Here is a 72089-nt window from a genome sequence, read left to right as displayed (position 1 = left end):
TTTGTACAGTGTTTTTATTTTTTATTTTTTAGGATTTATTTTCCTTTTGACTTGTTTTGTACTTCAGAATTTTATTTCAGGAGCCTTTTTGAGAACGATAAGTGCTTTGCGCGAGACGTCGTCTATGACGCTTGGTGAATACATGTATGAGTCACAGTATAAGGAAGTTCTTGCTTATAATCGTCTCAGATATGGAACTTGGAATCCACGTAATTTCGCTATTGGTGGTTATTCAGATGAGTATCAACCCCAATACCATGAGGGTGAACATGAACTTGACACTGGAAGTGATTTTAGGAATTATGATACCGATATAATATCTGAAGCTATTGTATCTTACCCAACTCATGATCATTTAACTGATTATCTGTCTATTCAAAAGGACGAGAGTTGTGTTAGAGACGCCATTTATTCAGATAATGATGATTTAGAAGAACATATTTATACAGAAGATACTATTGTTGAGTCTGATGACTTAGAGACGTTAGACGTGCATAATGAGATATTTTCTAATCATTCAAATAATGAGTTTCCTATAAATCACTTAGTTGCAGATAGTGATGAGGCGATTATTCATGGCATTGTTGCTCCATTGAGCTCTTGTTTTTCTGATCCATCTAGTGATTTTCAGAATGATGTGAATGTTGAACATATTGATATTGGTCAGATAACTTGTATCGATGATTTTGAGCCTTTATCTGTTTGCTTAGCCCACTTTTCTGATTCCGATGACCCCATGATTATTGATATTATCAATGCATTGCGCCCTCCAATGGTTAATCAAGGTGACTCCATAACGGAAATTATTTATGCGGACTTAGAACCAGATTTAAGAGTTACTGATTTTGATAAACTTGAACCATTATATACAGGTTTAAACCATTATGTTGAGTTTGATAATCCGATACCTTTTTACATTGTCAATACATTGATTCCTATGATTTCTAGTGAAGATAGTGTGTCGACAGAAGTTATTTCAGCTGATTTAGAACCTAATTTAAAGTATGTTTCCCAAATAGAAACTAATGCAGATTCTCTATTTGTTGTCCATTTGAGTGATTTATTTATCTCGATTAAGGACTGTTTTCTTTTGGGGATGGACTTACACTTCTTTTTGGAGGTTTATAGTGTTCGCAGGTTCATTTTTGCAACTGACCTGAGTTGTTGGATTGATCCCCAACTTTTCAGACTTTATATATATGCCTTGCAGCTTACATTGGTGTATCAACACCTTGTTGAGATTCTTTGCTGGCAGAAGTAGGGAAACAAATACCTTTCGCTTCATGGGAGTCAACCCATCAGATTTGTTCCCTTTACTCTATCTTTTATTTTTATTTGCATTTTAGGATTTCCCACCTTAACTTCTACGTTGGATGACTCAATTACATTGAGGACAATGTAATGTTTAAGTGTGGGGAAGTGGCATTTTCGTTAGGAATTTTGATTAAAAAAAAAAAGATCAGTTGTTTAGCGGGTCTAAAAAAAAAAGAAAAAAAAATTTATTAGGATTTTTTTAAGGGTTATGACCAGCTGTGTAGCGGTTTTTTTTTTTCATTTTTCTTACATATTATGATCAGCTGTGTAGCGGGTCTAAAAAAAATTAAAAATATATATATATATATATATATTGAATGACAAGCTGTGTAGCGGGTCTATTTTTTGTTTTCTTATCATATTATGACCAGCTGTTGAGCGGGTCTAAAAAAATCATTTTGCATATAATGACCAGCTGTTGAGCGGGTCTTCTTCTGTCTGGCTGTTTAGCAGACATCTCTCGATCTCGCTGTTTAGCGGATCCGTCTCGCTGTTTAGCAAACATCTCTAAACCACTGTTTAGTGGTTCCGTCTTGTTGTTTAGCGGACATCACTGTTTATCCAGCTGTTTAGCGGATATATTGTTTTTTTGCTCGGGACTAGAAAAATATAAGTGTGGGGGTGTTGATAAGCACGTAGGTGTTACATTTTATACCCATATTTATATTAGTTAGAACTCGATATTTTGGCTAATATCGTTATTTTAATACTTTTGTAGAAACTACAAGTAAATTCGATTATCGAAAGGATAAATGGTTAAATGGAAGCAAATTGGCCCTTGGGACAAAAAGCATTTAATTTTCCAAGGCACCAACTACCAAGGAGGAAGAGTAACACGGCTTCCACTGAATTTTCTATGGTAGCAGCTTAGCACCACATTAATTTGCTCAGGGCCATGGTCTAACACAAACGGACAAGCACCTGGGTTCCACTAGTGGACTATAATAATTGGAACTACTACAATATGTTTGTGCACTGTGGTTTGTATCATCTTCACTTCTTATCGACAGAAAGAGAGTTTGGTGGTGTTGTATATTTTGTCTCATGGTGGGATCAGGAGATTGTACAGAGAAATATTGAGAATGACAACATCATTTTAAAGCTTACAAAACAGCAACATAGATATGACTGATGCCGAAAAGAAGGTGAGTTAGTTGGCGAAACGGAAATGGGACTGTGGTTCATACACATTGCAGGAATGAAGATGCAAGTCAGGCTTCTAATTAATTACGGATTGCTGGTGTTCAAGAGAGTCTGCTGGCTGTAGAAAAAGCCTGGGTAAATATGGCTCTTACTGTGAACTATGAGGTTTCATTTTGGTCTGAATTTTAGGGTCAACTGGTTGCTCGAGTTGTGAAATGGATGGAGGATGAATGCTGGTGTTGGCTCGGACCTGAGTGCAAATGGGTTTTGAGATGCAGCGAATTCAAGCTACAAGAAATGCTGACAAAGAAGCCGACGGGTGACGAAGTTGTGCATGTTCTGTAACACGGGGGAATTCGGTAATTGTTTGATGCGGTATCGAAATGGAAGTGCAGGCAATAGTGGTTGTTGCAGGGAATGGGGAACCGAAAATGGAATGGGGGAATCCTGGATGGTGTTTACATTGAACGAATGGCGAGAAGATGGACTGCTGCGTAGTTGATGGAGCAAAGAAGTGCAGTTGTTGGCCGATAATCAGTCGAAGGAGATTTCATCTCATTATCCGATACAGCAGCTGGTGGCGTTTCTATTTCATGGCAGGCAGGAGAACAAATGGAGTTGATGGTTTGTTTGGCGAAATCTGTGCAGGCAGTGGTAATCGCGATGAAGATTGATTTCAGGGTCTTGTTTGGCGTTGATGGTGATCAACAGAAGTAGCCCTTGGCTCGACAACATCAACAACAAATATGGAGTTGGAGGAAGGTGCTACCGTCCATGATTGGTTTTAATGGTTGTTGTTCTTGAGACAAGAATATGCTGGTGTTTCGAGATTTAATTCGTTGGTGCTGATTGCATTGTGGCTGAGACGGAGAATGGTTATGATGGCTGAAGTATTGGTGGAAGTAGTGATCCTTTTAGCAACTGGCAACCTGTGGTTCACGGGAGTTGGAAGGGACTGAGATTGTGATGTTGTAGCCAGAGGCAGGAAAGAGGTGGCCAAGACATACGATGGGTTAGATATTGGGTCTAGTTTAGGCAGTTGTTTAATGGACTGGGCCCTGACAATTTGCTAGGTCTTATTATGATCTCTTCGCAGCAGACTATAAAATGAGACAGCAAAGTGAACGGACGGGAGTCGGCCTCTGGAGCCGAAACTGGGAGAACCGAGAGCGGAAAGAAGAAGACGGCCAAGAGCGACTACAGATCCGTGAAGGGAGAAGGGTTTGCGTTTGGGTTTGCGTTCTTTCGTTTTCCCAACTCCATTTCGATTGCTAGTGATTCTCTTTGATTTATTTATGGCTTTTGAGAAAGCCATGTGTTGCTAGATTTTTATACCTAGGGTTTATGGTAGAAACCACTTGGAGTTTTAGGCTATTTTGAGTTGAATAAAAATTAAGCAAAAGACTATTATGAATTGAATAGATTAATTCTTGAATATTGTTTATTGATTTTTTGATGATATGTGTTGTTGATTCACCGGTTTTGTATACAATAACCTTTGCGCATAATTGTTAGGAACACAAATATGTTCGTCTACTTATTTGATATTTCATACTTGGGTTAAAATCCTTTGAAGGGGTATACTTAGAATAGCCAGGTATCATTTGTGAACCTAAGTTAAGTTTCGTATAATTTTCTCGCTAACGCAATTTGATGGTGTATGCTTTGGTTTAGTCTTTTGATATGCCATGCTTAGGGTGTCCCAGCGATATTTGCGACTCTAATACTTATAATAGGTGATGTCGATAGAACAAACAATAGACAAATTTTCAGGAGCTATGTCTCATTTCAGTAATTGAATAGAAATAGTGGTGGATATTATAAACCCTGGTTACCTGCTCTCACTCTGCGAGTTCACTTTATTACTTTACTTTAATTTTATTATTTCATTTTCAGTTCTAAAAAAATCCAAAAATATTGTTTCTGTTAGTTTTATTAGAGATATTGATTATGGTATTTCCCCCGCTCCATGTGGGAACGACCCGAACTTTCCGTTGTCTACTAGTTGGACGTCGTGCGATTGCGGTTATTTATATAGGTACCTATGGATCCTATCAATTTTTGGCGCCGCTGCCGGGGAGGGTTTGTGGAATATTGTCATTAATATTTTTGATTTTGTAAGGTGTTTTTTTATTTTAATCTTTTTGTACAGTGTTTTTATTTTTTATTTTTTAGGATTTATTTTCCTTTTGACTTGTTTTGTACTTCAGAATTTTATTTCAGGAGCCTTTTTGAGAACGATAAGTGCTTTGCGCGAGACGTCGTCTATGACGCTTGGTGAATACATGTATGAGTCACAGTATAAGGAAGTTCTTGCTTATAATCGTCTCAGATATGGAACTTGGAATCCACGTAATTTCGCTATTGGTGGTTATTCAGATGAGTATCAACCCCAATACCATGAGGGTGAACATGAACTTGACACTGGAAGTGATTTTAGGAATTATGATACCGATATAATATCTGAAGCTATTGTATCTTACCCAACTCATGATCATTTAACTGATTATCTGTCTATTCAAAAGGACGAGAGTTGTGTTAGAGACGCCATTTATTCAGATAATGATGATTTAGAAGAACATATTTATACAGAAGATACTATTGTTGATCTGATGACTTAGAGACGTTAGACGTGCATAATGAGATATTTTCTAATCATTCAAATAATGAGTTTCCTATAAATCACTTAGTTGCAGATAGTGATGAGGCGATTATTCATGGCATTGTTGCTCCATTGAGCTCTTGTTTTTCTGATCCATCTAGTGATTTTCAGAATACTGATGTGAATGTTGAACATATTGATATTGGTCAGATAACTTGTATCGATGATTTTGAGCCTTTATCTGTTTGCTTAGCCCACTTTTCTGATTCCGATGACCCCATGATTATTGATATTATCAATGCATTGCGCCCTCCAATGGTTAATCAAGGTGACTCCATAACGGAAATTATTTATGCGGACTTAGAACCAGATTTAAGAGTTACTGATTTTGATAAACTTGAACCATTATATACAGGTTTAAACCATTATGTTGAGTTTGATAATCCGATACCTTTTTACATTGTCAATACATTGATTCCTATGATTTCTAGTGAAGATAGTGTGTCGACAGAAGTTATTTCAGCTGATTTAGAACCTAATTTAAAGTATGTTTCCCAAATAGAAACTAATGCAGATTCTCTATTTGTTGTCCATTTGAGTGATTTATTTATCTCGATTAAGGACTGTTTTCTTTTGGGGATGGACTTACACTTCTTTTTGGAGGTTTATAGTGTTCGCAGGTTCATTTTTGCAACTGACCTGAGTTGTTGGATTGATCCCCAACTTTTCAGACTTTATATATATGCCTTGCAGCTTACATTGGTGTATCAACACCTTGTTGAGATTCTTTGCTGGCAGAAGTAGGGAAACAAATACCTTTCGCTTCATGGGAGTCAACCCATCAGATTTGTTCCCTTTACTCTATCTTTTATTTTTATTTGCATTTTAGGATTTCCCACCTTAACTTCTACGTTGGATGACTCAATTACATTGAGGACAATGTAATGTTTAAGTGTGGGGAAGTGGCATTTTCGTTAGGAATTTTGATTAAAAAAAAAAAAGATCAGTTGTTTAGCGGGTCTAAAAAAAAAAGAAAAGAAAAATATTATTAGGATTTTTTTAAGGGTTATGACCAGCTGTGTAGCGGTTTTTTTTTTCATTTTTCTTACATATTATGATCAGCTGTGTAGCGGGTCTAAAAAAAATTAAAAATATATATATATATATATATATTGAATGACAAGCTGTGTAGCGGGTCTATTTTTTGTTTTCTTATCATATTATGACCAGCTGTTGAGCGGGTCTAAAAAAATCATTTTGCATATAATGACCAGCTGTTGAGCGGGTCTTTCTGTCTGGCTGTTTAGCAGACATCTCTCGATCTCGCTGTTTAGCGGATCCGTCTCGCTGTTTAGCAAACATCTCTAAACCACTGTTTAGTGGTTCCGTCTTGTTGTTTAGCGGACATCACTGTTTATCCAGCTGTTTAGCGGATATATTGTTTGTTTTGCTCGGGACTAGAAAAATATAAGTGTGGGGGTGTTGATAAGCATGTAGGTGTTACATTTTATACCCATATTTATATTAGTTAGAACTCGATATTTTGGCTAATATCGTTATTTTAATACTTTTGTAGAAACTACAAGTAAATTCGATTATCGAAAGGATAAATGGTTAAATGGAAGCAAATTGGCCCTTGGGACAAAAAGCATTTAATTTTCCAAGGCACCAACTACCAAGGAGGAAGAGTAACACGGCTTCCACTGAATTTTCTATGGTAGCAGCTTAGCACCACATTAATTTGCTCAGGGCCATGGTCTAACACAAACGGACAAGCACCTGGGTTCCACTAGTGGACTATAATAATTGGAACTACTACAATATGTTTGTGCACTGTGGTTTGTATCATCTTCACTTCTTATCGACAGAAAGAGAGTTTGGTGGTGTTGTATATTTTGTCTCATGGTGGGATCAGGAGATTGTACAGAGAAATATTGAGAATGACAACATCATTTTAAAGCTTACAAAACAGCAACATAGATATGACTGATGCCGAAAAGAAGGTGAGTTAGTTGGCGAAACGGAAATGGGACTGTGGTTCATACACATTGCAGGAATGAAGATGCAAGTCAGGCTTCTAATTAATTACGGATTGCTGGTGTTCAAGAGAGTCTGCTGGCTGTAGAAAAAGCCTGGGTAAATATGGCTCTTACTGTGAACTATGAGGTTTCATTTTGGTCTGAATTTTAGGGTCAACTGGTTGCTCGAGTTGTGAAATGGATGGAGGATGAATGCTGGTGTTGGCTCGGACCTGAGTGCAAATGGGTTTTGAGATGCAGCGAATTCAAGCTACAAGAAATGCTGACAAAGAAGCCGACGGGTGACGAAGTTGTGCATGTTCTGTAACACGGGGGAATTCGGTAATTGTTTGATGCGGTATCGAAATGGAAGTGCAGGCAATAGTGGTTGTTAGCAACAGAAAATGGAATGGGGAATCCTGGATGGTGTTTACATTGAACGAATGGCGAGAAGATGGACTGCTGCGTAGTTGATGGAGCAAAGAAGTGCAGTTGTTGGCCGATAATCAGTCGAAGGAGATTTTCATCTCATTATCCGATACAGCAGCTGGTGGCGTTTCTATTTCATGGCAGGCAGGAGAACAAATGGAGTTGATGGTTTGTTTGGCGAAAATCTGTGCAGGCAGTGGTAATCGCGATGAAGATTGATTTCAGGGTCTTGTTTGGCGTTGATGGTGATCAACAGAAGTAGCCCTTGGCTCGACAACATCAACAACAAATATGGAGTTGGAGGAAGGTGCTACCGTCCATGATTGGTTTTAATGGTTGTTGTTCTTGAGACAAGAATATGCTGGTGTTTCGAGATTTAATTCGTTGGTGCTGATTGCATTGTGGCTGAGACGGAGAATGGTTATGATGGCTGAAGTATTGGTGGAAGTAGTGATCCTTTTAGCAACTGGCAACCTGTGGTTCACGGGAGTTGGAAGGGACTGAGATTGTGATGTTGTAGCCAGAGGCAGGAAAGAGGTGGCCAAGACATACGATGGGTTAGATATTGGGTCTAGTTTAGGCAGTTGTTTAATGGACTGGGCCCTGACAATTTGCTAGGTCTTATTATGATCTCTTCGCAGCAGACTATAAAATGAGACAGCAAAGTGAACGGACGGGAGTCGGCCTCTGGAGCCGAAACTGGGAGAACCGAGAGCGGAAAGAAGAAGACGGCCAAGAGCGACTACAGATCCGTGAAGGGAGAAGGGTTTGCGTTTGGGTTTGCGTTCTTTCGTTTTCCCAACTCCATTTCGATTGCTAGTGATTCTCTTTGATTTATTTATGGCTTTTGAGAAAGCCATGTGTTGCTAGATTTTTATACCTAGGGTTTATGGTAGAAACCACTTGGAGTTTTAGGCTATTTTGAGTTGAATAAAAATTAAGCAAAAGACTATTATGAATTGAATAGATTAATTCTTGAATATTGTTTATTGATTTTTTGATGATATGTGTTGTTGATTCACCGGTTTTGTATACAATAACCTTTGCGCATAATTGTTAGGAACACAAATATGTTCGTCTACTTATTTGATATTTCATACTTGGGTTAAAATCCTTTGAAGGGGTATACTTAGAATAGCCAGGTATCATTTGTGAACCTAAGTTAAGTTTCGTATAATTTTCTCGCTAACGCAATTTGATGGTGTATGCTTTGGTTTAGTCTTTTGATATGCCATGCTTAGGGTGTCCCAGCGATATTTGCGACTCTAATACTTATAATAGGTGATGTCGATAGAACAAACAATAGACAAATATTCAGGAGTTATGTTTCATTTCAGTAATTGAATAGGAATAGTGGTGGATATTATAAACCCTGGTTACCTGCTCTCACTCTGCGAGTTCACTTTATTACTTTACTTTAATTTTATTATTTCATTTTCAATTCTAAAAAAATCCAAAAATATTGTTTATGTTATTTTTATTAGAGATATTGATTACGGTATTTCCATCGCTCCCTGTGGGAACGACCCGTACTTTCCGTTGTCTACTAGTTGGACGCCGTGCGATTGCGGTTATTTATATAGGTATCTCCGGATCCTATCAATTAGTTTGATTGAGAATTTTTGGATACAAAATCATTTCCTTATGGTTTTTGGTGTCCAAAGAAATCCTTATTTTCTTGTAAAAGTAATGTCGCTCTTGTTGTTCTTTCGGGAATGACATCAAATGGGGGAGAGTTCTTTTGAAATTGTGTTTAATTTCCATATCTTTGTAGGGAGTGCGGCTGTGGAATATTTGAGGAGTTATCTTGTATCTTTATAAACTCTGTGAAGAATGCATTTAGCTTCAGCTTTATGATTGCATCTAAACAAGTTGATATGCACTTTTCTTTGGTGTTGAAGCATCTCCGTGGAAATTTCATTAGGATCCCGTTTTCGTACCTTTGCCAATTTTATTGACAAAAAGGGGGAGAATTAATATGTAGTTCACACTACAAATACATATGGTTTACGTGTTTTACGGATCATTATGTAGGGGGGTGGTTTTCATGTTGAGATGAAAGTATTGACTAAGTGGGAGTGATACATATCACCATAGCATTGTTGTCGAAGTTGTGATATAAGAACTTTGATACTGTATAATAATACTATGACACTGTATAACAATGATCGAGAGCCTTTTTTTTTCTCATTGTTATGGCTACGAATCTTCAACAACTATGATACTGAATTGAACATCTGTGGAATCATGGGAGTACTTGGAAAAGACGAAGTTTTCGAGTAATTTTGAAGCACCAAGGAGATCAAGCATGTGGCTACAAAGTTTTATTTATTTTGTAATCCATATATATATTGATAGTTTTGCCACTAAAATTGACAAAGGGGGAGATTGTTAGAGCATTGCTCGGTCGAACTCGCATGCGTTGCTATCTCAAGCATGTTTGTCAAGTTTAGTTGTCAAAACTATATGTCTTGATTTCTAGTTTACTTATGACTAAGTCTCGGTCTAGGATGCTTAAGTGTAGTTGAGCTCCAGACTCCATGACGATCATCTTACGAAGACGAAGAACTACTCAAGGAACCAGTGGAACTTCATCCGACTAAAAGGTATGTGGAGACTTGAACTTAACTATCACTCAAAAGTCTATCTACTCTATCTCCTACGCTTGAGACAAAGTCGTATAAGCATGATAGTTTTCATACATACACATTTGCTATTTCGGGCCGAGTTTACTCGCCTATCTTTTTCTCGAAATATGTGTTGGTAAGCTTTCGCTTTAACCACTTTTCATCTTAACCCGTGACGAAAGTCATGATGACGTTTCAATCTTGAAAATAGCTTTGATGACGATAGTTGTGAATAACGATTGTTATAACATTATAAAATAATGTTGCAATGATTGAAATTTAGAGTTGAGATTACGTAACCAACTATGGATATAAGCATATATAGTGTGTTCGCACATTAGTGTATAAATCCATGTGCCGGAAACCAAGGAATATGTGTGCATACGGTATTGGTGAAGGAGACAGGTTGGGTACGCGTACTAGCGGAAGTTTTCCAACCGAAAATTTCTGTTGAGTTTGTAAGTTTGCAAATTGTTAAGCCAGTCACCTTAGGTACGCATACCCGCGGAATTTTTCAAACCGAAAATTTCTGTTGAGTTTCTAAACTCAAATCCGGTAGCTATGGTACACGTACCCGTACGCGTACCCAATCTGGTTATATTTCTTAAATCGGAAGTTCATGAACTTAAAACAATAAATCAATAAGGAATGCAATCTTTGCAAACCATGGCTATATTGTTCATGAATTGATTCAAGTGAATCAAACCGATTTTGTTTCAATTGTGTCTATTTATAAAGACCTAAGCAATTGAACAACTCGTCAACTAATTCTTATGAGTCAGTTGAACTAGCTATGTGAAGAAGATGAATATGGTTAATATGGAAGTACTCATATGGCCAACCATTGGTTAACTATTTGTGAACCAACTAAGTGTACACGTTTAGGTATGGTTACTGATGGTTTTCAAATAGTGATTGTAGTAGTGGTAAAAACTGGGTCTTTTCAGACTTGTGAAGAAAACAATTTTTATAGATTTAAATTAAACAGGCAACTAAATAAAATAATTCAAAGTTTTGGAGAAAAAATACCAAGACTAGGATTCCACCATTGACCAAATAAATAGTAAACTCTAAATAATATCCATGCAATTTTATCTTTAAAAATAATTCTAATATTTGCCTCAAATATATTCTTGAAGTAATAGTTGTAATCAAAGAGTATAAAACATCAAAAGTATTTAAAACCCAGCATGCTTCATCAAATTAATTCACAACTATTCAATAAGAACTAAAATTTCAATTCAATCCCATGCAAATAATCAAATAATAATATTGCAAATAAATAGTAAAATTAGAATTATACCAATTAATGTGGAACAATGGCTTCCTCTGTCGCCTTGGCTAATGGGTTTAGCTCCTCATCCCAAAAACACACTCACAAGATAAATTCATGGCTAAAATAGGTGTTTTTATTGATGTATAAGATGAAACAGGAAATTGTAACGCTGTATAAGTGTTACAGCGTCACCGTTACAAAGGGGTCACTGTTACAAAAGAGTATGGTAATTTAAGACTGCTGTAAACGATAACTATCTACTGCTGTGAAACAACAACAGTGGTAAGAAAGTAAGTCTGCTGAAGAACGACGGACTCTGCGGGTCTGTTCTTCGTGTTCTTCAGAAGCTTTAATGGCAGCAGCAGCGTTGTCTCCTCTATAATTGCTTTTCCTAGGCTCTCATCGACTCCAAACTCTCTCCTAAAGGTTTCTAACCTTTATTTGATGTAAACCAACACTTATATAGCCTTCAGATTCCCTAGAAACTCGATCAAATTCGAGAATAAATCTCTTATTCTTCACGTGCAGTTTGAACAATAATTCCATCTGTCGATCTTTGTATGCGTCTGTGAGCTATTCTATTGCTCCCAAAATCTTCTCTGACTTGAACTCAACTGTTTTGAAGTATATCCCACGCAAGAATCTCTCCCAAATCTTTCAAACCAATTCAAAACCCTAAACAGGGACCGTGTGCACTGTCTTGACTTTGTGTGGATTTTCTGACTTATACATCCCAATTAGATGGGTCCAATAGATTCTAACAGGTCCCTTATGTCTTGTAGAGTCCATGGGTACCAAATTTTCCCATTGAATCACCTGCTAGGTCGCTCAAATCCTTGATCCAAAACTGTTGACGCTGCTGCCTTTTTTCCCGCCAAAATCCAGTTTTGAAACTTTGAAGATGACCTCCCCCTATCCAGTTCCGGTCTCCCTTTAGAAGATGCCTGGAAATGGGTCACCCCTTAGTAATTAGGTTACCCCTTATCCAAAATGAGAGTCCGTATAGTAATTTTCTCCCACGGGCGCAAAAAACCATTTTTTAGCCAATTTCGCCGCAAAAACTTATTTCTCCAAGAATACCTACAGGGACATAAAAAGTCATAATAAATATAAAATGGAGCACTAATAATATATACAATTGAGATTATATAAGACACAAAAATGTGCTATCAAAACCCCCAAACTTATTATTTGCTAGTCATCGAGCAAATCTAATCTAAAATAAAATGACTACACTTAGCAGTGCATAAGCCGTTAAACCACTAGGTGGCCCTAGTGGCGAGTTTGTCTCGGGGGGTTACCAGAGGTATACCCACAAAACCTTACTACCAGAGCTTAGCTATCTACGCAGAACCTTGGAAGGCACTAAAGAATCTCCTTGGTTGGCATACTTATTGACTACAGAAGAAGTACCCTGATGCGAAATTCCAATTGCTGTACACGAGTTTGCACTCAAGCATACTAAAATTCATATAAAGTGACAGAGCTCTACTCAGATAGTTGCACTATGGACATCATATTCGGAGTCAAAACTAATCACATGGATAGATCAAGAAGATGGATATAGAAAACATAGATGGTTTTGATGTTTACTAAGTGAACGACGTTTCCCATATCTGTCTGAAGGCCTCCGCCAAAATGAACCTATCCTAATGGATTGAGATACTAGTCTGACTAATATCAACACACTGGCATATACAAGGGTACCAGTGGTCGATAACCTAACTCTAGGTCAACACAACTGGCATATACAAGGGTACCAGTGGTCGACTTTATTGAATTTATTCTTTTGGTCAAATGGTTGGTCTCAATTTCTTTTTCTTTTTTTTTTTTTTTTTTTTTTTTCATCTTTTTTTTTTTTTTTTTTTTTTTTTTTTTTTTTTTTTTCATCTCTTTTTCTTTTTCAACTTTTTTTTTTTTTTTTTCATGGTATCTCAATCACTCTAATTCACCCTAGCATTGGTAACAACTTGAATCGTGGGCCCCACCTATCACTTAGAGAAACATAGTTTAAAAACAAAATAAAATAAAAATAGAAGTGAAAAGGACTCAACGAGATATGGTGAAACTATCATGTTATTTCTAACATCTGAGCTCTGTGCTTTTATGAATAGACTCTTTAGATGTTTCCATCTAATCAGATTGGTTCCTCAAACTCCTACAATCAAAATGCTTCCATCCACTTAGATTAGTTAGTGCAATCCTCAATAGGCATAAATTTCTAGGCTCTGGAGTTTATTTATTGCAACTAAAAGCTAACAAAAAGTGTTTCTTCCCACCCCCAAACTTAAATCTTACATTGTCCTCAATGTTCTAAGGATGAAAATAAAAGCATGAACAAGGAGAAACTATTACCACTGGAGGGAAAAGAAATAAGGAAGGATATTACCGTATCACATGAACGCGGGAGCCTCCCAGTAAATGCTAAATTTATAGTCTAGACATCAAATACCTCAAAAAGAATTTTCACCTTCCAAAGTCGTATACCAATAGTCGAAATAATTGTGGGTCCATAAGACCAAATAGAACTGCCACAAATAGGAGACAAATGCTCAAGATCAGAAAAATGAGCAGATAGAGCACAACCTGATCTAAAGTTTCTCGCAAGACAACTGGATTTATCTGAGGTGCCCACTTGGGCTTCATATGAGTGTCTCGGCAAACAGATTCATCCGAAAAACGGGTCTCTAACATATGGATTTTCTCCTGGACATTATCAGGCGGATCAGGTTGTGGAGTCTGAATACACTCAAGCGATACCTCAGATGCACTAGGCTTGAGTCCCAAGTTAGGGACTTCTATTGGGGATAATTGACAATCTCTACCCCCAAACTTAGAATTTTGGGTGCCTCTACAATGACTAGTCACAATGTTCCTAATTTCTAGACCATCGGGTTCTTGAAAAAGGTCAATTGCTTTCTCTAAGTCATAATCAGGTGGTTCATCCTCAGCTTGCTTCATATCTTCTATGGTCCACTCTAAGGCTTCCTTATTTTCTTGAAGCACGGTCTCTGGACTACTTTCCTGATCACTATCCAAATCGGAGGCTATAATCACAGGGAAAGACTCGGGTGGGCCTAAAAATGTATATTAGACTCCAACTCAGGAGGCTCTTTTAAATAAGGTATTAAGATAGACTCAGAAGCTAGTAATGGTTCGAACCTATCTTTCCATATATCAATATCTAACATAGGAACAGAATCCAACAGAGCATTTACTTGTTCAATGTTACTATCATCGTCGAAATCCAGGCTAAAATGGGATAAACAACTCTCCAATGTATTTTCCGGTACGATGTTTGGTAATGACTCCTGAACTAAGGTTCCTATCATGTTCACCTCTTCAATACATGTGCTATCTAGCTCAGAATGTAGCTTGTTTACATTAAAAATATTCAGCTCAATAGTCATATTACCAAAAGATAGATTCATAATACCATTTCGACAGTTTATGATCGCATTAGACGTAGCTAAGAATGGGCGACCTAAAATCACAGGTATTTGGTTCTCTGGGTCGGGGACAGGTTGGGTATCTAGGACCACGAAATCCACTGGATAAATAAACTTGTCGACCTCAATAAGAACATCCTCGATCACACCACGAGGGATTTTAACGGACCTATCAGCTAACTGGAGTGTTATCTGGGTAGGTTTCATCTCACCAAGTCCTAGCTTAAGGTACACATGGTATGGCAGTAAGTTCACACTGGCTCCTAAGTCAAGCAACGCTTTCTCAACACGGTACTTACCTATTGTACAAGAAATGGTAGGGGACCCTGGGTCTTTATACTTAGGAGTAGTGGTATTCTGAATAATAGAACTCACATGACTAGCTATGAAGGCTTTCTTCTGGACACTGAGCTTACGCTTTCGCGTACACAAGTCCTTAAGGAACTTGGCATAAGAGGGAATCTGCCTAATTGCATCTAATAATGGAAGGTTGATATTAACCTGCTTAAAAACCTCCAATATATCATTAAAGTTGGACTCCCTCTTAGTCGGAACTAGCAGCTGGGGAAACGGGGCTCTGGGAACAAAGTGGGCTCAACAGGACCCTCATTGGTCTCTTGGAGACTCTATCAGTCTCCTCATTTTCTGGCTCAGCAGGGTGAACTACAGCATGTTCACTATCAGGCATGGCAACCTTGTTGTCAACTTTCTTTCCACTCTAGGGTTGTGACAGCATTCACATGATTGTACGATTTCTCTCCTTTGGGTTAGGATCAGTATGACTAGGGAACCTTCCATCTTCTCTCTCACTTATGAACTTAGCTATTTGTCCTACTTGAAGTTCTAATTTGGCAAGACTCTGGGAATTATTCTTCAATTCTTGCCTAGTTTCTTGTTGAAAGCTCATGTGGTTCTTTGTTAGCATTTCATGGTTATTTGCTAACATAGTGAGAGTATCCTCTAAGGTAGAGATCTTTTTCTCGGAAGTGTTCTGAAACTGGGTTTGACCTGAAGAGTTCTTAAAACCAAAACCTGGGGGAGGCTGAGAATTGCTAGACTGGCCTTGACTCTGGCCCTTAGACCAAGAGAAATTAGGATGGTTTCTCCAACCAGGGTTGTAGGTTTCTGAGTATGGGTCAAACTTCTGACGGTTCTCAAACCTAGCATTGTTATAGACAGCATGGGCTTGTTCTTCACTAACCTGACCTTCCCAAAATGAATTATCGGGCTCTATTCCACAACTAGAGACTTGAGAGGCTCTATTAGGTTCAACAAGGGACCTATTTTTAGACTGGCCCATTTCCAAAGCTTCTAACCTTCTAGATAAAGCAGCAAACTTAGCATCTGAACCAAAACTGTATCTACCACATTGGTGCTACTTCTATTGACCAAGAGTCTTTTAGGGGGTTCAACACAAGATTCCCACTGTTGGGATTTTTCAGCGATAGCTCCTAAGAAGGTAAAAGCATCATCAGCATTTTTACTAGTGAACTCACCAGCGCACATAGACTCAACCATGGCTTTGGTCGAATAGTCTAAACCATCATAAATAATCTGTACAAGTTTCATATTATCAAATCCATGGTGAGGACACTGAGATAGGAGATCATTGAATCGCTCTAAAAACCTATAAAGAGACTCTCCCTCTTGTTGCACACTAGCACTAATTTTCTGCCTAACAGCTGCAGTTTTATGCTTAGGGTAGAATTTCATATAGAAGGCAGCGATAAGTTCCTGCCATGTTTCTATGGATTCAGACGGTAGGTTGTTAAGCCAGGTCTTGGCTTTATCTCTCAAGGAAAAGGGAAACATCTTAAGTTTCAAGACTTCATCGGTAAGTGTTTTATCCTAATTGTCCCACAGATTTCCTCAAAGTCCCTAATATGAAAATAAGGGTTCTCATCATCTTTTCCTAAGAATATAGGGATCATTTGAAGAATACTAGGTTTTATCTCAAAATTAGCCGTAGTGGCTGGCAATTTAATGCATGAAGCTCGGTTGGTCCTAGTTGGGAACATGTAATCTTTCAAAGTTGCCATCGCTGGCACAACAGAAGTACTAGGGTACTTTCCTCACAAAGAGACAGATTCTCAAAACAGAAGTTTCCAAAAACAGGGCTCTCAAAAGAAGAATCTTCGAGCTCCCTGCTTAAATCAGAAGAACTACTAGGTTTTTCGCTAATCAATCGACCTAGAGTATCTCTTTTCCAAGCCCTAACAAAATCGGGCATACACTAAAAAGAATTCAAAAAGAAATAAAAATCCTAACAGGAAGGTTCTAGCAACACACAGCAGGCTGACTCGACTTTACCACAGCAAACCTAAAGATTTCTAGCAAACAACAAGCATGATGGCTCCACTTAGATTGTTTCTAGACCAGCTTCTAATCCTTCGAAAGGGAATTCGTTACAATTTGAGCAAACCCCTCTGGAATCAATCCGAGTTAAAGCAAGTTGAATCGAGGCGAGGGAAGCTCAGTGGAGCTTTGATACCCAAAACCTCACCGATCCAATGCGGCGCAGTCACGCATTCAACTCGCAGAAACCGTCAAGAACTTCGAGGTGTGCTTAAAAGAGTAACCAATATTTTTCGAATGATTGTCCTGTTAAGCTCGATACCCTATAGGTCTCTTTCTAGTCCAAATTTTAGGCTTAGGTTCGCTTTAGGTTTCGTTTTCCTAAGGCGGGCAAGAAGGGAGCGGTGATGAAATCCGAACCCTTATCTTATATGGTCCAGTCCTTGCCCTTTACTAGGAATTTAAAAACAGTCCATATTCAAGTCCTCAGCATATATTCACCTTAAGGAGTCCAGTAACCCGCTTGCAGGAGATTCGCGGGTGTTTAGAATTTTACCTCCCGTACCAGACGGGCGAAGAACCGCTGAAGTCGACTCGGGCCACGACTCCTATGCCGTGTGCGAACCCGAGGGGCCGAGACGATATTGTAATCGTCGTCCTTCCCTGCAAACAGTTTATATTTAAGGGTACCCTTCCGTAGGGTTTAAAAATAAAAATAAAAATGTCCCAAAATTAATGTCCAAAGTCCATAAAAAAAAAAGAAAAGAAAGTCTAAAAAAAAATTACAAAAATAAAAATGTCTCTCTTTTTTTTTTCTCTTTTTACAAAAAAAGAAAATTCTTTTTTCGCTCCTTTAGCTTTGTTTTCACTCCCAAACTTTAAGTAAATCACCACAAGCTTTGGCAAATTTATCTCTCGCTCCAACTTCAAAAATCTGCAAGGAAACAAAAAAAAACCAAAAACGTAAAGAAGAACAAGAATAATAATAATAAAAAAAAAATCTAAAAAAAATGCTAACTAAACACAGGTCCGCGTCGGCGGCGCCAAAAATTTGATGGTTTTCAAATAGTGATTGTAATAGTGGTAAAAACTGGGTCTTTTCAGACTTGTGAAGAAAACAATTTTTATAGATTTAAATTAAACATGCAACTAAATAAAATAATTCAAAGTTTTGGAGAAAAAATACCAAGACTAGGATTCCACCATTGACCAAATAAATAGTAAACTCTAAATAATATTCATGCAATTTTATCTTTAAAAATAATTCTAATATTTGCCTCAAATATATTCTTGAAGTAATAGTTGTAATCAAAGAGTATAAAACATCAAAAGTATTTAAAACCCAGCATGCTTCATCAAATTAATTCACAACTATTCAATAAGAACTAATATTTCAATTCAATCCCATGCAAATAATCAAATAATAATATTGCAAATAAATAGTAAAATTAGAATTATACCAATTAATGTGGAACAATGGCTTCCTCCGTCGCATTGGCTAATGGGTTTAGCTCCTCATCCCAAAAACACACTCACAAGATAAATTCATGGCTAAAATAGGTGTTTTTATTGATGTATAAGATGAAACAGGAAATTGTAACGCTGTAAAAGTGTTACAGCGTCACCGTTACAAAGGGGTCACTGTTACAAAAGAGTATGGTAATTTAAGACTGTTGTAAACGATAACTATCTACTGCTGTGAAACAACAACAGTGGTAAGAAAATAAGTCTGCTGAAGAACGACGGACTCTGCGGGTCTGTTCTTCGTGTTCTTCAGAAGCTTTAATGGCAGCAGCAGCAGCAGCGTTGTCTCCTCTATAATTGCTTCTCCTAGGCTCTCATCGACTCCAAACTCTCTCCTAAAGGTTTCTGAACTTTATTTGATGTAAACCAACACTTATATAGCCTTCAGATTCCCTAGAAACTCGATCAAATTCGAGAATAAATCTCTTATTCTTCACGTGCAGTTTGAACAATAATTCCATCTGTCGATCTTTGTATGCGTCTGTGAGCTATTCTATTGCTCCCAAAATCTTCTCTGACTTGAACTCAACTGTTTTGAAGTATATCCCACGCAAGAATCTCTCCCAAATCTTTCAAACCAATTCAAAACCCTAAACAGGGACCGTGTGCACTGTCTTGACTTTGTGTGGATTTTCTGACTTATACATCCCAATTAGATGGGTCCAATAGATTCTAACAGGTCCCTTATGTCTTGTAGAGTCCATGGGTACCAAATTTTCCCATTGAATCACCTGCTAGGTCGCTCAAATCCTTGATCCAAAACTGTTGACGCTGCTGCCTTTTTTCCCGCCAAAATCCAGTTTTGAAACTTTGAAGATGACCTCCCCCTATCCAGTTCCGGTCTCCCTTTAGAAGATGCCTGGAAATGGGTCACCCCTTAGTAATTAGGTTACCCCTTATCCAAAATGAGAGTCCGTATAGTAATTTTCTCCCACGGGCGCAAAAAACCATTTTTTAGCCAATTTCGCCGCAAAAACTTATTTCTCCAAGAATACCTACAGGGACATAAAAAGTCATAATAAATATAAAATGGAGCACTAATAATATATACAATTGAGATTATATAAGACACAAAAATGTGCCTATCATTTACTCAAACCTAAATGAAATACATTTGATTTGTGTATGACAAGCTAAGTTTCGATCTAACGGTTGAAAGATATTAGCTTGGTTAAATCAGGTTTTTCATCTAACGGTGAATATTGAATGCTTTGTTACCAAGGTAACTTGGATTGCAAATCCTGATTTTAAAACTATATAAAGGAGATATCTAGCAACTGGAAAAACTAATCCCCGCACCTCCTATGTGATACTAGTTGGTTTTGCTAGAGTCGATTCTCCTTTAACCTTAGGTTTCTTCTCGAGACCCTATAGGTTAACGGCTAAAAGACTTCATTGGGATTGTGAAGCCAGACGAAACTACTTCTCTAGTAGTTGAGCGATCTGATCTTGCCATTTTCTATCGTACGAGTTCAATTAATAATTGACTTGAGATTATATCTCCAATAGGGCAAGATAAAAATAAATCACAAATATCTTTGTATCATCGTTTGTGATTCCGCAATATCTAGCTTCGCTACCATACGATTTAGATTATTGTGAGGTGATTGATAATTCTAGGCTGTTCTTCGGGAATATAAGTCTGGATTATCAATTGGTTCCTGTTCACCTTGATTTTATCAAAATACGGAACTAAAATTTTAGGTTTATCTATGGGAGACAGATTTATCTATCATCATAGACTTTTCTGTGTGATACATATTTGTTTATTAAAGTCTTCGACTTTGGGTCGTAGCAACTCTTGGTTGTGGGTGAGATCAGCTAAGGGAATCAAGTGCGTAGTATCCTGCTGGGATCAGAGACGTAAGGAGCGCAACTGTACCTTGAATCAGTGTGATATTGATTAGGGTTCAACTACAGTCCAGACCTAAGTTAGTTTGTAGTAGGCTAGTGTCTGTAGCGGCTTAATACAGTATGGTGTTCAATCTGGACTAGATCCCGGGGTTTTTCTGCACTTGTGGTTTCCTCGTTAACAAAATTTCCGGTGTATGTATTATTTCTATTCCGCATTATATTTTGTTATATAATTGAAATATCACAGATTGTGCGTTAATATCAATCAATTAGAATATCCAACCTTTGGTTGTTGATTTAAATTGATTGACACTTGGATATTGGTCTTTGGTACCATCCAAATTTATCTCTCTAGTATTTGATAAAGACTCGCAGATTTTTATTTGCTTGAGTATAGATCAAATCGAGAGATCGAGATATTAACTCTTTAACTCCTTGATATACTTTTTATCTAGATTGAGTCTGACTGTCTAGTTGATTCTCTAGAAAGTATATTGGATTTAGTCCATACAGATTGCTAATCCAAATATTGGGTGAGGTTGTTAGACCCCCGCTTTTTCATCTTCCATGATTCTTCTTATCCATACAACATGAGATGTAGCTATTGATGCCGAAATGTACTTCCCTTCCGCCGTGGATAGAGCTACGGTTTCATGCTTCTTCGATGCCCATGTAAATATACCCGAACCAAAAGAAAAAAGCATACCCCGATGTACTCTTCATGTCATCAATACACCCTCCCAAGTCGCTATCACAATAGCCAACTAATTTGACATCCAAATTTCTAGAATACATGATTCCGAAATTCATTGTTCCTTATATGTACCTCAACAACCTCTTTGCCACGCCAAGATGTAGATGACTAGGTGAATTCATGAACCTAGAAAGCATACTTGAAGCAAACATGATGTCGGGTGTATGTGTAAGATACAACAAGTTTCCAATAAGACCTCTATAATAAGTCTCATCAACTTTTCTTCCTCCATCATCTTTCTTGAGTTTCTCATTCACTACAAGTGGTGTAGATGTGGAGTTATAACCAAGCATACCAAATTTCTTCAACACCTTTTCGGCATACTTGCTTTGAGAAATGAACACTCCATCTTCACTTTGGTGAACTTCAATACCAAGGAAGTACTTGAGCAAACCCATGTCACTCATCTCATATTCCATCATCATTTCTCTCTTGAATTGCTCAATCATATGAGCATCATTACCCGTAAAGATAAGATCATCAACATACAAGGCAACGATGAGAATAGACGTACCTTTTGTCTTTACATATAGTGTAGGCTCACTCTTGCTTTTGTTGAATTTTTTCCTTTTGAAGTATCCATCTATATCACTATACCAAGCTCCTGGTGCTTGCTTTAGGCCATACAAAGCTTTCTTCAACTTGTATACCTTATCTTCTTCTCCTTCCACCACAAAACCTTGTGGTTGTTCTATATAGACTTCTTCATAGAGTTCTCCATTCAAAACTTCCGATTTGACATCAAGTTGATAAAGTAACCAACATTTTTGGGAATCCATAGCAATCACGGCTCTAATGGTGTCAAGGCGAGCAACCGGTGCAAAAGTCTCATTGTAGTCGATGCCGGGTTGTTGTGAATATCCCTTTGCCACCAACCTTGCTTTGTGCCTTTGAACCGATCCATCTGCATTGTACTTCACCTTGTAGATCCATTTCACACCAATAACTTCTTTGTCACTTGGCCTTGCTACTTTCTCACATGTGTCGTTATCATTTATGACAACAACTTCTTCTTCCATAGCTTTTATGCAAACCGGTTCTTTTGATGCTTCTTCAGAATTTTCCGGTTCAACCGTACAATAGTTACATCTTTCATACACTTCACTGAACCTATGCATATTCTTTGGTGCCGATGGTGGTGATGTTGATGCACTAGTACTTGGAGATGTACTTGGAGATGCTCCTTGTCTTGTATTTGGTGGTGTTTGAGGTAGTTCTTCCTCATCTTCTTCACCTTCATTTGTTGCTGAATTTTCTTGCTCTTCATCAACAATAATGGTTCTCTTCTCAATTTTACCTTCTTCCCAATTCCATGAAGCTCCTTCATCAAATAACACATCACGACTTATAATCATTGAGTTGTTCTTCAAGCTATACAACCTATAACCTTTTAATAGATAAGTGTAATAGTCTATTAATTCTTTACAAAAGTAGAAATCGTAAAACCTTACAAAGGAATTCTATGGAGGGATTTCCAGTAAAAACAACCTTAGAAAGTAAACCTTGAGCTAAGAGTTTAACTACTATGATCAACCTGTAATTCACAAAAGATAAAGCATTCGAAAAAATTACATCTAGAGTGAGCTACTACTAGGTGGTTTAAAAGAATAGAATCTGGTATTGAAGAGCTTCCGTACTCAGTGATTTAAGGAATTTATGGGATAGTACTGAGCTAGCTGTTATTTCACGGTTGGTAAAAATTTGTGATGAACAATTAATAGATGAATATATTAATTTAATGAATATTCAGTAACGAAGAAGGATTCCTTGATCATAATTATCATCATTGTTTTCAACTTAATCATCTTAAATTGTTTTGTTATTTCTTTGTATTTAAAATCTTTTACAAAAACCCCCTCGGTGACATTTTTAACAACTAAAACTCCCTGCTCTTCGTGGGAACAAATCTTATTTGCTACTATATTATTCATTAGTAAAGTAGAATATAAGTGAATTGATTTGTGCACCTACGATGCGCATCACCCCGATTTTTCAGACACAGCAAGATTTTGTTAATGAGGAAACCGCAAATGCAGAAAAACCCCGTGACATTCTCCAGAATTGAATACTCTCAGGATTAAGCTACACCATTTTAAGGTATTAGCAACAGAGATTAGCAACAACAGAAGCGTCGTTGCTAATTTTCAGTTGCTAATTGTTCGCAACGGCATATCGCTGTTGCTAATTTTGCAACCGCAAAATTTCGGTTGCGAATAGCAACTGCCGAGTTTTCAAGTATGCGAAATGCTCATGGTCGGGAACACTAGGACTAGTTTTATGCCCAAGTAAAACTTTGGTCAAGTCTTCTTCTTTTTGTTTCCACCCTTCAGCCATATCTATCCTATATCCATGTCTTAGTCGATTTTTTATTCTCATTTTTTCTCAGCCACAGAACCTCCTCTCTCTTTCATCTTCTCTCCACAGAACTGAACTCTGAAGAACTTTGTCTCTCTTTCAATCTAAAACCACTGAAACCAACCAGGATTTAAGTTTCTACCAGATTTTTCCTTCGCATAATCGTTTTGTTTCAGTTTATAGGATTAAAGATTTTGCGATTTTAGAGATTTTGATTTCTAGGGTTCCAACTGCGAATCTATTTTTTTCATTTTAGTTTATCGATTTTAGGGTTTTATCTGTGAATATGCTATTCTCGATTTTAGGGATTTGGATTTTGATTTCAGTTTATTGATTTTAGGGTTTCATTTCTGAATCTGTTTGTTATTTGTGTATTTTGGTTTTGTTTTTATGCATCGATCTGAGATTTTAGGTCATCTGTTACTGCAGCTGCTATTTATAATCGTAATAAACCAGTTGTGATCATCTTTTGGTTCTAGTTTTATGTTTTGGGTTCACTTAATCTCAGTGTTTTAGTTTTCCATTCGATTTGATTTTGTTTGCTTATTGATTGATTTTTGTTGTTGTTGATTCTGTATAGTGTATCGATCTGTTAAATATGGAACTATGAAGCTTCTTAACTTAATAAATAGACTGAGAAAGTTTGTTTGATGATGAGACAATCTCAAGGTCTGTGCTAATCATCTAGGTTTATTGTTTTTTGTTTTTGAATTGATTTTGGTTTATTTGAGGTGCTGATGTGATCTGTGAAATTTGATTTAGGGTTTTTTTGTGTTTTATGTGGACTTCTGCAAGATAGAAATAGAGTGCTAAAAGAAGAAAAAGAGAGTGAAGTAAATAAATATTTTTTTCTGAGTGTTGATCCTTATATGATGCAACTTCTATCTTTCAACAGAAGGAGAAGAGAAAATGGCTATGGCTATAGATCCAAGGAAGATTTTGGGTGGTATTCTTACCTTCACTATGTTTGCAATGCTTGGTAATATGGTCAAAAGAGATTATTGTGATAGTCCCATCATTAATCAGGTATAATTTTCTTTTCTTTTCTTCTTTCGAGTTGTTCAATTGAGATTTTAATGTATGATTTGTGAGAATAAATTTAATCAAATTTGTTTTTAGATAGTTGGGTTTGTTTCAATTATCATTTATGAGAATTATAGTTGAAGTACAACATAATAATTGAAGTTGAGATCTTCTTGAATCTGGAGATTTTGAATCTCATTCATTGAGTTTTTATAGTCTTAAATTACTGGAAATAGTGGACTTGATTTTAATTAATGGTGATATCTATAGATTAGATTCTTGGCTTGGATACGAGAATTATGATCTTTATCTTCATCTGCTCTAGTTTTCGGGTCTTATATGGCATGTGATTTGGCGATTAGAGCAGAATCTAGGTGGCTAATTTGTGGACAATATTGGTGCTAGAGGTCGACACAGTAAAGTTGGTCCATATAGTCAGCGAAAGTGGTGCTTGCCTCCATATGTCTGTTGGGTCAAAGGAGTTGATATCTCCTCGTTTCAATATGTAGTTGTTTACTGCAAATTCTAAAAAATTTAGAGATAAAGTATATTTTGACTTCGAGTGATGTATTTCTCATGGTGTTTTGGTTGCATATATGCTGGTCTCTGCTGCTTGAGAATGAATGAGTCCGCATTTGTGTTCTTACCCTTAGTTTCATTATTTTTCATTAGGGAAGAATTATGGAATTCACATCAGTCGAATTTGATAAAGTTGAAGTTACAAAGCAAAGTCTTGTTAGTGTTTCCAGAAATGACCTTGGCAGGAAAGTGGAAACGAGCTTAAGTGGTGTTGGACCAGGCCAGACTCAGGTAAGTTCAACAAAGATCTTCTAACACATGCTTCTTATCTGAAGTTTGTTGGCTAAAAATGCCATCCCTATTTACTGTGCTTCTCATTTTGTTTCCTTTTCATTATCTTTCATGGAATCGTGGTTAAAATTGAGCACTCCAAGGGCTTCATCACATCCTCATTGACTACTAGTCTCGAATACCATGTCTCACAGGTATACTGTGTTACCTTACCTTGATTTTTTGTAAACCAATGCAATTATCTGACTTGGCATAAATTGGGCTATAACGAATGTTGAGTATTAATGTAATGTTCAAATGTAATAGGAGTGTAAGAATATAAGTAGTAGTAGTAGAATTGTATGGACAATAGATGTCCACATGTCATCTTATCTTTATGGTCTTATATTGACCATATGTAGAGAGATAAATCATTATGGAGAGAGTTTAATCATAAACAAAAAGAGAGTGAGTATAAACTATTAGTTTCCCACTCCATTATCAATCAAAATCCTTCTAATCTCATCATAAATTCAACCAAATATCTAACAATTGGTATCAGAGCTTAGATCTATTAGACTTGATCTTGGTGAGTGAAAATAAATAAATTTCTACCCATTAAATCTCAAAAATCAGCAACATTCAAAGTTTTTAAAATCTAGATCTAGAAAAGGAAAAACCCAATTTTCCAATCAATCTTCAATTAAATCAATGGCAAGTTGTAGTTACTCAAACCAATACATTCAACAACCTTTAATACAACTTTTTCATGGAGAAAATTATGATTTTTGGGCAATTATAATGAAAACCTTGTTCATGTCTCAAGAAGTGTGGGAGATTGTTGAAGATGGGTATGATGAAATTGAAGATACATCAAACTTATATCAAGACCAAAAGGATTTACTTAAGGAGAGTAGGAGGAAGAATGCAAAAGCATCCATGTACATCCAACAAGGAGTTGGAGACACCATTCTCCCAAGAGTAATCCATTCATATAAAGCTAAAGACGCTTGGGATCTTCTACAACAAGAGTATGGAGGCAATAAGAAGGTAAGGGAATTAAAATTACATTCATATAGAAGAGATTTTGAGAATCTTAGAATGAATGAGAATGAATATTTAAATGAATTTTCATCTAGAGTTGTTGAAGTTGTTAATAAAATGATGATGTGTGGTGAGAAGATGGAAGAAATAAGAATTTGTGAAAAGATTTTGATATGCTTTCCGGAAAAATTTGAACCCATTGTGACGGTTTTGGAAGAGACTAAAGATTTCTCAACATTAAAGTCACAAGAGTTATGGGCTTCCTTGAAGGTGTATGAGCAAAGGTTGTTAAGACACTCCGAAAAGTCAATTAAGAGTGCATTTCAATCAAAATTCAACTTGGATTCAAAAAATTCAGCAACAAAGAAAAATGAGTACAAGGGTGAATCAACATCAAACTTCAAAGGAAAAGGAAAATGGAATAAAGGAGGAGCTAATTCCAACAACTATACAAAGAGTGATTCGTCTCAAGTACCAAGATGCAATTTTTGCAAGAAGAATGGTCACTTGGAGAAGAATTGTTGGAACTAAGGAAAACCACAATGTCGCAATTACAAGAAAGATGGACATTTGGAGAAAGATTGTAGATACAAAGAAGATAAAGAACAAGCCAGTAGAGCCGAAGAAAAAGAAGAAAAACAAAAAATGTTTTATGCTTGTCAAAGTGAAGTTTGGTTTGTGGATAGTGGTTGCACAAATCATATGTACGGTGAAAAAACTTGTTTGTTGATATGGATACGTCCATAAATTCTCTAGTGAAGATAGGGGATGGAAATATGGTTCAAGCTAATGGAAGAGATACCATTTGTGTGGAAACCATCAACGGAGAAAAATACATTAGAGATGTGTTATATGTTCCGAATTTGGCACAAAATTTGCTTATTGTTGGGAAACTTGTGGAGCTTGGGTACGCGGTCCATTTTGAAGATGGATATTGCACCATTTATGACAAGAAGCACAACAACAAGAGACAAGTCATGAAGAGCATCAAGATGGAGAAAAATAGAAGCTTCCCAATTGTGTTTGAAAAGCAAAAAAATGTTGCATTGAGAGTGGAAAACATTGATGAAACATGGTTATGGCATAAAAGGATTGGGCATTTGAATTTCAATAGTCTTTCCAACAAGAACATGGTGCAAGGACTTCCACAACATATCAACCACAAAGATGGAGTGTGTGAAGGTTATGCACTTGGGAAACAACATCGCCAACTAAGGGTGCACACGGTACGGTTCGTCTCGGTTCTTGCCGAGGCCGAGTACCTGTACCTCCCTAGCCTCGGTTCTTAGATTTTGGACCGGTACCTGTACCTGTGTCCTCGGTTCCGGTACCATTCGGGACAAGTACGGTACCAGGCACGGTTCCGGTACCAGTCGGTACTTCCAGACAAATTCTTGTGTAGTTAGGGAACTATACAAGAAGGCGATGGAAAAAGCATTGAATCTTACAACGGTATTTGCATTTTCAGATGTGGTTCCATGCCTCGAGTGGGTTGATCGATCGAGAGGTCTTGTAAGGGATATGCAATCTTGTAGAGATGAATTGAACTCTGTTGCTCAGGGTTTTATTGAAGAGCGCCATCAAAAGAGACGCTTAAGGTCGTTATCATCAACAGGACATAAGGAAGATGATGGTGACCAGAATTTCATCGACGTTCTTTTGACATTCGCGGAAAAATCACAACCTCCTGGAGAAAACCATGAACTAGTCATCCAATCCATGATCCTGGTATATACCTAAAATCGTGTTAGCTGTATACATAGTTGATTACTTCTGTTTATTAACTTGCAATTCCTATACATGATTAATTTGAAAATATGTACATGACATGTTATCTGGTAGTAGTGACATACGTGACCCTTGGCTTCTTGGCCTGTTGTTGAACAATCTACATGTAATAAAACTCAAGAAAAGAATTGGATATGCACGTCGGAAAATCTAAGAACCGAGGAGATGCAAAGAAGACGGAGAGAAAAGAAAATGAAAAATCTAGTCTTCTGACCTAATTCTTTTATATATACCAGTACACCACCATGAGATTAAATCCCTAAATCTAATGGTTATTATTACCCGGTACAATCAGGACGGGACGGTACGGGACATGCTTAGGACCTTGTACTTGTACCTCCCTAGGCTCGGTTCTCAGTTTTAGAACCGGTACCTGTACCCCTTACTCGGTTCGGTACAAAAACAGGTACAGTTCCACCGGTTCCGGAACGGTCCGGTTTTTCGGATCGGTTCATGTGCACCCTTATCACCAACCATTCCCAAAAGATGTAGCATGGAGAGCGAAATAACTTCTTGGTTTGGTGCATACTGATGTTTTTTCAAAAGTTGTTGTAGATAGTGGTAAAAGGGGTTCTTTTCGAACTTGTAAAGGTAACTCTTTTTTTTTAAGATTTAAACAAATAAATAAATGAAGAAAATTAATAGTAATGTCAATATTTTAGAAAGATTAAGGCTCAGGATTCACTATTACTTCAAGTTGATTGGTTATAAATAATATTTCAGAAATTATTATTAAGCTCTTTTTCTTATTAAATCACTTTTTAATTTAAAAGGTGTCCAAATATTAAGTTGTAATCCTTAAGCATGATTTATCAAAGAATTATTCTAAGCATAAAACATCAAACTGATTCACAACTAATTAAGAAAACCATTTTATCCTTTTTTTTATATTTATCCAAGTGAATTAAATAAAGTAAATAATTAAAGAAATTATAAATAAAAATATTACCAATCAAACATGAGTGAATAGATCCTCCATTGCCTCGAATAACAAAAATTTAGCCTCTCATCATGTTGGAAAAATACTCAAAAGATTTTATTAATGCTCAAAAGTTGAGTACAAACGATGAAATAAAAAGAAATCGTTTTAAGACTGTCCTTTGCGACACACAGGAAGCGTAGGGAAGAACGGCACTTCAGAAGTGCTGTAAGCTCGTCGCGGGAAAGGAACTGAGAATTGTCGCAAATATGCGACACTAATCAACGACTTTCCTGGACTGTACAATGTTCTTCGTGTTCTTCCTTTGACAGCAGCAAAACTTTTTCTCTGTCGACTCTTCTGGTGATTCTCTCGGCTCTAAATCTCTCCCAATCCCGTGCTAACCTTTCCCAAACTGTTTTTCCTTGTATTTATAGTGTTTCAGGACCAAAAATCCCCTCATTTATTTCGTATATTCTCCATTTAATCCGAATATTCCTTTGCTGCCCATAATAACGATAATTTCCATTTTTAAGCCCATGCACGCGTTAGATTTGATCATGCACGCTCTAGTTAGACTTCTACACGTCTCAGCACTCTTTCAACGCTAGTAGAACTCCTCCATGCACACGAGAACTTCAATTTTGCTCGTGTTACAGTACACGTGCTCTGTTTTGGGTGTGTGAATCATCATGCGTTTTCCAGCCAATTCCGATCAAACCCACTGCCCAAAATGTGTTCCTTAACCTATATCACATCTATCTATCAAATTTCAGCCATTGAATCGACCCGTAACCCCTTCATTTTTGTGATCAAACTTCTGCCAGTTGAGAATTTCATTTCCCGCCAAAAAACAGTTTTCAAACGAAGAAGAAAGGGTGTCCCCCTATCCTGAACTGGGGTGCGAATAGCAGGTGTCCACTGAGGTGCCCCTTAACCGATAGTGAGAGTCTGAATAACAATTGTCCTTCAAGGGTGCCCCGGGCAACTTTTCGAGCCGAATTTTCCAAAAATGTTTATTTCCTAAAAATACATAAAAACACAATATTAGTACAAAAAAAGAGTTCCAACAATACGGACATTGAGGACAAATTAGACACAAAAATGCGTCTATCAAATACCCCCAAACTTATTATTTGCTAGTCCTCGAGCAAATCTAATTTAGAAAGTAAAATGACTACCACTTAGCACGTGCAGCAAGCCGTTAAACCACTAGGTGGCCCTAGTGGCGGAGTGTTGTCTCCGGAGGGTTTACCAGAGGTGTGCCCACAAAACCTTTACTCCAGACCCTAGCTATCTACAACGAACCTTGGAAGGCACTAAAGAATCTCCTTGGTTGGCATACTTATTGACTACAAGAGAAAGTACCCTGATGCGAAATTCCAATTGATGTACACGAGTTTGCACTCAAGCATACTAAAATTCATATATAAGTGACAGAGCTCTACTCAGATAGTTGCACTATGGACATCATATTCGGAGTCAAACTAATCACATGGAAAGATTAAGAGATGGATATAGAAAAACATAGATGGTTTTGATGTTTACTAAGTGAACGGCGTTTCCCATATCTGTCTGAAGGCCTCCGCCAAAGTGAACCTATCCTAATGGATTGAGATACTAGTCTGACTAATATCAACACACTGGCATATACAAGGGTACCAGTGGTCGATAACCTAACTCTAGGTCAACACGACTGGCATATACAAGGGTACCAGTGGTCGACTTTATTGAATTTATTCCTTTTGGTCAAATGCTCTGGTCTCAATATTTTTATTTATTTTTTTTTTTCAAATTTTTGGTAACTACCATTTTTTTTTTCATGGTATCTCAATCACTCTAATTCACCCTAGCATTGGTAACAACTTGAATCGTGGGCCCCACCTATCACTTAGAGAAACATAGTTTAAAAACAAAATAAAAATAGAAGTGAAAAGGACTCAACGAGATATGGTGCAACTATCATGTTATTTCTAACACCTGAGCTCTGTGCTTTTATGAATAGACTCTATAGATGTTTCCATCTAATCAGATTGGTTCCTCAACTCCTACAACCAAGATGTTTCCATCCACTTAGATTAGTTAGTGCCATCCTGAATACGCATAAATTTCTAGGCTCTGGAGTTTATTTATTGCAACTAAAAGATTTTCCCATACCCCCAAACTTAAATCTAACATTTTCCTCAATGTTTCCAATGATAAAATTAACAGCATGAACGAGGAGAAATTGTTACCACTTGAAGCAAAAAGGGTTGAGAAAAGATATTACCGTGTTGCGTGAGATTAGGTTACCTCCCAAGAAGTGCTAAGTTTAAAGTCTTCAGCCAGACATCAAATACCTCAAAAAGGATCTTCACCTTCCAAAGTCATATACCAATATCCGAAAAATTTGTGGGTCCATAATACCAAATAGAGCCAACACCAATATGAGACAACTGCACTGGCTCAGAAAAATGAACAGAAGGACCACATCCTCATCTAAGGTTTCTTGCAAGACAACCGGATCTATCCAAAGCCTCCAGTTGGGCTTCATAAGGGTGTCTTGAAAAATAGATTCATCTGAAAAACGGGTTTCTAATATATGGATATCCTCATGAACAGTATCAGGCGGATCAGGTTGTGGAGTCTGAATAGACTCAAGAGATACCTCAGATGCACTAGGCTTGAGTCCCAAGTTAGGGACTTCTACTGGGGATAATTGACAATCTCTACCCCCAAATTTAGGGTAATCACTATTCTCCGTAAGACCTTTAACTATGGCTTGAATTTCCGGATCCGGAGAGTATTTAAAATACTCTAGAGCTTCTTCTAGTTCACTACCCCAAAACTTAGGGTTTTGGGTGTCCCTAGATAAACTAGTCACAATATTCCTAATTTCTAGACCATCCGGTTCCTGAAAAAGGTCAATTTCTTTCTCTGAGTTATAATCAGGTGGTTCATCCTCTAAATTCTTTTGAGGTATACTAGCTATAGGACTTATATGTTTCATATCCTCTATGGTCATCCCTAGAGTTTCCTTATTGTGTTGAAGCACGGTTACTGGCCTAATCTCATGATCACTATCCAAATCGGAAGTTATAAGCAAAATCTCAGATGGGCCTACAAATGCATAATTGTGGTCCAACTTAGGAGGATCTTTAGGCTCTTCGAAATAAGGGCTTAAGGTAGATTCGTTAGCTAGTAATGGTTCAAACCTAGATTTCCATCTATCGGTATCTAACATAGGAATAGAATCCAACAGAGCATTTACTTGTTCAATGTTGCTATCATCGTCGAAATCCATGCTAAAACGGGCTAGACAACTCTCTAATGGATCTTCCGATTCGGTGTTTGGTACAGACTTCGGAACTAAGGTTCCTATCATGTTGACCTCTTCAATGCACGTGTCATCTAGCTCAGAGGGTAGCTTACTAATATTAAAAATGTTCAGCTCAATAGTCATATTACCAAAAGACAAATTCATAATACCATTTCGACAGTTAATGATCGCATTGGATTATCTAAAAACGGGCGACCTAAAATCACTGGTATTTGGTTCTCTAGGTCAGGGATAGGTTGGGTATCTAGGATAACAAAATCCACCGGATATATAAACTTGTCGACCTCTATGAGAACATCCTCGATCACACCACGAGGAATTTTAACGGACCTATCAGCTAACTGAAGTGTCATCTGTGTAGGTTTCATCTCACCAAGTCCTAGCTTAAGGTACACATGGTATGACAGTAAGTTCACACTGGCTCCTAAGTCAAGCAACGCTTTCTCAACACGGTACTTACCTATTGTACAAGCAATGGTAGGGGACCCTGGGTCTTTATACTTAGGAGTAGTGGTATTCTGAATAATAGAACTCACATGACTAGCTATGAAGGATTTCTTCTGGACACTGAGCTTACGCTTTCGCGTACACAAGTCCTTGAGGAACTTGGCATAAGAGGGAATCTGCCTAATTGCATCTAATAACGGAAGGTTGATATTAACCTGATTAAAAACCTCCAATATATCATTAAAGTTGGACTCCCTCTTAGTCGGAACTAGCAGCTGGGGGAACGGGGCTCTGGGAACAAAGCCGGGATCATCAGGACCCTCATTGGTCTCTTTGGAGACTCTATCAGTCTTCTCATTTTCTGGCTCATAAGGGTGCACTACAACATGTTCACTATCAGGCATGGCAACCTTATTGTCAACTTTCTTTCCACTCCTAAGGGTTGTAATAGAGTTCACATGATTGTACGATTTCTCTGCTTTAGGATTGGGTTGAGTTTGACTAGGAAACTTACCTTTTTCCCTCAAAGACTCATTTATATGACTAACCTGGGTTTTCAACTCGGAAATAGCCTGAGAGTTAGCCTGACCTATTCTCTTATTTTCTTCTATACCTTGAGCAACAGATTGCTGAAACTGCATAGTGTTACGAGTTAACAAAGCAAGAGACTCTTCTAAACTCATAATCTTCTTATCTGAAGGGTTCTGAAACTGTGCCGGGGCTGAAGGATTCTTAGGATAGCCAAAACCTAGGGGAGCTTGAGAGTTACTAGAATGACCTTGATTCTGGTCCTTAGACCAAGAAAGGTTGGGATGGTTTCTCCAGCCAGGGTTATAGGTTTCTGAATAAGGGTCAAACTTCTGACGGTTATCGAATCTAGTGTTGTTATAAAGAGCATTGGCTTTCTCTTCAACAGTATGGTCTTCCCAAAAAGGCTCTATTCTACCACTAGTACCACTAGAATGACCTAATTCCAACGCTTCTAACCTTTTGGTTATGGCTGCTATTTTAGCATCTGACTCATAGGATCCTTCTACCCTATTGACATTTCCTCTACTTAGAAGAATTGTTTTCTGGGGTTCCCTATTATTTTCCCATTGTTGGGTCTTATTGGTTATTTCATTCAAAAATGTCATCGCCTCATCAACAGTTTTATTCTCAAACCCACCTGTGCATAAGGACTCAACCATGGTCATTGTTGAATAGTCTAAACCCTCGTAGAGGATCTGAACTAACCTAACCTTCTCTAAACCATGATGAGGACATTGAGAAATTAAGTCATTGAACCTTTCTAAATACCTATATAAAGATTCTCCCTCTTGTTGAGCAAAAGTACAAATTTGTGTCCTAATAGACGATGTTTTGTGCCTCAGGAAAAACTTATGTATAAAGGCAGAAGTAAGTTGTTCATAGGTTTCAATTGACTATGAATCCAAACTATACAGCCAAGATTTGGCTTTATCTTTTAAGGAAAAGGGAATAACCTAAGTTTCAGTGCATCATCACTAAGGTTTTTAATTTTCAGAGTACTACATACTTCCTCAAATTCCCTAACATGAAAATAGGGGTTCTCATTTTTTTTCTTTTTCTAAAAAGGTTGGGAGCATCTGTAAAGTCCCAGGTTTGAGTTCATAATTTGCCCCGGTTTCAGCTAACTTGATACAAGACGGACGAGAGGTCCTAGTTGGGTTCAATAAAGCTTTTAAAGTTGCCATTTCTGGCACTACCAAAGGACTAGGAGAAATTTCTTCACAAAGACGTAGATTCTCAAAACTGAAGTTTCCAAAAACGGGGCTCTCTAAAGAAGAGTCTTCGAGCTCCCCGCCTCCACAAGAAGAACTACTAGGTTTATCACTAATCAGACGACCTAGAGTATCTCTTTTCCAATCCCTATTAACAAAATCGGTCATACACTAAAAAAATCAAAAAGAAATAAAAATCCTAACAGGAAGGTTCTAGAAATCACACAGCAGGCTGACTCGACTTTACCACAACAAACCTAGAGATTTCTAGCAAACAACAAGCATGATGGCTCACTTAGATTGTTTCTAGACTAGCTTCTATATCTCGAAAGGGAATTCGTTACAATTTAAGCAAACCCTTATGGAATCAATCCGAGTTAAAGTAAGTTGAATCGAGGCGAGGGAAGCTTAGTGGAGCTTTGATACCCAAGGCCTCACCGCAGTACAAGGCGGCGCAGTCACGCATTCAACTCACAGAAACCGTCATGAACTTCGAAGTATGCTAAAAGAATAACCAATATCCTTCGAAAATTTTTCCTAACAAGCTCGATACCCTATAGGTCTCTTTATAATCAGATTTTAAAGCTTGGGTTCGCGTTAGGTTTTGTTCTCCTAAAGCGGGCAAGAAGGGAGAAGTGATGAAATCCGAACCCTTATCTTGTTTAGGCCAGGCCTTGCCCTTTACTAGGAAAATAAAGACAGTCCAAATTCGTCCTCAATCAATGATCACCTTAAGGAATACAGTAACTCGCTTGCAGGGGATTCGCGAGTGTTTCGATTGGACTTACCTCTCATACCAGACGGGGGATGAACCGTTGTCGTCGACTCGGGCCACGACTCCTATGTCGTGTGTGAACCCGAGGGGCCGAGGTGATATTGTAATCACCGTCCTTCCCTGCATACAGTTTGTATTTAACTACCCTTCCGTAGGGTTTTTAAAAAAATAATAATAATAAAGTCCAAGAGTCCAGTCCAAAGTCCAAATAAAGTAAAGTGCAAAAGAAAAAGAAAAAAAATAACCTAAAAAAAATATATAAAAATCTCTCTTTTTTTTTCTCTCTTTTCTATATATAAAACAAAAAAAAAATCCTCTTTAGCTCCTTTCGCTTTAAGCTTTTCCTTCCAAGGTCCTTAGTACTCCACTTCGAACCTGCAAATCAAAGACAAAAAGAAACGTAAAAAGGAAAAAAAATAATAAACCTAAAAAAAAAAATCTACCAAGCACAGGTCCGCGTCGGCGGCGCCAAAAATTTGATGTTTTTTCAAAAGTTGTTGTAGATAATGGTAAAAGGGGTTCTTTTCGAACTTGTGAAGGTAACTCTTTTTTTTTTAAGATTTAAACAAATAAATAAATGAAGAAAATTAATAGTAATGTCAATATTTTAGAAAGATTAAGGCTCAGGATTCACTATTACTTCAAGTTGATTGGTTATAAATAATATTTCAGAAATTATTATTAAGCTCTTTTTCTTATTAAATCACTTTTTAATTTAAAAGGTGTCCAAATATTAAGTTGTAATCCTTAAGCATGATTTATCAAAGAATTATTCTAAGCATAAAACATCAAACTGATTCACAACTAATTAAGAAAACCATTTTATCCATTTTTTTAATATTTATCCAAGTGAATTAAATAAAGTAAATAATTGAAGAAATTATAAATAAAAATATTACCAATCAAACATGAGTGAATAGATCCTCCATTGCCTCAATCACCAAGAATTTAGCCTCTCATCATGTTGGAAAAATACTCAAAAGATTTTATTAATGCTCAAAAATTGAGTACAATGATGAAATAAAAAGAAATCGTTTTAAGACTGTCCTTTGCGACACATAGGAAGCTTAGGGAAGAACGGCACTTCAAAAGTGCTGTAAGCTCGTCGCGGGAAAGGAACTGAGAATTGTCGCAAATATGCGACACTAATCAACGACTTTCCTGGACTGTACAATGTTCTCCGTGTTCTTCCTTTGACAGCAGCAGAACTTTTTCTCTGTCGACTCTTCTGGTGATTCTCTCGGCTCTAAATCTCTCCCAATCCCATGCTAACCTTTCCCAAACTGTTTTGCCTTGTATTTATAGTGTTTCAGGACCAAAAATCCCCTCATTTATTGCGTATATTCTCCATTTAATCCGAATATTCCTTTGCTGCCCATAATAACGATAATTTCCATTTTAAGCCCATGCACGCGTTAGATTTGACCCTGCACGCTCTAGTTAGCCTTATCCACGTCTCAGCACTCTTTCAACGCTAGTAGAACTCCTCCATGCACACAAGAACTTCAATTTTGCTCGTGTTACAGTACACGTGCTCTGTTTTGGGTGTGTGAATCATCACGCGTTTTCCAGCCAATTCCGATCGAACCCACTGCCCAAAATGTGTTCCTTAACCTATATCACATCTCTCTATCAAATTTCAGCCATTGAATCGACCCGTAACCTCTTCATTTTTGTGATCAAACTTCTGCCAGTTGAGAATTTCATTTCCCGCCAAAAAACAGTTTTCAAACGAAGAAGAAAGGGTGTCCCCCTATCCTGAACTGGGGTGCGAATAGCAGGTGTCCACTGAGGTGCCCCTTAACCGATAGTGAGAGTCCGAATAACAATTGTCCTTCAAGGGTGCCCCGGACAACTTTTCGAGCCGAATTTTCCAAAAATGTTTATTTCCTAAAAATACATAAAAACACAATATTAGTACAAAAATAGAGTTCCAGCAATACGGACATTGAGGACAAATTAGACACAAAAATGCTTCTATCACATACCGATGTGTGTGGACCAATGAAGACACCAACTCATGGAGTTAATAGATACTTCATTTTATTCATTGATGACTTTACTCGTATGACTTGGGTCTACCTCATGAAACAAAAGTCCGAAGTTTTTAGCATCTTCAAGAAGTTTAAAAGCCTTGTTGAAAAGAAAAGTGGTCACTATATCAAAGTTTTGAGAAATGATAGAGGAAAAGAGTAGAACAACAAAGAGTTTGATAAATTTTGTGAAGATGAAGGCTTAGAAAGGCAACTAACCGTGGGTTATACTCCTCAACAAAATGGTGTTTCCGAGAGAAAGAACCAAACCGTGATGGAGATGGCGAAGTCCATGCTTCATGACAAGGGTATGCCTAAAGTGTTTTGGGACGAAGCCGTAAACACCGCCTCTACTTGATGAATAGGTTTCCAGCAAAATCTGTATGGGATAAAACTCCATTTGAAGCATTGAGTGGGAGAAAGCCATCGGTAAGAAATCTCAAAGTTTTTGGTAGTGTGTGTTATTCTCAAATTCCAAAGGTGAAGAGAACAAAGCTTGATGAATCAAGTGAGAAGTGTATATTTCTTGGATATAGCCTCCAATCAAACTTTACTAGCATTAGATTAATTGATAAAACGATTCAGTTGGCCACCTAAACAATTTTAGAATTAATCATAAATATTCATTGTAGTAAAAACACATAAAAATATTGTGAAGAACTCAAAAAAGATTTATTTTATAATTTCAATCACATTTAGAACTTAGAATTCATCCCTAATAAAATAATAAATTAGCTACACATAATTGAAGTTATAGAAAGCAAACTGTAGTTGTAGAAGATCTTTAGCCGTTGCTGCTGTAGTTGTAGAAAATCTTTAGCCGCAGCCGCTGTTGTTGCAATACCCCTTTTACTACTGTTGCATATATTAGACTTTTTATGTTTCTGTTCTTCAGAAGACTTTTGCCGAACAGTTTATGGACGTGAAAGTGAGGGTGAGGAGATGAGTTCTGCTGGCTCTTTGCACCTCTATTTATAGGTTTTTTCTTCCTCAACTTTCGAATCTGATAACTCCCAAGTAATTCCTGAACGACTCAAACAGTATATCATGTATTAATCTTCACCATCCATCATAAAAATCCAACGGCAAGAGTGCTACTTGGTGACTGTTTTGCCGACCTAAAACTTATCTTAAACTCTGGATTCTCGCCCAAGCTTTAAACTTCCAAAAATTACCTAATCTCTACAGCCGCGTACAAGTGATTCATGTTTATCTTAGACACGGAAATAACCTACAGAGTCCACAATAATCACGGAAGCATGTAGTGATCCACACTACAATTAAGTAATCAGGCTCAACCTACAGGATCTACACTGCAGAATTGAAGATAAAATCAACCTCAGAGAGGCGGAGGAGATAAACTCTCATAAGACAATATTCATTCGATGATCTCCAAAGGGAAATTACAGACTCAATACATACTAGGGTAGTGTCCCAGCACACGTGCCAAACACACATACACACACCACTAATTACTAACTACGCCCAGGGTGCCCTTATAACATGGGTTCCCAACAACACATGGGACATGACAAATACCCACCTAAGGGTGCACACGGTATGGTTCGTCTCGGTTCTTGCCGAGGCCGAGTACCTATACCTCCCTAGCCTCGGTTCTTAGATTTTGGACCGGTACCTGTACATGTGTCCTCGGTTCCGGTACCATTCGGGACAAGTACGGTACCAGGCACGGTTCCGGTACCAGTCGGTACTTCCAGACAAATTCTTGTGTAGTTAGGGAACTATACAAGAAGGCGATGGAAAAAGCATTGAATCTTACAACGTTATTTGCATTTTCAGATGTGGTTCCATGCCTCGAGTGGGTTGATCGATCGAGAGGTCTTGTAAGGGATATGCAATCTTGTAGAGATGAATTGAACTCTGTTGCTCAGGGTTTTATTGAAGAGCGCCGTCAAAAGAGACGCTTAAGGTCGTTATCATCAACAGGACATAAGGAAGATGATGGTGACCAGAATTTCATCGACGTTCTTTTGACATTCGCGGAAAAATCACAACTTCCTGGAGAAAACCATGAACTAGTCATCCAATCCATGATCCTGGTATATACCTAAAATCCCGTTAGCTGTATACATAGTTGATTACTTCTGTTTATTAACTTGCAATTCCTACACGTGATTAATTTGAAAATATGTACAAGACATGTTATCTGGTAGTAGTGACATACCATACGTGACCCTTACTTGGCTTCTTGGCCTGTTGTTGAACAGTCTGCATGTAATAGAACGCAAGAAAAGAATTGGATATGCACGTCGGAAAATCTAAGAACCGAGGAGCTGCAAAGAAGGATGAGAGAAAAGAAAATGAAAAATCTAGTCTTCTGACCTAATTATTTTATATATACGAGTACACCACCATGAGATTAAATCCCTAAACCTAATGGTTATTATTACTCGGTACAATCGGGACGGGACGGTACGAGACATGCTTAGGACCGTGTACCTGTACCTCCCTAGGCTCGGTTCTCAGTTTTAGAACCGGTACCTGTACCCCGTTCCTCGGTTCGGTACAAAAACAGGTACGGTTCCACCGGTTCCGTAACAGTCTGATTTTTCGGCTCGGTTCCTGTGCACCCTTATACCCACCCCTTTAAATTATCCTTGTCCTCAAGGATATGATATAAAGAGTTAGCTTGAGTGATGGAGAGAGAGACGCATCAGAATAAAAACTCATGTGATACAATTGAACACTTTTGCAATAGGCTTAGTCCACGTACCATTTTCCTGTGAACTGAATAGAAGGAAAATGCTTGAAATATTCCAGTATCTTCAGCTTGTGTGTAGTCAGATCTTCCCAAGAAGTGAACTGCCTTACTAACCATAGCATGCATTGCATAACCGAGCCAAATATAAGCAACACCGGCCACCTTGGAGCTTGCCTCAATGTCAGATTGTGACCCTCTCCTTTGTCTCTTGGGGCATTGCAGTTCTGAATTGGTACACCCAGATCTTGCCTCTTAGTGTTTTGCTTGATATTAGTTGTCGTTAACTCTGGACCTTCCACTTCTATTTCAATCTGAAGATGAATCTGGCCAAGCTTGTCCCGAATTACCAACTTCCGTATTATAAATTCTGTCTGGCTACCACCCTTCACTGATTGGTACCACAAACCCCACATATGACATAAAAGAAATTTACCCCTATCAAACACAAATGAACTAGGAGACTCCAGAAATTTAGCAAAGATGTCTGGAACCCCTGGTGGTAATGCTCTAGTGCTAAGATGTAGAGTTGGGAAGAACCGACGTAAACTGATTCCCGCACAAAAGATTTCACCACCATGAACCTGTAGACGCACCTTCTTGATCCCCACTACTCTTTCAAGGAATTCCTCCGAGCCGAAATGCAATTCGCGACTACAACGAAAACTGGAGCTAGGGTGTTTAAGTAAACTCATAAGAATCCAAATGTAACTACTGTATTTCCCCATACTCTGTAAACTTTTCGAGAACATATATCCCTTCATAGGAGTTGTTGTAATTATATTGCAGATCTCAGTTTTGCAGAACAGATGACTCCTACAGTTCAATTTTATGACCAAGCGCTCCACTGAGATCAAACCCTTACGAACCCAGTTAACATTTCTAATGCTCCAAAACCCAGTTAAAGCCAACTTGAATTTCCACTTCAACAGGACCACCAACTTTAACACATTTGGAATATAAAGCATACTGAGCACCAACTTTATTCCCATTGTCCATATATAGAACTCGAATTGTATATAACTTCTCATTTTCAACCATCGAGTATACCAATTAGATGGTTGTTGAGCAAAATACCACGAGTGAGAACCAACAATTGCTGGAGTAAGACGTGGTTTTACATCTTCCATCAGTATAGTAAGAATATCATAAGGTACAGATGCAGGTGAAAAGGAACCCATTCTATCCAGTCCATAAGATGCTTTAATGAGTCGAAGAAACTGAGTTCCATGAGCACCAGTGGGCAGCATAACATGATTTAAAGAACTTTTTGGTTTCCCTGTAGAGAACCCGCGAAGAACTGTAGCTATATTATCGAGTGGAATAAACTCACCATTAACTTTGAAACTCTGCACGAAAATCATTAATAGGTTGATTCTCTGTCCTGCACCAACACTAACCTTGATTGGGCTAAGATGGAGAAGTTATATAACCGTAGGTAACCCATATGGAGACTGCAAGAGTAAGGAATATGCTTCACTACCACAATTAACAACTGGAGAACCAAGGTCACGACTAACTGTAGGATCAAAACTAACCACACAGCCGTGACTATTTGCTGCCTGTGTAAAGTAGTACTGCGCCATAAGTGTTGATCCTTCAAAAAATTCAGTTGTACATGGAAATTTGGTCTCATAATAGCCACTAATGGTAAAGCACACAACTGACGGAAAACCCATGATAAACAAACCAGCACCACTATCACCCTCGTGAGCCAACATACACACAATAGAGTACATAAACTGGAATTCTGACAGGTACCCAAATCCGAAATCCAGCTCATAAACACAAATCTCATTATTATCATCCATTAAAAGTGACCCAATAGAAACAACCCGGAAAGAAGTAACTATATCAAGGTAGCATTCATAATCACCATGAAAACGAGAATACCGTCCCATAAGTTCAGTTGCTCTCCCACGATCAAATACGCTACCAGTAATGTTGAAATAAGGGTAAGAAAAAACACACAATATCCATTTCAAACGCACCAATAGAACTGAATCACAAAACAATGAATCTGATTCGAACCCATGGTTAGTGAGAAGCTCATGAACAAAGTTTTCATTGTAATAAGCCATCGAAACTGAACCCACATCAAGAACCAATGAAACAGAAAGAAATACCTCAAAACAAAATATATAATCACTATCAGGTGCTTCAGGTATCTTAATAAAAAGCCACATAGTAACCCATATCAGTCGAGTATACAAAGCGCTAGATGAAATATCGCTAATAGTTAGTATACAAGCAACTGCGTCACTGAGCATCAATCCTGACCAGTATCCATGTTCACAAATAAGCTCATTAACATATTTCCCATCATGAGTGTCCAGTAGAGTTAGGATTGACCCATTAGAATTAACCAAGCAAGAAGTAAGCATATCTAAATTGAACTTAGAACTGTTGCTAACAAAATAAGGATACCTTTCAATAGCTTCAAGGAATTTTCCACGATCAAATACTTGTTCAAGTTGTAAGCAAAAATCAGCTCTGTCACTGCCCAAATTACAAGCTATACTATTGGCCATTTTAACAAACTGCTTCCCATCAACATGAGTTTCAGCAGAATTAACAAACAAGGGAATTATTGAATCTGTAAATTTCAAATATGATTTAAAGACAAGACTAAGAATCAATTTCCCAAAACAATTCTGTGGTACCACTACATGCTTACCAGGATCAATTATGCTACGAGAATCATCCAAGAGAAGAGTAAAACAATTCTTACCAATTAGTTTACTGTGACTAATTACCAATTCTGCTGATCATTCGAAATTGAGAGAATTATCATCTTCTTCTTCAGCTGCTGATGGAGTTGAAGAGCTCTCAGTCAGATCCTTTACTGAATTTGAATCATCGGAAGTTACTTCTATAACAGCATCAATTTCTTCCTCCAATGTCTTCAATTCTTCATCTGAAGAATTGTGAACGATATCTCCTTCTGAACTTGGTGAAAAGCTTGAAGTAGCTCCAATCGATTCAAAGTTTTCCCTATAATTGGAAAACTGACCTTCCCCCATCTGAGTAGTTTGAATCATTCGCCAATGATGAACCAGTTGCTAATTCTGGAAGTGGTTACTAGTTGAAGGATCTGGTACTTCTCCATCTTCCCATGGAGGATTCATTTCACCACCTTGATTAAACCCCTTAGAAAAAACTGGATTATCGAAAACCATTTGAAACTTCTTGTCTAAATAAGATTGAAAAAGTTGAAATTGATTTGCAATATCCATTTTGTGTGCCAAGGAAAGACCTAATCTGATACCACTTGTAGTGATCTACACTACAATTAAGTAATCAGGCTCAACCTACAGAATCTACACTGCAGAATTGAAGATAAAACCAACCTCAGAGAGGCGGTGGAGATAAACTCTCATAAGAAAATATTCATTCGATGATCTCCAAAGGGAAATTACAGACTCAATACATACTAAGGTAGTGTCCCAGCACATGTACCAAACACACACACACCACTAATTACTAACTACGGTCATGGTGCCCTTATAACATGGGTTCCCAACAACACATGGGACATGACAAAGCAGCATCATCAGTTCCATTCTGTATTCTCGGTCAAATATCTTGCTAACAGCATATCCAACTCCTCAAGTTCGTGCTTATCTACTCCTTGTCCAGCTCGAGCTCTCATGTCCATCGCCGACAGCAACACTCGAGTTCAACTAAAATTCTCCAACACACACTCTTCTTCATTTAACTAGTTAACTCACCAACTCCATCATCAACAGTATAACAAACTCGAACAACCAACAATTATCATCTCCTGCAGCAATCATGTCTTTCATCATTCCCTATTGTATTGCCTCTTGAAACAAAGTCCATAGACTTCATCTCTTCAAGCTTCATATTACCAGCATCAGGGATCAACGACATCAATCATCTTCAATCGCCGATGGCAGCAACACCACAGACTCGAGCCGTTCTTCTCCTGTTTCACTTTTCCTAACTCAAGCTTCTAGAATCACTGCGAACTTCATTTATCCCCATAACGACCAGCCAAGAAGGACTCATTATTTGCCACAAATCATTCATGCAGAAAACTTGATCGTGAAGGAGAAGTCGTATCCCTGAAATGGTCGCGCGCTTTTCCAGTTTGAATAATGAAGATGGAGATGGCAGCCCCTTGTAAAATACGTGACTGTGTTTAGCAGTCCCTTTGAGACATGACTGCCCCTTAACGGATCGGATTCCCCTTAAAACTTGATGAGGTTCCAATAGTAGTTGCCCAAAAATTGACCATTTTACCCTTTTAGCTTCCAAGTTCTTATTTTGCTCATAACTTCTTCATACGAGCTCTGAATGACTCCGTTCTTTCGCCATTGACTTCGTCTTCTCATGTAGCTAGCTTATTTTATGCACAATTAAGTGTCAATTCACTTCTTTTGGATGATTCACCTAATAAAACACAAATAAGAGAAAACAAGCGTAACATACAATAATTTGCAAGAAAATCAACAATTACTAGCATGGAATTGACACCAAATATATGTAAAATATGCACTTGTCACGGGGGTACAACAACCACATCCAATATTTCGATTAGAAATCTGTATGGACTAACTGCAATATACTTTCAAGAGAATCAACTAGACTCAATCTTAATAAAGTATATCAAAGAGTTATATCTCTCTTTCTCGATTTAATACTTACTCAAGCAAATAGAAATTTGCGAGTCTAATTGAATACAAGAGAAATCACTTGAACGGTACCAAAGACCAATGTTCAAGGATCAATTAATTTCAATCAACAACCAAAGGTTGGATTTCCCAATTGATTGATTCAAAAGCACAACCTGTGATATTTCAATTATAAAGATAACCAATATAATGCGAAAAACAAATAACACATACACCAGAAGTTTTGTTAACGAGGAAACCGCAAATGCAGAAAAACCCCGGGACCTAGTCTAGATTGAACACATTGTATTAAGCCGCTACAGACACTAGCCTACTACAAACTAACTTCGGTCTGGACTGTAGTTGAAACCCAATCAATCTCACACTGATCCAAGGTACAGTTATGCTCCTACGTCTCTGATCCCAGCAGGATACCACGCACTTGATTCCCTTAGCTCATCTCACCCACAACTAAGAGTTGCTACGACCCAAAGTCGAAGACTTTAATAAACAAATCTGTATCACACAGAAAAGTCTACGGTAATAGATAAATCTGTCTCCCACAGAAATACCTACGAGTTTTGTTCCGTCTTTTGATAAATCAAGGTGAACAGGAACCAATTGATAACCCGGAATTATATTCCCGAAGAACAGAGTAGTATTATCAATCACCTCACAATAATCTTAATCGACGCAGCGAAAGAAGATATTGTGGAATCACAAACGATGAGACGAAGATATTTGTGATTACTTTTATATCTTGCCTATCGGAGATATCAATCTCAAGCCAGTCGTTACGATTGTACTCAATACGATATAAACAACAAGATCAGATCACACAACTACAAGAAAGTAGTATCGGTCTGGCTTCACAATCCCAATAAAGTCTTCAAGTCGTTAACCTACAGGGTCTCGGTAGAAACCTAAGGTTAAAGGAGAATCGACTCTAGCTTATACAACTAGTATCACACAGTAGGTGTGGGGTTTAGGTTTTCCATTTGCTAGAGTTCTCCCTTATATAGCCTTTCAAATCAGGATTTGCAATCAATGTTAGCTTAGTAACAAAGCATTCAATATTCACCGTTAGATGAAAACATGATTAGATTCAATCTAATATCTTTCAACCGTTAGATCGAAAACTTAGCTTGTTACACACAAATGAAATGCACGTTTTAGGTTTGTGTAACCGTACCCAAACTTGTACATTTATTGGTTCAACAGTAGTTAACCAAATGGTTAGCCATATGAGCACTTTCATATCAACCATGTTCTTCTTCACCATAACTAGTTCAAATGACTCAAATGAACTAGTTAGAGAGTTGTTAAATTGCTTAGATATTATAGAAGTATACAAGACGCAATCGAAGCAAAAACGATTTGATTCACTCGAATCGATTCATGAACTTTATAGCCACGATTTGCAAACTTGCATTCCTTAGTTATAGAAGTATAATTTCTCGAATAATCGTTTTTAGAAAATAACCAACCTAAGTACGCGGACCAGGTACACGGACTTAAGTACCCGGAATAAGTTTGTATAAGTTTACAAATATTCTCGGGAAGAGAACCTCCGACAGTACGCGGACTTGGTTCGCGGACTGGGTTCGTGGAATCTGTTACGGTTTCCTGAGCAGCAAAGTATACGGACTTTGGTTCAAGGAATAAGGACTTATACATGTATGTGTTACCACACAATGCTTATATCCAACATTGGTTATATAATCTAAACTCTCATTTCAATCATTGAAACATTCTTAGAGGACGTTATATAGTTGTTATTCACAAACCATTTTTCGTCAAAGCCATTTTCAAGTGATTGAAACATAACATGACTTTCGCCACTAGGTAAAGATGAACTTGGCCAAAGCGAAAGCTTACCAACACATATTTCGAGAAATAGATAGGCGAGATAAACTCGGCTCGAAATAGCAAATGTGTATAATATAAGTCTATATAGCAAAACGACTTTTTGTCTCAAGATAGGAGATAAATAGACTTTTGAGTGATAGATAAGTTCAAGTCTCCACATACCTTTTAGTCGATGAAGATCCACCGGTTCCTTGAGTAGTCCTTCGTCTTATATGATGATCGCCATGGAGTTCTTGAGCTCAACTACACTTTCTATCCTAGTCCAAGACTTAGCTATAGTAGACTAGAAATCAAGACTTATAGTTTTGATCACTAACATTGACAAACATGCTTGAGATAGCAACGCATGCGAGTTCGACCGAGCAGTGCTCTAACAATCTCCCCCTTTGTCAATTTTAGTGAAAAACTATCAATACATATGGAATAAAAAAATAGATTATTAAACTTTTGTAGCTCTTCTTCCACATGCCTAATCTTCAGCATTACTCGAAATCTTCGTCACTTCCAAGTACTCCAATGATTCCAAAGGTTGTAAGTTTAGCATCATCGTTGTTGAAAATCCGTAGCTATAACAATGAGAAAACAAGAATTCTCAATCATTGTTATACAATGTCATAGTATTATTATACATCATCAAAGTTCAATTGTATCACAACTTCGACAACAATACTATGGTGATATGTATCACTCCCCCTTAGTCAATACTCCATCTCACATGGAAACCACTCCTCCTTACATAATGATCCGAAAACCATATATATTTGTAGTGTGAACTACACATTAATTCTCCCCCTTTTTGTCAATAACATTGGCAAAGGTACGAAAATGGGATCCTAATGAAAATTTCCATAGAGACATTTCATGACCAAAAGAAAGTGCATATCAACTTGTTTAGATGCAACCATATAACCGAAGCTAAATGCTTTCATCAAGGAGTTTATAAAGATACAAGATAACTCCTATAATATTCCACAGCCGCACTCCCCACAAAGATTTGGCAATTAAGCACAAGATCAATTAAGAACTCTCCCCCATAAAATGTCATTCCCGAAAGAACAACAAGAGCGACTTTAATTTCAAAAGAAAAGAAGGATTTCTTTGGACATAACAAATCTCATACGAGTATGAATTTGAATCCGAAAATACTCAATTAGATTAACCACAAGAGAATCCATAATTAATCTAATCGGAATTGTTCAACATAAGAGAACTTATGGAGCCTCACAGTATATACATAAAATATGGATCAGGGAAGATCAATACTGCGGAATAGACAAGGATTCATTCTATTTTCCATCACTATTTGCACAATGACATACAATATACATAGTCCTTGTAAACAAAAGTTCATCGTATCTTCCATCAATATTTGCATAATGACATAATAGGCTTCAAACTTTTGTAATGTCAAAAGTTCATTCATTATTTTATCAATACATGCATATCGACATACGGAAGACTTAACTTTTGACAAGGTATGGGACAATCATAGTTCACGGTCGCAAACACACATATCCCATAACAAATTGCAATATATAAAACCATAACAAATTGCAATAAGAAAGGGAGGAAAAATCATTCACCAGTGATAGGTGTGATAAATACCTACATTTATATCTATTGTTTATGCTTTCTTTGCGAGTTTTCATGTAAATTATGTATCTTATGTATGCTTTTGAGTTAGTTAGGTACTACGGAGTCATTTGAGAAAAAGACGAAGAAATAGGCACAAAAGAGCACAATGGCCATTTTGCAGGCAAGAGATATTTGGATCCCAACTGAAGTTAAGGGCCAACCAGCTGAAGTTCTTATATCATCACTAAAAACAGACCGGCTGAAGTTAAGGGACTTCCACCCAAACCTTGATTCTAGAATAGAGAAGAACATTTTCTTCTTATTCTTTGTTCCACTCTGGAGCTGCTATGAAAGAGAAATGATGAGGGGTTTTAGAATTCATATCTTGACAATGATGATGGTGGTTTCTGAGCGTGGGAACTGTTGCCTCCATGGTGAATCTGGTGCTCGCTGGTAAAGAAGAATTTGATGGGTGTTTCGGGGTTAGTGAAAAATTAGAAGTTGGGTTGGTGTCTGAATTTGAAGATTCAACTAGAAATTCAGTCAGGGTTTCAAAGAATCAGGAGATGGGTTTGAATCGAGAAGATGAAGATGATGCGGCTAACTCAAGAAGATGATGAAACCCATGAAATTAAGTTAGGGTTTAAGATGATTTCTATCTTGGTGGCAATTTGATGGGGTAATTGATGAGATTCATAAGGAAATGACTCTACTGGTGAATGGAGTTGCAGAAATGGGATCTGGAATTGTTAAGTGGAAATGGGTTCTGGTTAAAGAAGAAGATGAATTCGAAGACAAGATTTGTCTGTGCTTGATTGTTGCTGTTGCCAGTAAGAAGATGGTGAGATCAGGGTTCTTATGCAGTAGGGTTTTGGTCGGAATTTGATATTGCCGGCAAGTCCAACTCAAGTTAAAGAGTGGGTTTGAACTGAAGTCGTGATGTGCTGTTGTGTGTGGATTGAACTGATGTTACTGCAAATGGGTATTGTGTTGTTGATGCCAAGAAGCTGAAATGGGTATTACAGAGAGAGAGTCGTGGTTGTGTTGAGTTGCAGCTACTTGAATTTGAATTGGTAGAGTTGCAATTGGTGGTATTGAAATACAGTTAGGAGGCAGAGCTGAAGAACAAGAAAGGATCTGTTGTTGCTGACATTACAAGGTAGAGAGATGAGCTACAAGTGTCGTGAAGACAACAGCCAAAATTCAGAGCTTATGAAGGTGGAGTTGTGAGTCTATGTGGAGAAGGTTATGGAGTTGAACTGAATTGGAGTAAGTTTGTTGCAGGTGATAAATGACTGAGAAAGCTGAGTTGCAGTTGTGTAATCCAATGCAGTGGTGGAATTGGAACTACAAGGAAGTTTCGGCAAGAAGACAATGGAGTCTGGGTTGTGATACAAAGTTAGTACATGGATGAATTTATGGAGTTGACCTGAGTTGTGAAGAATGAATGAATGAATAGATGAATTTTAGGATGAAGTTGTCGCAGTAAAGAGTTGGAGTAGCTGCTTGTAAGAAGGATCTGGAGGAAGTGATATTGATGTTGCAGGGGAGAATCTGGGGAATGATTGGTTAAATGTATGTTAGGTTATCATTACAGGGGAAGACTGAAATCACCCAGAAACAGAGGAAATTCTGCCTGAATCGGAGTATGACGAGTTGGCTCACCGATCCAGTAGCTGACTCAGGTAGACTCCGGGCTGGGCTCTAGTGCCACATGCTAGCCCATGAAGGTGTTGGACTGTTTTTTTGGCAGAAGGGTGCGACCTAAATGGAGAGTATATAAAAGGGATATTTATTTACACATAGATGATTATCTCTTCTTCTACTTTTGTTCTAGGGTTTAGAAATATGAAAGCTTTTCTTTTTCTTCTTGTTATGAACTCCATAAACATGAGCTAGTTTTTATTATTGGTTTAAGGTTTGAGTTGGATTTCACATAACATGATTCTTTGATTCAATATATTAGTTTTGTCTCATATTTATCGTTCATGATTCTCTGAAAATATAGTTGCATGATTGATGTATTGCAACATGATTTGAGTATTTTTTTTGTTAAGTTGCAAATTGGTAGAACTCATATTCATATCTATAGCTAGTTTAGGATTTTTCATCGAGCGATAATCCTTTAACACAAGTAGCATAAATATGATTGTAGGTTGTAGTGATATATCCTTATAGTCTTATGTGAACCATGACATTTGTTCGAATTGTTTGCGCAATGTATTTCAATTTCATTGATTAGCCTAATTTCATGAATCTTAATGCTCCATGGGAATTGAACTTGATTAGCGCAAGGCGTTAGGTTATTCTTTTGGTAGAATTCATACTTGCATCGTTTTACATGTATGTGTGATGAAATCAGGAAATTGCGGGATATTCTTTCGACTAGATATCTTAGGGCTTTTGATAATGAGAGATTAAATATCAATTCTAGTTATTAAGACAAGAACATGTTAGTGAATGAAACGAAATCCTTAACCAATATTCTCATCTTATTGATTTGCTTGTTTATTTCTTTGTTTGCTTTTATTTTATTTTTATTTTCATAAAAACAAAACATACCACCATTATTTGCTTAAGATACCAAAACATATTGAAAACCTAGTCCTCTCTGTGGGAACGATCCTTTCTTGCCCTTGCTTCATTATATATTTCGAGTAGTAAGAAAGTGTAATTATTTTTGACGCCTACGACAGCGATCAAATTTTGGCGCCGCTGCCGGGGAGGCAGCGGTTGTCATTTGTTTTTGGTTTCTTATTTTTGTTTTTTGTTTTTATTTTTATTTTTTGGTTTTTAACCTTGTTTTGAGAACTCTTGTTTCAGGTACCAATTACTATGGACGGAGCATATTGGAACAATGGGTACGGTTATCAACCTCAACAACATTATGACAACTATCACCCTTGCGGGGAATACAATCAAAATCAATCCTTTGGTTATGGTAAATATTCCACCTACCCTTTGAGTTATTCTCATACATACCAACCTTCTTACGGTAGGTATGTAAGTGAGCAACCACAAGGAGGGGAGAATAGTTGTGCTCCTATTCATATTTCCTCTAGTTTGGTAGATGAAATGCAACAATTTATGGTGGGCATGGAGTCAGTTTGTAGACAACCAAGCGTGGAACCAGTTTCATCGATCGAATATGCTCATAGTATCTTTGGCCCAATTTCTGATCGTAGTTATGATCATTCACCCATTCAAAGGGAAGATAATTGGCCTAACAATACTGAAGTAAGTGATTCTACTTTTTCCTTGTCGAACGAGCTTTTCCAACAAATGGAACACTATTTTCAAAATTTGGATGGATCACTCCAAGAGCTTCAAAAAGGTGTTTCCATTTTAAGACAAGGCATTGAAGAATACAAAGAGGACATGCAAAATTCTGCGAAAGACCAATCTTTGGGAAGTGGCAGCAAATCTTATGTTAACTATGATAGTGACGATGACTACGAAAGTACATCGCTTGATCCAATTTATGGTGACATCCCCGAGGAGTGTACAATGGAGTCTTTTTGCGATCAAGGTGAAGATGAAAAAGAATATGATGACACTAGTGTAGCTTACTCGAGCATTGATCTTTATAACGATCAAGAACCTATTCAAAAGGTAGAGCTTGAGGATGATGCAATGAGTGCTTTAAAAAAGTTCCTTATGGTGAGACTTGAATCCGCAGTGGAGTATGTACCTTGCAAAGAGGAGTGTGTTGAGAATGAAACCGATTTGACCAATATTGTGGAAGACCCAATTGATCTTGCAAAGAATTGTAATGAAGATGTTGATCCCGAGATTTCGGTTAAGGCAGAAACGAACGAAGAATGGTTGCAAGGTTTGATAGAGGACCACGATATACAAGAGGTGAATAATTCACTTGAATTTTTCAAGGATGAAGAGGATTCCGTGCTACAAGAGATTGTGCGAGGTTTGTCTAACCCTTTGCATATTATTTCTTCTCCTTTACCTCTCATTGGTTTGAATGTATGTGCTTCGAGAATATTGTTGAATGACTTTGTTTCTCGATTTCCACCATTAGAAATACTTGATTCTCATATTATGCAGGTTTTGGAACAAGAAACCGTGGTAGTCCCTGACTTCTATATTCTTTATACACTTCCAAGTGTGGACAAGAATAAGTGTGGGGGAAACTTTTATCGGTTAATAGCTTCATTTATGTTTTATATTACTAATATGTGTGTGAAGCTAGTGTTTGCAAAACAGATGCTATGGGTGGATCCCCAACTTTTCCGATTATTGGTGTATGGAGAATCCGTCTTGCAAGTCGGGCTGACGACTTTAAACCAAGCGCCAAATGGGAGGCAACCCACTGGTTTTGTGTATCTATCTCTATCTTTTTATTTCTCAAGTCTTTTATCTTTATTTTCTTATTTTGGATATTTGTATATCAAAACTCCAATTTTTAGAGATTTTTGAACAATTTAGAATAAACACTAGCCTTTCTAAGTAGATGGAATTTTTTTTTCTTGACGATGAGGTATATATATATTGGCTGAGTTGGGATTCAATGCCAACTAAATATCTTGTTTAGTGTTTATCCTCTATTGTTCAGAAATAGCTATGAGTTGGAGTATGAGTTTTTAATATGCATTTTATTTTCTTATTGTGTATATATATCATGTTGTGAATTTCCCATCTTGAACTTTACTCTGATTTACATTGAGGACAATATGAAGTTTAAGTGTGGGGGGAGTCTTTTGCATATAGAGTTTTTAGCCTTGTTAAGAAAAAAAAAAGTCTAGCAACTTGTGCCTTACACTAATGGAAACATCATGGTTGTAGGAGTTGAGGAACCCATTAGTAGATTCTATTCATATGAAAACGAACAAAATATAAGAATAAGTAACATGTTAGTTGTCACCATATCTCGGAATGTCACCATATCACGTTCTATTTTTATTTTTTCATATTTATCTATTATTTCTCTAAGTGATTTGGTGGGGCACCAACATCGAATTGTTATCGCTGCTAGGATGAAATAGAGTGATTGAGTTACTAAAAAAAAAACCAATTTGACCAAACGGTGTACATATAAAAAAAGATTGACACTTGGATAGCAATATGTGTGTGTTCTCACTGTCTCCGTCGCCTAAGAAAGCGTGGAATGCAGGATCCATGGGAATTACCATGTAATCTGTTGACAAGAATCATGTGCTTGGATTCAAAAAGATCCAATCATGTTGTTGATTTAAAAAAAAAATTATTATTGTGTTGAATAAAATTGATTACTGGTTCCCTTGTATATGCCAGTGAATTGATCTAGAATTAAGTTTGTCGACCGCTGGTTCCCTTGTATATGCCAGCTGTGTTGATATTAGAATTCAGACCAGTAGCTCAATCCAATAGGATTTTTAGGTTTGTTTTGGCAGTGACCTTCAGACAGATATGGGAAACACCGTTCACCTTAGTCAACAGTCCGCGACCAACTACTTTCTATATCCATCTTTTTAATCTTTTCATGTGATTGTGGTTGATTCGATTCTGAGTATTGTGGTTGTGTTCAACTTTCTGAAAAAGTTATATTACTAATTTATGAATTGGATTTGAAAGTGGGTACTTCCTCTTGTAATCATTGATAGTATGCAAATTAATAAAAATATTTAGTGCTATTCTTAAATTTTCACAGGTGGCTGGAGTTAGAAATATAGGTTTTGTAGGTATACCTCTTGTAAACCTTCACGAGACTAAAACTCGTCCACTAGGGATACCTAGAGGTTTAAAGGCCTGTTGTTCATGCTAAGAGTAACTGTATCCTCGACGAGACTGAGTCGTATGTATGATTTAGAATAACTTTTGTTTGATTTGCTCGAGGACTAGCAAAGTCTAAGTGTGGGGGAATTTGATAGGTGTAATAAATACCTACATTTATATCTATTGTTTATGCTTTCTTTGCGAGTTTTCATGTAAATTATGTATATTATGTGTGCTTTTGAGTTAGTTAGGTACTACAGAGTCATTTGAGGAAAAGACGAAGAAATAGGCACAAAAGAGCACAATGGCCATTTTGCAGGCAAGAGATATTTGGATCCCAACTGAAGTTAAGGGACAACCAGCTGAAGTTCCTATATCATCACTAAAAACAGACCGGCTGAAGTTAAGGGACTGCCACCCAAACCTTGATTCTAGAATAGAGAAGAACATTTTCTTCTTATTCTTTGTTCCACTCCGGAGCTGCTATGAAAGAGAAATGATGAGGGGTTTTAGAATTAAGATCGTGACTAGGGCTGCACAACGGGTAGGGTGGGTAGGATATGGCCTATACCCGCCACCCTACCCGTTTACTGGCGGTTAAGAAAATCTTTACCCGCCACCCTACCCGCCAAATAATGGATAGGGTAGGATACGGTTAAAAAAATGGCGGGTAGGGTAGGATTGGCGGGTATGAGTAGGGTATGTGCACCCCTAGGTAGGGTGGGTAGGATATGGCATATACCCGCCACCCTACCCGTTTACTGACGGTTAAGAAAATCTTTACCCGCCACCCTACCCGCCAAATAGTGGATAGGGTAGGACACGGTTAAAAAACTGGCGGGTAGGTTAGGGTTGGAGGGTATGGGTAGGGTATGTGCACCCCTAATCGTTACAATGATGATGGTGGTTTCTGAGCGTGGGAACTGTTGCCTCTATGGTGAATCTGGTGATCGCTGGTAAAGAAGAATTTGATGGGTGTTTCAGGGTTAGTGAAAAATTAGAAGTTGGGTTGGTGTCTGAATTTGAAGATTCAACTAGAAATTTAGTTAGGGTTTCAAAGAATCAGGAGATGGGTTTGAATCGAGAAGATGAAGATGATGCAGCTAACTCAAGAAGATGATGAAACCCATAATTTAGGGTTTAAGATGATTTCGATCTTGGTGGCAATTTGATGGGGTAATTGATGAGATTCATAAGGAAATGACTCTACTGGTGAATGGAGTTGCAGAAAGGGGATCTGGAATTGTTAAGTGGAAATGGGTTCTGGTTAAAGAAGAAGATGAATTCGAAGACAAGATTTGTCTGTGCTTGATTGTTGCTGTTTCCAGTAAGAAGATGGTGAGATCAGGGTTCTTATGCAGGGTTCTTATGCAGTAGGGTTTTGGTCGGAATTTGATATTGCCGGAAAGTCCAACTCAAGATAAAGAGTGGGTTTGAACTGAAGTCGTGATGTGTTGCTGTGTGTGGATTGAACTGATGTTACTGCAAATGGGTATTGTGTTGTTGATGCCAAGAAGCTGAAATGGGTATTACAGAGAGAGATTCGTGGTTGTGTTGAGCTGCAGCTACTTGAATTTGAATTGGTAGAGTTGCAATTGGTGGTATTGAAATACAGGTAGGAGGCAGAGCTGAAGAACAAGAAAGGATTTGTTGCTGCTGACATTACAAGGTAGAGAGATGAGCTACAAGTGTCGTGAAGACAACAACCAAAATTCAGAGCTTGTGAAGGTGGAGTTGTGAGTCTATGTGGAGATGGTTATGGACTTGAACTGAATTGGAGTGAGCTTGTTGCAGGTGATAAATGACTGAGAAAGCTGAGTTGCAGTTGTGTAAGCCAATGCAGTGGTGGAATTGGAGCTACAAGGAAGTCGTGGCAAGAAGACAATGGAGTCTGGGTTGTGATACAAAGTTAGTACATGGATGAATTTGTGGAGTTGACCTGAGTTGTGAAGAATAAATAAATGAATAGATGCATGTTAGGATGAAGTTGTCGCAGTAAAGAGTTGGAGTAGCTGCTTGTAAGAAGGAGCTAGAGGAAGTGATATTGATGTTGCAGGGGAGAATCTGGGGCATGATGGTTAGATGTTTGTTAGGTTATAATTACAGGGGAAGACTGAAATCACCCAGAAACAGAGGAAATTCTGCCAGAATCGGAGTACGGCGAGTTGGCTCACCGATCCAGTAGCTGACTCAGGTAGACTATGGGATGGGCTCTAGTGCCACATGCTAGCCCATGAAGGTGTTGGACTGTTTTTTTGGCAGAAGGGTGCGACCTAAATGGAGAGTATATAAAAGGGATATTTATTTACACATAGACGGTTATCTCTTCTTCTACTTTTGTTCTAGGGTTTAGAAATATGAAAGCTTTTCTTTTTCTTTTTGTTATGAACTCCATAAATATGAGCTAGTTTTTATTATTGGTTTAAGGTTTGAGTTGGATTTCACATAACATGATTCTTTGATTCAATATATTAGTTTTGTCTCATATTTATAGTTCATGATTCTCTGAAAATATAGTTGCATGATTGATGTATTGCAACATGATTTGAGTATTTTTTTTGTCATGTTGCAAATTGGTAGAACTCATATTCATATCTATAGATAGTTCAGGATTTTTCATCGAGCGATAATCCTTGAACACAAGTAGCATAAATATGATTGTAGGTTGTAGTGATATATCCTTATAGTCTTATGTGAACCATGACCTTTGATCGAATTGTTTGCGCAATGTATTTCAATTGCATTGATTAGCCTAATTTCATGAATCTTAATGCTCCATGGGAATTGAACTTGATTAGCGCAAGGCGTTAGGTTATTCTTTTGGTAGAATTCATACTTGCATCGTTTTACATGTATGTGTGATGAAATCAGGAAATTACGGGATATTCTTTCGACTAGATATCTTAGGGTTTTTGATAATGAGAGATTAAATATCAATTCTAGTTATTAAGACAAGAACATGTTAGTGAATTAAACGAAATCCTTAAACAATATTCTCATCTTATTGATTTGCTTGTTTATTTCTTTGTTTGCTTTTATTTTATTTTTATTTTCATAAAAACAAAATATCCCCCCCCCCCCATTGTTTGCTTAAGATACCAAAACATATTGACAACCTAGTCCTCTATGTGGGAATGATCCTTTCTTTCCTTTGCTTCATTATATATTTTGAGTAGTAAGAAAGTGTAATTATTTTTGACGCCTACGACAACGATCAACCACCTCCCGAGGCCGTACGTTGCAGTGGCCTTCCCAAAGTCGTGCAATGATCATGCAACACTATCAAAGCCGCAAGCCATGCCCCGCAACGATCGTGCAACACCGTCAAAGCCGCATGTCATGCCGCACAATGATCGTGCAACACCGTCAAAGAGATAATTCCCCTTATTTGGAATGAACTTTGACTACCCCTTTCTTTTATTTTCCTCCAAGGAAGATTTAATGGAGAAAAATTATGAACCCTAGAAAGTTCACGTACGCGGAATGATGGGATGAGGAAGAAGGTGCACGTACTTCTTCTTTATATGCCCCACTAATGGGCTTGGTCCCGTTTATGGGCTTGCATTTCTGAGAGAAGACGGATGCAGTAGAAAGCTCTATTCGAAACTCCAAGAAGGATAGAACAACATTTCAACCCAAAATGTACACAAATAAAACCATTTCTTGCCCCATCTCAAGATATATACAAACGGCGTGGTGCCACGCTTGTTACCAAGAGGCATGATGTCCAGAGGAATCCTCATGCAACATTTCTGGTTGATATTTGTGAGCAGTTCCAGTGACATAATCAAAGTAATGATGATAATCAGGGTTTTCAGAGCTTTCTATCTTCCTTTTGATTTTACTAGAGAGAAGATTCTTCTGATTCCTAGACCCTGTGTCAAAACACATGAGAACCAGAAAATGTAAAAAAATCCCGGGATCTAGTCCAGATTGAACACACACTGCATTAAGCCACTACAGACACTAGCCTACTACAAACTAACTTCGATCTGGACTGTAGTTGAACCCCAATCAATCTCACACTGATCCAAGGTACAGTTATGCTCTTACGTCTCTGATCCCAACATGATACTACACACTTGATTCCCTTAGTTAATCTCACGCACAACTAAGAGTTGCTATGACCCAAAGTCGAAGATTTTAATAAACAAATCTGTATCACGCAGAAAAGTCCACAGTAATAGATAAATCTGTCTCCCATGGAAATACCTACGAGTTTTGTTCCGTCTTTTGATAAATCAAGGTGAACAAGAACCAATTGATAACCCAGACTTATATTCCCGAAGAATAACCTAGTATTATCAATCACCTCACAATAATCTTAATCGACGCGACGAAAGAAGATATTGTGGAATCACAAACGATGAGACGAAGATGTTTGTGATTACTTTCATATCTTGCCTATCGGAGATATCAATCTCAAGCCAGTCGTTACGATTGTACTCAATACGATATAAACAACAAGATCAGATCACACAACTACAAGAAAGTAGTATCGGTCTGGCTTCACAATCCCAATAAAGTCTTCAAGTCGTTAACCTACAGGGTCTCGGTAGAAACCTAAGGTTAAAGGAGAATCGACTCTAGATTATACAACTAGTATCACACAGTAGGTGTGGGGATTAGGTTTTCCAGTTGCTAGAGTTCTCCCTTATATAGCCTTTCAAATCAGGATTTGCAATCAATGTTAGCTTAGTAACAAAGCATTCAATATTCACCGTTAGATGAAAACCTGATTAGATTCAAGCTAATATCTTTCAACCGTTAGATCGAAAACTTAGCTTGTTACACACAAATGAAATGCACGTTTTAGGTTGGTGTAACCGTACCCAAACTTGTACATTTATTGGTTCGACAGTAGTTAACCAAATGGTTAGCCATATGAGCACTTTCATATCAACCATGTTCTTCTTCACCATAAGTAGTTCAAATGACTCAAATGAACTAGTTAGAGAGTTGTTCAATTGCTTAGATATTATAGAAGTATACAAGACACAATCGAAGCAAAAACGATTTGATTCACTCGAATCGATTGATGAACTTTATATCCACGGTTTGCAAACTTGCATTCATTAGTTAATATAAGTATAAGTTCTCGAATAATCGTTTTTAGAAAATAACCAACCTTAGTACGCTGACCAGGTACGCGGACTCAAGTACCCGGAATAAGTTTGTAAAAGTTTACAAATATTCTCAGGAAGAGAACCTCCGACAGTACGCGGACTGCGTTCGCGGACTCTGTTCCGGTTTCCCGAGCAGCAAAGTACGCGGACTTTGGTTCAAGGAATAAGAGACCGTTTCGCGTCAAAGCAATTCTCAAAGTAATTGAAACTTTTCATGACTTTCGTCATTATGTGAAGATAAACTTGATCAAAGCGAAACGCTTTACCAATACATGATTTCGAGATATAAATAGGCGAGATATACTCGGCTCGAAATATCAAATGTGTGATCCAGTCTATATAGCATACGACTTTTGTCTCATAAGAAGTAGGAGATAGAATAGATAGACTTCTGAGTGATAGATAAGTTCAAGTCTCCACATAACTTTTTGTTGATGAAGTTCCACAGTTCCTTGAGTAGATCTTCGTCGTTGTATGATGAATCGCCATGAAGTCCTTGAGCTCAACTACACTTTTCTATCCTAGTCCGAGACTTAGCTATGTAGGCTAGAAATCAAGACTTATAGTTTTGATCACTAACATTGACAAACACGCTTGAGATAGCAACGCATGCGAGGTCGACCGAGCTATGCTCTAACAACACCCTCAGACAATATCCTGACACAGACCTTGAAGCAACAAAAAGAATTTGAATGGACAAAAAATGTTTTGCCCGCAGTTTTACCTGGGACCTACCATCCAGAGCAATTCCAACAAATATTATAGCAATAAAAACGATATTAGCAGGCTGGACCAAACCGCAACCAGATTGGTTAAAGATTAACATGGATGGAGCTGCTAGGGGACATCCAGGAATGACGGGAGAAGGTTTTTGATAGACACATTTTTGTGTCGATTCTATATATTGATAGTGCTCATTTTTATACTTATTATGATGTTTTATGTATGTGTAGGTATTTTAGGGAAATAAACTTTTTTGGAAAAATCGGCTCGAAAAGTTATTAAAGGCATCGGAGGATTTGTTATTGGCACCCACATTTCAGATAAGGGGAACTTTCAGGGGCACCCCAAGGCAGATGCTAAAGGCACCCCTATTCTGAATAGGGGGCGATATTTTTCTTCCATTTCAACATCGTAGTTTTGGCGGGAAAGCAGTTCGGTGACCGACGAATTTCCTGAATTGATTTTAAGCATGTTTCTTTCAGATTTCTTAACTGGTTTGAATTGGTGAAGGCCTGTGACGATCAAACATGCATGATATGTCTTACAAAAACGGGAAAAACGGGAGGTTTCTTTCCTTTACGAAACAGAGTTGTATATATTCTCGGGTAGCTTTTGATTCTATTACGTGGGAGATTGGGGAGGATATCTTTGCTAATTAAGATTTTCCTCTATCTTTGGAATGAGTAATCACTCGGAGACGCGTAGAAACATAAAAAAGGAAGTTTTCATCGAGTTTGTATAAAACAGGGAAGGTTGAAATATTATCGGAAGTTTTTGATGATTTGGAAGTTATCTGAGACTTATGGGTCAACTACCGTAGGATTTGGCTACATATCTTCTAGGGAGATTGGATAATCACGGATGACGCGTGAGAAGAAGCAGGAAAGAAGAAAATCCCATAACTTTTGGGAAAAGAAAGAGAAGATTTCGTGAAGATTTTATCGAGTTGTGATGTGTATATATGATGCTAGGGAGTCACAGAAGGGACGAGGTGCACTCTGGGGAAGTTTAGAAGAGAACAGAGAGATGAAATCATGAGTTGAAGAATTATTCCTGCTGCTGCAATATCAAGAACACGAAGAACATTAGACGCACAGGATCTGTCGCAATACTTATCGTTTATTCAATATCAGAAGCTATATATCGTTTATCAACAACGGTTGCATTAGGTCTTTAGCCACTGTTTCCTCTTTGTAATATAGATTCTGCAACAAATTCCCATTGTTGCAAATTGTCTGTGTTATTACTTTTTCACCTCCTTGTACACTTTCGAGCTATAAACATATATTTTGAGAACATGATATGAGGAGCTAAACCCCTTTGCTGAGGCGACAGAGGAAGCTATTTTTCCAACAAAAAGTGGTGTATTCTTATTAATTTATTTATTGCAATTATTTTATGATTATTTTCCTTGAATGGAAATTGTTTGAATGATTTTTGTTAAGCAGTTGTTATTTCTTTTGATAGAGCATGCTTAGCCATAGGTTTTTGATACTTTACACTTTGGATTTACACTTGTTATTTAGAAAATCTATTTGTTGCAATAGTTTAGAAGCAAATTAAACGCAAAAATTGCATAAATATAAATATTGTATTAATCACTTTGAACTTGGAAAATAGTGGAATCTTAGTTTCAGTGTTCTTTTAATATTGATATCATTTTTGTCTGAGTTTTCTATAATTATTAGTGAGTTTTCAATTTTAGTTTTTGAATTTAAGTCTAAAATATCCTTCACAAATATGAGAAACGAAACTCTTTTTACCACTATCTACAATCCATATCAGTTTTATTTGCAGGGATCAAGTGCTCAAACTGTGATAGCTCTCCCGCAGTCTCTAGGAATGATTACGACGCTAATAGTTGAAACATGGGCAACTCTGTTGGGATCAAGGAAATCAACGGAGAGACAATAGCCAAAAGTTATCTTTGAGACGGGCTCGGATAATCTGATGCGCTTCATAAAAATGGAGGCTGAAGTACCGTGGTATATTGCAGAAATGATTACTGAAATAAAACAGAGAATGCAATACATCCCTTATTGTGCTATACAATACAATTATAGAGAAGGGAATCAAGCAACAGATGGTTTGGCAAACTATGCAGGAGACGGAAGCCAGACAAGAAATTTCTCATCAACAATACGGGATCAGGCAATCCCGCATTTTATCATCCAAATTCTATCAAATGACTCAGTGATTACAGGATACACACCTCTAATATCTTTCTAGGCTTGTTCTGTTTTTTCATGCTTTAAAAAAAAAGGCGCCTATGGATCGGTTGCATGTTTAACACGGTGTTTGTCAGCCATTGAGTCAGTTAGAGTTAGTTAGGCTGAGGCCATGACATAAAGGTCAGAGTTAGGCTAAGTCTTATGGGGTGCTAATTTAGCATCCAGATTTGCAACCCACGTCAGCTAGGACAACCACCTAAGTTTTATGGGAGTGCTAATCTAGCAGCTAGAATAGCAGTCCAAGTCAGCTGGGACTACCGCCCAGCGCTGAACGTTCAGTATTGGCAATGAACGGTACAACACTTTAAATCTCAGCAGCCTGATCTGACTCAAATCGCCCAACGCTGAACCATTCCGCGAAAAGGTGTTTTTCTCAGCGCTGGATGATTCAACGTAACTATCTAGCTGCTAGTTCACCTTCGAGCAAGTGATAGGAGAGAGAACTAGTGTTAACAAACAGATGAACTATCTAGCAGCTTAATCTAGTAAGCTAGGCCACGACGTAATCTCAACCGTCCATCTTAGAAATAATCTCAGCCTTCTTTTGGGACACCCCCATTTTCTTCAAAAATTGATATTTACTTACCACCACCATCACGATGAACACACAGAGAAACTTAACAAGAAAGCCCTCGTTCTTCAGCAACTCATTTACCTCAATTATCCAATCCCTTCGTTGTTTAATCTCTTTCCGCTCCCCTCCCCCCTCTCTCTAGGACTTAGGAAAGGAATTTGGTGAATATCTTCCACAGTTGTCTTGTGGAGATATGCTTCTTATTTAGGAAAAATATTAGATGTGTTACAGATTTAGAATATATCCTAACAAACATAAGAAGAATTTAAAACTGTTTAAAGTCCTAGTTTGTAGCCTATGGACTAGAGTTGTTGAGAGTCTTTGGGAAGACTTAGTGTGTTAACTAAGTCACGTACTAACACCGCTCCTCAAGTTGTACTGGAGTTGATGGATGTGCAACTTGGACCGAAGAATTTGAAATCTTGGTGATGAAAGACCCTTCGTAAAAATATCCGCCAGTTGATCTCGAGAACTAATGAAACGAACACATAGATTCTTGCTTGCAACACGTTCTCTGACAAAATGGTAATCGATTTCAATATGTTTAGTACGAGCATGAAAGACTGGATTCGCTGTCCAATAAGTAGCTCCCAAATTATCACACCATAAAATTGGCGCCGAAATTGAAAATCCCAGTTCCAGTAATAACGACTGAATCCAAACCAATTCTGACGTCGCAATGGCAACACCTCTATATTCCGCTTCTGTGCTGGATCTCGAAACCGTTTTCTGTTTTGTGGCACTCCAAGAAATTAGATTACCGCTAAAAAATACACAATAGCCGCTAGTAGATCTCCGATAATCTAAACTACCAGCCCGGTCAGCATCTGAATATGCCTGAAGAGAAAAGTCTGTGGACAGGCTAAGATGTAAACCATAGTCAATTGTGCTCTTCAGATAGCGAAGGATGTGTTTGACACTCTCCCAGTGTTCGACATAAGGAATATGCATATATTGACAAACTTTATTTACAGCAACAGAGATATCTGGCCGAGTAAGATGAAGATATTGTAAAGCACCAACAAAGCTGCGATATAAAGTAGGATCAGACATTGTCTCAGTACCTTGTTGCCGCATCTTAGCACTTGACGACAATGGGTAGAAACTGGTTTAACTCCATCCAGCTTCGTTCGCTTCAGCAGATCCGATACATATTTCCGTTGTGTGAGTGCTAGTTCACCATTTTTGCGCAACACCTCTATGCCGAGAAAGTAATGCAAATCCCCCATATCTTTAATAGAAAATTCGGAACCAAGATCCCGTATGAGATTATTAATGGATTGTGGATCTGAGCCTGTGACTATAATGTCATCAACATAAACAAGTAAATATGTAATCGAAGACGATGTTTTTAAAACAAAAAGAGATGTATCCCCTACAGAACCCTTGAACCCAAGAGCTAATAAATAAGTACTCAACCTTGAGAACCAGGCCCTCGGAGCTTGTTTAAGACCGTACAGAGACTTATGCAATTTACACACATGAGTAGGACGATTCGGATCCACAAAGCCAGGGGGTTGCTTCATATAGACATCTTCATCTAATCGACCATGCAGAAATGTATTATCAACATCTAGTTGCTTCAAAGACCAATTATGCATTACCGCAATTGAGAGAACTAGTCTGATGGTGCATGGTTTTATAACCGGGCTGAAGGTCTCACTGTAATCAACACCCTCTTCTTGATTAAAACCTTTCGCAACAAGCCGAGCTTTGTAGCGTTCAATGCTGCCATCCGAGTTTTGTTTTACACGAAAAACCCATTTGGAACCCACGACATTCATACCAGGCATTTGTTTTACAAGTGAGTACGTACCATTTCGGATAAGAGCATTGATCTGGTCGCCCATTGCTTCTCTCCAATGTGGTAATTTACAAGCCTCCGTGTAGCAAGAAGGTTCCATAAAGTTTGAGTCCAACAAGGGATGTTTGGTGGCCTAGAGACTGAATTTTTGGGCAGGCTTCACTATTCCGGACTTTGATCGTGTCTGCATGGAGTGAGTAGATACAGTTGCACCGGCGTCGATGTCTGCTGGAGGTAGAGACGAAGAGAGCAATAAATATGATGACGTTGTTGACGCAGCAGCAGACAAAGTTGCAGAGGTCGAAACTGGAGAGCCAACAGGAAGTGACGCTTGGTGTGTCGTAGCAGCAGTTCCACTGGTAGAGGCATCAGTGGTAACAGGAGAACCATGACGTGAAGATTCAGCAATTGATGGTGTAGCACTTGCAGTTTGCTCAGCAGAAGTATCAACAACAGTTACAGGTAAATTTTGGGAAGCACAGCCAAGAGTCGTATTTTGAAAAGGTGAATGAAGAAAGACACTTGTGTCAGATGGAATCATACCTTGCGATGACTGGGTTCCTTGCTGCTGCTTGGCCTTGAATGGGAATCTTTGTTCAACAAAACGAACGTGACGAGAAACATATATTCGTCCACTTTCTCGATGTAGACAAAGGTATCCTTTGTGTGCATTGTTATATCCTATAAACACACACGGCAAAGATCGAGGTTCTAGTTTATTGGAGTTGTAAGGACGTAAACACGGATATGCTAAACAGCCAAAGACCCTAAGAAAAGAGTAATCAGGTTTTTTGTTGAACAATAACTCTAATGGAGTTGTAGAGACAATTTTAGATTTTGGAAGACGATTTATCAGGAAGCAAGCCGTTGAAAAAGCATCGGACCAATAAGAATATGGAATTGATGCTTGGAAAAGAAGTGCTAAACCAGACTCAGTGACATGTTTAATTCGCCTTTCAGCAATTCCGTTTTGTGCAGAGTTATGGGGACAAGTGAATCTGTGCTGAATGCCAGAATCATTTAAATAAGATGTGAACTTTTTGTACTCTAAAGCATTGTCAGACTGAAAAAATTTTATTCTGTGATTTTTCAGATTTTCAACTTGCTTTCGAAAAAGAATAAATATATTTAAGGCTTCAGAACGTTGAACCATCGTAAAAATCCAAGTAAAATGGGAATAAACATCCATAATTAACATGTAATACCGAAAACCAGTTCTAGACAATTTTGGTGAAGTCCAAATGTCAGACACAACTAAACTCAAAGGAATATCATAAGAAGTACTACTGTGAGAGAAAGGTAATCTCTTACTCTTGCTTACATGACACGAATGGCAGTAATCAAAAGACTTATTCGAAATAGGTAAAGAGAATCTACGACAAATGCTTGAGACAGTTATTATCATTGGGTGACCTAGACGCTAATGTCACACTGGCAGAGTTGAAGCAACATGAACTTGGGGTTTGATAATATGATCCAGCTTGTACAAGTCGTCAAATATGTAAAGACCATTCTTATTCAGGTCGCGCAGCAACAGCTCCCCCGTCATATTGTCCTTCACAAAAAATTGAGAAGAGTGAAACTCAAAGAACACATTATTGTCTTTACAAAATTGTGAAACAGACAGTAGGTTTCTGTTGATATTGGGAACATGGAATATGTGATTTAACGAAAACATCCTGGAATTAAGAGTAAATGTTGCATTGCCAACATGAGAAATAGGAACACTATTACCATTTCCAACTTGTACTTGTTCAGTCCCGTCATACTCATGAGGAATAGACAAATTTCTGAAATCCGATGTCATATGATGTGTTGCGCCAGAGTCAGTCACCCAGTTGTTGGTTGTATCCGATCCTGGAAGAGCAATATAAGCGGTCGGAGTTCTTGGTTTAGGAGTAGAAGATTTCTCATACCGAAACCAGCATCTAGGAGCCTGATGACCATCTTTTTTGCATATCTGACAGGGTTCCTCAGATGTTTTGGTTGACTGTTGTCCACGTTGTTGCATGTTGAAACGTTTCTGCTGGTTGTTGAATTGGTATTGTGGATTGTGATAACTGAGGTGATTCTGTGAACCACAGTTTTGCTGGTGCATCTTGGAACTGGATTTGAACTGTGTTGTGAGTCTTGAGACAGCTACATTGACATCCGGTTGTTGGATGGAGGATGGCTGCTGTTCGATTCTCATATCAAAAGTGAGAAGATGGGAGTAGAAAGTCTCCATATCCATGTCGTCTTTTGTACTCAGTGCCGTGACAATGGGATCATAGGATTGATTCAAACCATTACTTATTGACTGCATTTTTTCATCATTGGATACATCATATCCAGTTGCTGCAAGCTGTTCAAATAGATTTTTAGCATCAATTAAATATGTTTTGAGGGACTTGTTACCTTTGTTCATAGAATGGAGTTGTTTATTAAGACTCATCATGTGAGCTCTTGTTTTTGGAGCAAAGTAGCTTTCTAGTTTATCCCATACCGCTTTGGCAGTATCCAGACCACGTACATGACACAGAACTTCCGGTGTTAGTGTTGAATTGAGCCAACCAACAATAAGAGAGTCTTGTGCTTCATATTCTGTATAGAGGGGATTTATTTCATCTGAATCAGGGAGAGTTCTAGGTGGGATTTCTTTGCTTCCATCTATAAAACCAGTTAAACCATATCCTTTTAAGATTGGTTTGAATTGGGTTTTCCAGAGAAAGTGATTTGTTTCTGTGAGTTTTAGGGTGACAAGGTGATGAATTTGGATATTTCTCATGTTGTTTGTGGTGGCTGCCATTGTTGTTCTCGTTTTTTTTTTTTGTTTGGTATTGGTTTCTTTGCGGAAGTGTGTGTTGAATCGACTCGTGATACCAACTTAGGAAAGGAATTTGGTGAATATCTTCCACAGTTGTCTTGTGGAGATATGCTTCTTATTTATATTAGGAAAAATATTAGATTTGTTACAGATTTAGAATATATCCTAACAAACATAAGAAGAATTCAAAACTGTTTAAAGTCCTAGTTTGTAGCCTATGGACTAGAGTTGTTGAGAGTCTTTGGGAAGACTTGGTGTGTTAACTAAGTCACGTACTAACACTAGGTAATCTTAAATCTGTAGTTTAATTTATTTTGAAATTTGAAAACATTTTTTTTTAGGTTTTCGATGTGAAATCATAGTAGCTGATTTCAACGTCAAATCTGTATTTTTCTAATGATTTGTTGTGTTTAAGGTTCATATCTCTGTTCCTTTTGAATTCAAATAACCAATTGATCTTTGATTGAGGATAATCTATGTGAAACTTACAGAGATTTTAACATTTTGCTATTAGGGTTTGTGAAAATTTGACAAATGGGTATTGTAAAAGTTGCTGTGAATGTTAGACCTTTGAGTGATGAAGAGGTCTTAAAAGGTTGTAAGAATTGTGTTGCTTTTATTCCTGGAGAGCGTCAGGTATAATTTTCTGATAAATTTTGTATGCTTTGTGCTGTGGTGTGTAGAAAACATTTATTTCATCAAGTTTCTTAGTAATTTTATGTGTTTATGTTTAATTATAGGTTAAAATCGGAACACATTCTTTTACATTCGATCATGTTTATGGAAATAAGGCTTCTTCCCCGATTTCGATTTATGGTGATTGTGTGGCTCCATTGGTTGATGCTCTCTTTGATGGCTATAATGCAACAGTTCTGGCCCATGGACAAGTGTGATTTCCTTTTTCTATAACTCTGGTCTTAAATTTCTAGCCGTGTTCTTTTCTCTGATCATTGATGCATTATTTTGTGTTTGTGTATTGATGTAGACTGGATCAGGCAAGACCTATACCATGGGGACCAACTACACTGGAGATGGAAGTACCGGTGGTATTATCCCACAGGTGATGAATTCCATTTTTTCTAAGATTGAGGAGAAAAAAGAAGCCAAGGAATTTCTAATAAGAGTTTCTTTTATCGAGGTTAGCTTATTATTTATACCGTAAACGATTGGAATGGTTATCTTATGAATATGACCGTACATGAATATGTTTTAATTGAGTAGTTTTAATCTTATCACAGATATTCAGAGAAGAAGTCATTGATTTGTTAGATCCAAATTCTGGCAAGGGCAAAAGGACTGTGGCAAAGGTAGCTGCAAAAAAGCCTATCCCAATTCGAGAACTAGAAGAAGGGGTGTTCACTGTTCCTGATGCTGCAGCGGTAGAAGTCAGAACAAAACAGCAGAAGGCATCGTTTTTGTCCCAAGGTTCATTAAAACGTGCTACTGGAAGTACAAATATGAACAGCCAATCTAGGTATCGACTTATATCTGATCATGGAGTATAAGCTTTAGTATTTTCATTGGTGTAGATAACAGTTGTACATTTCCGGTTACTCTTGAATCTTGTCTCTTGAAAGGTTCACTAATCTTTTACTGCATTTCTATGTGTGTAATTTATAGCCGCTCACATGCCATCTTTACAATCTCAATGAAACAAAGGAGAAGCACGCGTATCCCTGGTGATGGTATCTTGAGTGCGAAGCTACAGTTGTGGACCTTGCAGGTTCTGGATCTATGAATAAAAGTGGAGCAGATGGAGAAGGTAGTTAAAGTTTTTTAAATTTATACCTCAATTACTCAAGGCAGCAGTAGCTAGTTTTTTTAGATGTCTACTCACTAAGTCTATGTTGTTATAGGGATTCCCATTAATAAAGGAATACTGGCTCTTGAACAAGTGATTATTGCTTTGGTAGTTAACAAGAAGAGGAAGGAAGGAGGCCATGTTCCTTACCATAACAGCAAGTTAACACAATTACTGAAGGCAAGAGGATTAATTTCTTGGTCTTTTTTTTACACAATATTTTAGGTTTTCTTTTTTACGTGGTTGTTAAAATGAAGTTTATTAATCATTCCCTGTAAATTTGTGCCTGTTTTGTAGGACTCTCTTGATGGAAATAGCAAGACAGTGATGATTGGTAAGTTCTGGTTTGAAAGCTCTTGAGATGCTTGTTTGGGTCATGAGTGACTCAACGCTTTGATTCTTATTAGTATATTTTGATTACAGCTGTGTGCGTCCGGCTGATTCATATATCACAGAAACGCTGAACACTTGACATGTGCGTATCGTGCTCGAAACATTCAGAATAAGGCAATTGTAGGGACTGTAAACCAGAGCCATGAACTTGAGTGCTTGAGAAAAGCTTACCCTGGAGAAAAATCGGAGGTTAGTTTGACTGTTCCTTCTGTACTATTTTGGGGGATTTTTTTTATGGTTTTGAAGTGTGGTACTAACTAGGGTTACAAACCTTTCGAATGAAGTGAATTTGAGTCTTCTTCTTTTTTTTTTCCAGCATGGATAAGTCTGCAGAACTTGAGAGCTTGAAAAAAGCTTGACTCTATCTGAGGAACATATTGCAAGGGAGAGAAATGCAGGTTATTTTACTGTTCCTATCTGTACTATTTTGGAAGATATTTTATGGTCATTAATTTATGGTTGTGGTATTAACAAGGTTAAAACCTTTTTGAAATGAAATGATTTCGACTTTCTTCTTTTTCCTTTTACAGCATGGATAAGTCTGCTGAAATTGAGCAGTTAAAACTCAAGATATCTGTCGCCGAGGGTGAAATCCGTGAACTGCATCAAAATGTAAGCATTGTCACTAAATCACAAACTTTTGATTGTGGTGGAAACCTCAAAAGATATTTTACTATGCCACTGTTTTAGTCGCTTGCCAATTGCATCCCGGTCAGAATTGCCCAAGCTTTCGCCATCAACTCTGTTATGTATCCCAAAGAAACTAATATTGCTCGAATTAAGGCACCTTGTTCATCACGATTAGTGGCCCCTGCACATCAAGTCTCTGTAATTTAAAGTATATCATGTTATTCTTACTAGTTAGTATAATTTTTTCCTGACTGCCTTACGAGAAGAAAATTGACTGCTAGATGTACTTCTTTTACCCTCTTTGCAATTTCAAGTATATAATGCTATTCTTACTAGTTACTATTTTTTTTTTTTCTGTCAACAGGATAAGGCCTTGCAAAAAGAGAATCGCCTGCTAAAGGTATTCTTTGCTTTTTCATACCCATTTCACTCTCTTTGCAACTTCAAATATATAATGTTATATCTCATTATTATTTTTTCCTGTCAACAGGATGAACTTCTTTATATGAAATCAAATGCTTCTCCATCAGCAGGCTCCAAAGGAGCATATTCAACAAGTTGGAATGCACATAGAAGCCTCGAGCAACCTACCACACTACCTCATGTCGATGATGACAGTGATGATGCGATGGGAATGGACGAAACAGTCGAGAGGCATGAAAATACGGCTAGAAAGGTATGATTTATCTTGTATTTGCACTAATAAACCTTGACTGTCATTAGTCATAATTAACTTTCTTATTGTCCCAACTTGATTTCTGATAGTGTTGGGTTAATTGCTGTACTAAAGCATCTCTGATTTAAATTCATGCAGAAAGCTAAGACTCGTAAGCGTAAGAGGCTATTATACAATGTGTGGATACCAGATGAGTTCGAATTATTAGAGGTATGAATGATCTCATATTGTTTTATCTTCTAATTCTTTTTTTTAAAAGATAAGTTTACAGTGTTGTTCAATGAATTTTTTGTGTTGTAGATACGCGTCCCACAGATGAAAACGGGTAAGATACCATGGGGAAAAATACTTTCAATGGGAGGTTTCCTCAAAGACCGAAATCCTAGGCAATTAAAAAGCAAATGGGAGAGAGAGACTGAAAGGAAGCGACAGCGTACAGAGCAAAGCAATCCTTGCTGAGGTTATTTCACTACTACGTATAACAATAAGCAAGTCTAGTTGGTATAGGGTAGAATGCCCGAAATTTTCTATAGTCTGGAATTACATGTGAGAGTTGCTTTTTGTCAACTGCTGGCGTGGGCTAGTGGAAGAGATTGGAGTGGAGTTCTGGTTCTATGCTTCTTATCCTTTCTTATCTGGTCAAGGAAAGCTACTGCATACACTTTTCTGTCTCACCAATTACTATTGCGAAAGTCATCAGCATGCTACTACAAATGATGTTGCAGGTCTTCCTATTCCTATATACCCACATTGTTTGAGCTCATAGTTATCTTTCCTTGATCAATTTGATTACGAATCACCTTCAGTAAAATGTGGACATGACTTGAATGTTAGCAAGAGGAAGGACATGTATATATGAAATATGACATTCTGTTGAATGCTTATGTCGACAGTTGTTCTAACTTCTGATGTAGTTCAAAAATTAGATCACTGGAGAAACGCAATTTCTCTAATTGTCTTTTTTCCAGTAAGCTTGCGTTTTCATATTTGTAGACTTGTTTGGATACGCAATATATAATATGAGTTGGATTCGCAATAAAAACAAAAATGTGTTACTGTAGTAAGAAAGGTGAAAGGTAATCAGAATGGGAAAAGAAAGAGGGTAATCAGAGTGTGGAAAGAAAGAGCAACTCTTTCCATAATCTCTCTGACAGCTTCATCGAATTCTCACACACTGCACCTGCCAAATTTACAACGTTTATTTTCGTTACTAATAATATAGCCACCGCTTATCCACGCTGCCCTCACGGCGTCACAATTTTTTGGCAACCTTTTATTGAAGCAACGTTTCAGATGT

General features: G+C 37.7%; 3 protein-coding genes, 1 long non-coding RNA gene and 1 pseudogene across 6 annotated transcripts in view; 3 read left to right on the top strand and 2 right to left on the bottom strand.

Annotated features, from left to right (window-relative positions):
* Positions 1–26253: 26253 nt before the first annotated feature.
* LOC113295261 lies at positions 26254–27027 on the top strand. The gene has a single exon (XM_026543611.1). It carries the CDS (start codon positions 26254–26256, stop codon positions 27025–27027), a length of 774 nt encoding a protein of 257 aa, XP_026399396.1.
* Positions 27028–38881: 11854 nt separating this feature from the next.
* On the bottom strand, positions 38882–41633 carry LOC113298486. 3 transcript variants are annotated; one of them, XM_026547249.1, is made up of 3 exons: positions 40254–41633; positions 39705–39813; positions 38882–39602 (listed from the first exon to the last, which is right to left on the bottom strand). In XM_026547249.1, the coding sequence occupies exons 1-2, from the start codon at positions 41600–41602 to the stop codon at positions 39717–39719; spliced, it is 1446 nt and encodes a 481-aa protein (XP_026403034.1). In that variant the 5' UTR covers positions 41603–41633; the 3' UTR covers positions 38882–39602; positions 39705–39716. The 3 variants fall into 3 exon arrangements, with proteins under 3 accessions (XP_026403034.1, XP_026403033.1, XP_026403032.1); XM_026547248.1 differs by having other exon boundaries at positions 38882–39587; XM_026547247.1 differs by having other exon boundaries at positions 38882–39576.
* A 25579-nt stretch (positions 41634–67212) lies between these two features.
* Positions 67213–69453, top strand: LOC113295259 (annotated as a pseudogene).
* A 509-nt stretch (positions 69454–69962) lies between these two features.
* On the top strand, positions 69963–71756 carry LOC113298483. Its single transcript, XM_026547246.1, has 5 exons — positions 69963–70098; positions 70481–70516; positions 70607–70792; positions 70931–71002; positions 71093–71756. The coding sequence occupies exons 1-5, from the start codon at positions 70018–70020 to the stop codon at positions 71249–71251; spliced, it is 534 nt and encodes a 177-aa protein (XP_026403031.1). The 5' UTR covers positions 69963–70017; the 3' UTR covers positions 71252–71756.
* A 137-nt stretch (positions 71757–71893) lies between these two features.
* Positions 71894–72089, bottom strand: part of LOC113298484 — a 1955-nt gene continuing 1759 nt past the window's right edge. The window contains exon 4 of the long non-coding RNA XR_003334201.1: positions 71894–71972. This is a non-coding gene — a long non-coding RNA (uncharacterized LOC113298484). The remainder of the gene's footprint in view (positions 71973–72089) is intronic.

Source organism: Papaver somniferum, chromosome 7 (assembly GCF_003573695.1).
Source record: "Papaver somniferum cultivar HN1 chromosome 7, ASM357369v1, whole genome shotgun sequence".
NCBI lineage: Eukaryota > Viridiplantae > Streptophyta > Magnoliopsida > Ranunculales > Papaveraceae > Papaver > Papaver somniferum.
The sequence above is the reverse complement of the archived record's forward strand: the minus strand, read 5'-3'. Positions and strand labels throughout refer to the sequence as shown.

Coding starts and splice junctions, on each gene's coding strand:
- LOC113295261 (XM_026543611.1), top strand. CDS start 26,254: ATGAAAACCTTGTTCATGTCTCAAGAAGTGTGGGAGATTGTTGAAGAT.
- LOC113298486 (XM_026547249.1), bottom strand. CDS start 41,602: ATGATTTTCGTGCAGAGTTTCAAAGTTAATGGTGAGTTTATTCCACTC. Junction 39,814..40,253: donor ATTCAGTTCACAGGAAAATG/GTACGTGGACTA, acceptor CCTTCTTTGCAG/CTCCTCGGTTCTTAGATTTT.
- LOC113298483 (XM_026547246.1), top strand. CDS start 70,018: ATGGATAAGTCTGCTGAAATTGAGCAGTTAAAACTCAAGATATCTGTC. Junction 70,099..70,480: donor TCCGTGAACTGCATCAAAAT/GTAAGCATTGTC, acceptor TTCTGTCAACAG/GATAAGGCCTTGCAAAAAGA. Junction 71,003..71,092: donor ATGAGTTCGAATTATTAGAG/GTATGAATGATC, acceptor TTTGTGTTGTAG/ATACGCGTCCCACAGATGAA.